The sequence below is a fragment of the Candoia aspera genome, chromosome 15 (assembly GCF_035149785.1).
Source record: "Candoia aspera isolate rCanAsp1 chromosome 15, rCanAsp1.hap2, whole genome shotgun sequence".
NCBI lineage: Eukaryota > Metazoa > Chordata > Lepidosauria > Squamata > Boidae > Candoia > Candoia aspera.
In genome coordinates, this window is record NC_086167.1 from 2,620,898 (window position 1) to 2,681,556 (window position 60,659).

General features: G+C 50.9%; 1 protein-coding gene across 1 annotated transcript; it reads left to right on the top strand.

Annotated features, from left to right (window-relative positions):
* Positions 1–3,652: 3,652 nt before the first annotated feature.
* Positions 3,653–56,743, top strand: MSI1 (musashi RNA binding protein 1). Its single transcript, XM_063315641.1, has 15 exons — positions 3,653–3,815; positions 4,345–4,385; positions 4,743–4,824; positions 4,958–5,042; positions 23,186–23,227; positions 26,098–26,190; positions 38,796–38,844; positions 45,861–45,943; positions 47,978–48,095; positions 48,306–48,386; positions 49,597–49,653; positions 54,370–54,438; positions 54,555–54,709; positions 55,243–55,308; positions 56,603–56,743. Exons 1-14 carry the CDS (start codon positions 3,757–3,759, stop codon positions 55,282–55,284), a joined length of 1,056 nt encoding a protein of 351 aa, XP_063171711.1. The 5' UTR covers positions 3,653–3,756; the 3' UTR covers positions 55,285–55,308; positions 56,603–56,743.
* The last annotated feature ends 3,916 nt before the right edge of the window (positions 56,744–60,659 follow it).

Genomic DNA, 60,659 nt, shown 5'->3' on the forward strand with positions numbered 1-60,659 from the left:
GGGGCAGAGGGCCTGAGCTGGCCAGAACTGGGCTTGTGGTCCTCCTCCTCCCTGGAAAAGATGTAGCTCTTCCTGCATCCACTCAGGACCCTGTGTGGCCCAGAGAGCAGGATGTCACAGGAGCACAACTTGATGGCCTTCCCATCAGACCCAGCCACCACAGCTGACAGCAAAGGATGATGGTGCCTCAGGAGCATCTGCGGGGCTACACGTTGCCCAGTTCTGGTCAAGGGGTGCCAGATCCAGGTATCTGCTGCCACCAGCAAAGTTGAGGGGCCAGACAGCAGCTAGAGCAACAACTTTGATGGGGGGGCAATCAAGGTTCACCCTGGGGGTGCGCTGCCACCCCTTCCAACCCATACCAAGAAGGGTGTGGGCTAGGGCTGGTATATGAATGCTGGATGGTAGAAGAACCCTTTGGGTGCCAACCCAAAGTCTTCCTAGCCCAACGGCTTTGCTCAAGCTAGATATTTGGGGGACGTTTCTGCTCATTTCTGCTATGCCTCTCAGTTTGCTGTTTCTATCATACCTGCTAAGTCTTGAGAGCTTACTGCTTCAGGGCAGATTTCTCCAGCTAATCTCCTCCAGCCATCTTGGGCTTCAACGTCTAGCACACCAACTGGGGATTTAGAAGTTGAAGACTGACACCCCTGAAGGCACCAGTTTGCTAGAGGTGGCCCTGGGGCAATACCCTAGCAGCAACAATCTCTGAATCGTGAACCATCGCTGGAAGATGGAGGCGAGCAGAGGAACGTCTTTCGAGGCTGGCTGAGGAATCCCTAGCACAGAGGGTGCTGTATTTCAGAATACGGGAAAAGACGGCTCCTTGAAACTTCTTCTCGTCCCAGTGAGGAATGTCTGAAAGACTGGAGAAAGTCTCCTAGTCATATCAAAACTTCTCGCAACATTCCTCAGATTTTTGGACTAAGGAAGAACCTCAAGATTTTAGATGAAGCCCAGGGATGGCTCTATAGATAGGTGAATCAAATCTTTTTCTCCTTCGTCACTAGAAATGTTTTGTGATACTAAATTCCTCATATGCTGTATCCCCAATCAGATTCTAATTCCTCAGGTCTACTTGCTGTGCTGTTGGCAGATCTCCAAAGTTTCTGGCGCTAGAAGACTTTCTCAGCTCTCTCTGGCGATGCTGAGGGTTGAACCCCAGGCCTTCTGGTGCCCAGAAATAGTTTTGCCACTGAGAAGGAACCCGACAGGGATTTTGAAATGTTACCAGCTACTCTAATCCTTCTGTCCAATTTTCTGGAAAATGTTCATATTACCACTAAGCAGGTCACTCACCTTGCAGCAAAGGCACTTGTTTCTTTAGCAAAGTTCTTCTGCATAATCCAGATTGTAACGCAAAGTGGCACAAAGCACACAGACCACAGGAGCCTCTGAACTCAGGCTGCAGTTCCCTGAGATGGAAATGTTGCCATTCTTGGCTCACAATACGTGGCTCATCAGGGCTATGATCTTCCCTCTGTTGGCCAAGGGAGGTGGCTCAAGGTTAGGTGGCACTTACGGGGGCTACTGTGCTGGTGGACAATTTGCAGCTTGCAACTCCAACGTGTTTCTCTGAGGCCTGCAGTTTTAACACTTGGGTGGGGAGCAAGTAGAAATGCTTTGAACTCCTGGATCAACTGCCTCTTGAGGAATTCTTGCCCTCCTAACAAAAGGAGGACCCCTCCTGTATGTCTGTCTGAGGTCACGCGGATGCCACTTGGCCCTCTGAAGGTGCCACAAAGAGGCTTCCTCACGATTCCACCTCGGCAGCCCCAGAATGTCACCCTTTGATCTATGTCCGGGCAGACGCGATGCCTCCTGGGCAGAGGCTCGCTGCACTGCCCTTGAGGGGCTTGGCTAGTGAGGGAGCGCCAGGCGGGCGTCCTTCAGACCACCCTCTGGTGGGGTTCCTGCAGCAGGCAACTCCGTTAGGTGGTTTATGGGCTTCAGATTGGGGTGGCCTGTGAGGTTGGCCACTGTGATTCATAAAGCGTAGGCTGGGGCTTAGGGCGATGTGTGAATCCAGCCAACGGTCGCTTATCACCACTCGGTGTGCACTCGGTCCTTAGACTGGCCTTGAGCCAGCTCACTTCCAGCTTGCCTGCCGTGGCACTTGAGGGGGCCAGTGCCAGGTTAGGGACTTGGGGACTAATTCAGAGGAGAGAGGGAGCGGGATTTGCAGGGAAGGGCAGTTGACTGGTCTTCCCAAGGCTGCCAAATGGGCCACCTTCTCAGGCTGCTGCCCTTTGTACCCGTGTCCACGTTCCAAAGCTTTAGTAGGAGCAGGCAAAAGACCCTTGGCAGCCTCTCTTCCTCCTCCCTGGATTGGCACATGCAGGAAAAGGGAAATGAAGGAAGCAGCGGTGCCCTCTCCATGTGCCTTGCAGCCTCTGGCGGGTGGAAACTCCTGGGTGGTGACCCTGTGGGACTTCAGGGGCTCTGCCCTTCCAAGGACACAAGCGGGGCATCTCCAGCTGGCAGGGAGCTCATCTGGCCTCAGGTGGTGGAGGTGCCCGCCTGATGCGCAGAACCTCCAACTCTTGATTTCCGAGCAAGAGCAGCGACTAAGCTGGGAGTTCGCGGGTGGGGGGCGTTCTCCATCTCAAGGCGGCCCGGAGCACATTGCAGGGCAGAGCGGCGGGCCTGTGGCCGGCTTCTGGCGTACCGGGCAGCTCGCCCGTTTGCCTTTCGCAGCGGCTCGCCTGGGAGGCCGCCCGCCCGCCCGCCGCCAGGCCTTTCACCCCGGGCGCCCTCCAGGCAGCCCCTGCTCGCCGGTGCGACGCCTGGCCTCGGGCCAGATGCCTGCCGCGGACCGTGCGGCGCAGGCCCGGCTGGGGCAGGCCCGGGTTGGGTCGGCTTGGAGGGGGAGCCCTTGGGCGGGAAGGAGCGGGGGAGATGGCAGGGCCTGGCCGTCCCTTCTCCCCGCCGGAGCCCTTCAGCCCGCGCTCCTCGCTTCGCCCACCAAGCCGCCGACTGGTCCCGTGGTCTGCCGGCCAGCCGGGCTTTAACCCTTTGCAGCGCGGGCTCCTCCCCGCTTCCCGTCCCAGAGAGCAGCAGAAATGAAGTGGCGGGCAGGCCCGGGAGGAGGAGGGAGGCCCCCTCCCGGCGCCCTTGACCATGGAGGCCTCGTCCCGCAGGTACAGAACAAAGCCGGTAGGGCGGCCTCCTGGCGAAGCCGTGCGAGCATCCCAGCTGTCGCGTCCCGAACTGGCACCCTGGCCGCAGCCCCGGCCCGGCCGCGCTCCTTCCAGCCCCCGCTTCCAAGAGGCGGCGGCGGCGGGAGGAAGAAGCCGGCGGCGAGGCGAGGCCCCTCGGCGGGCGCCTTTGTCTCCGGCGCACCCAAGGACCACAGCCTCCTCCCGCGCGGGTGACAGGGGCGGGGAGCGGGAGGGGGGCGTCGAGCGCGGGCAAGCGAGCCGCCCGCCGGCAAGAAAGGCGGCCGGCGAGCCGCGACCCCGTGCGCCCAGGGCGCATGGCCGCCTCGCGCGCCGCGCCACCCTCCTCGCCTGGGCGCAGCCACCTTCTGCGCGCTCGCCGGCGGGCCGGCTTTTATGCTCACGCCGGCCACCCGCCTGCCGGGGGTGGGAGGAGCCGGGCAGGTTGTCCCCGCCGGGCCCGTCCCTCCCTTCCCCTCCCCGCCCGGCTGAGAGGGGTCGGGGGAGGGGGCAGCATGGCCTGGCCGTCCGGCCCCTTTTCCAGCGCTCAGCTGCCCCGGGAGAGTGGCGCTGCTCCTCGCCGGGAGAAGTAGTCCGAATGGAGACCGAAGCCAGCCAGCCCGGCCTCGCCTCCCCGGACTCTCCTCACGATCCCTGGTACTCGGCCTGGCCGGCCTCCGCTCGCCCGCCCGCCCGCCTCCCTCCGCGCGGGGAGCCGCCGGCGTCCCCGCCTCCCCGCGATGCCCGGGAGCTCGTGGCTGGGGCAAGCGCCCGGCCGGCCGGGGGGAGCCGCCAACATGGCCGATCCCCGCGCTGCGCTGCGCTGCGCTCCTCTCGCCCCGCGCGCCGCCGCCGCCGCCGGCAGCGCCTCCTTCTTGGCTAGCAGGGTAGGCTGGCAGCCCGCCCCCGCCGCAGCTCGGGGCGCCCCGGCCGCCTCCTGCGCCCCCCAGCCGGTGGCCCGACCGCCCCGGAGCCGCGCCCCCCGCGCCGGGGCCGGAGGAGTTCCGGGGCTCCAGGAGCGCGGCGGCGGCGGCGGCGGCGGCGCCTTCCTGAGTCTCCCTACGCGGCGCCCCCGGCCCTGCCTCGCCTCGGAGCCGGGCGCCCCCGGGAAATGGCTCGTGGCTACTTTGTGCCGCCTTCGCCCGGCGGCTCGTTCACCCTCGTGTTCTCTTTCTTCCCTTGCTAGCAAAATGTTCATCGGGGGACTGAGCTGGCAAACGACGCAAGGTGAGCGCCGCGGACGGGGAGGGGGTCCCGGGTCCGGGTCTCGCCCGGCGGCACCTGCCGCCCCAAACTTTCCAGCTCCTCCCCCAAACCCTCCCTCCCGCCGCCGCCGCCGCCTGCAATGGGAGGGGGCTGCCAACCAGCCCGCCGCCTGCTCCCCGGGGCCTCCGGGCTTTGTGGTCGGCGCGGGGAGAGGTCGGCCCGCTGCTGGCCGGGGGTGCGGGCTTCGCGCGGCCGGGTCGTTGGGAGCGGTGCTCCGGAGAGGCTCCCGTCGCCCGGGAGGGCTCCCCCGCTGCCCCGGGCCGCCGGCCGCCGCCTCCCGGCCCGGACCCCCATGGTGGCCTCGTGTTCTGCTTGCAGAGGGCTTGCGGGAGTATTTCAGCCAGTTCGGCGAGGTGAAGGAGTGCCTGGTCATGAGGGACCCGCTGACAAAGCGCTCCAGGTGAGGTGTCCCGCCTCGTGCCTCCTCCCCGCGCCCGGGCGGAGGGAGCCTGCCGCCCCCCTGCCGGCTTCTCCCTAACCGAGTTTCTCTCTTTCTCTGGGCTGCTTCCCGCTGGCGCTTTGTCCCTGCGCAGGGGGTTCGGCTTCGTCACGTTCATGGACCAGGCCGGGGTGGACAAGGTCCTGGCCCAGTCCCGGCACGAACTGGACTCCAAGACGGTGAGTTGGCTTCTCTCTGTCTGGGGCGCTTTGGGGGTGGTGGTGGAAGCATCCGTTGGCCTGTGGCTGGGCTCGGCAGCTGTTGACCAATTGGACCCGGCTGCTGGGTGGGAGCGCGCCAGGCAAAACTTTCTCTTGGTTGGTTGCGTAAGCGCAGTTGAATTGAGTCTTTCAAGCCAAGCCTGGCTGGCCTGGCAGAAGCAGGAGACTTGGCTTGGTGGACCCCATCTGGACTAGGAATCCTGGGAGTTGTAGTCTCACCTGTTTTCTGGATGCCAGCTCAAGGGAGGGTGCTGCAATAGAAAGGGGCACTTCACAGGTGACTGGGAAGATGGTTTATGGTGAAGGATGTGGGTCTGAGGCCCTGAGGTCACAGGGCCAAGCACAGGCCATCTAGGAGGAATTTAGAGGCTCCACGACCTGTGCTAGGCCTTTCAGTTTTCAGGGGGCATGGGTGGGACTGGAGCTGGGCTATGTTCTGGGGATACTGTTCTTCTGGCAGGCCACCACAGCCACAGAGCGCGACCTGCAGGCCTTCTCCTCAGGCACCCAAGTTGAGGTACTTCCAATGCGTCCTCTTCCCCTGCATGACCCAAGAGTGGGACGGAGATCTCAAGTGGCTTTCCCCCAGAGAGACTTGAGTGTGCTGAGGTACATCTTCATCCGTTCCAGGGAAAGTGGTCTTCCCAGTGCATCCTGGGCTCAGATGAAGGGGTGGCTGTGAGGGCAATGGCGTTCTGAGCATCTGTTTCAAATGTAGAATGGCCACCAGAGGTTCTGGGGGCTCGGCTCTCCTGCTAGACTATGTGCGCCCCCTTTTGGGGGTCCCAACAAACGGTCTCATTTGGCATCATTGGGAGTCTCGTGTCCCAATTCTGCTCCCATCCCGAAAAGTGCAGTCTGCCAATGCCAAGCTTCCCTAAAGAGGGGGATATCTCTCTCACCATCCACGCCAGATTGGCTGTGGGGTGCGCTGGCTGCCAGTCTGCATTCTTCCGCATTTGGGTGAGAGAGAGGCCTTCAACGAAGTGAGAGGGAGGAACACAAAAATCTGCCACCTTCCCCTCAGAAGTCCCTTTAAGAGCTTTTCTGATACCGTCCATCCTCCATATCTCCATCCGCCCATCAAGCCTATTTGCAGGTTTAGCAAGCAAAATCCTTACTCTCCGGAGGTGGGCAAAGGCTGCTGAGCTTAATCTGCCCAAGGCAGCAGTGCAGGCTGGGAGGGCAAGGAGCAGGGCCTGGGCCCAGTTCAGCACCCTGCCCCCAGTGGTTTTAAGATCCTGAAAGTGGTTTTAAGGTGCCTGAAAAATCGAGTCCAAATTCACTCATGCCAAATTTTATTTGGATTCTTAACTTGGAATTTGCCACCTCAATACCCCAAAATGTCTTGATCTAACCCATGTCTAAGAAGATCTGGAGGTTTAATGATTGGTATATGTCATGGACCCTTACTTTAGAGGCTTTTGATGTGATGTTACGAAGTTATAAGTGGTTTTAACGTATTGCTGTATCAGCTTGTTGTATTCACTCTACTGTGCTTAGTTATAAGCACCTGGTAAGTCAAAAAATTACTAATACTAAGGCTGGCTGAGTAGGGATTTCAAGCCACATCTCCCAAGAGAGTGTAAGGGTAGTTCTTCCTTGATTACTTTGTGGACTTCTATTTTTTGTATTCTTGTTTTGTAACTCGGATGTGTGAATATTGTGTATAACTGGGATCACAATTCCATTAAACCAGATTTGTTTGAACTGCAGTTGTTGAGCAAGCCACAGTGGCCTGAACCATTAAATATGGCGTGCAAATCTCAGTGGCTTAGTTCTCGCATTACCATGTTATGGCATAGTGTGTGAAATCAGCTTTGGAGTAACTCTGTGTAGGTGCATTGCCTGTATCTACATGGAGTGGGCAGGCATCTCTTGTGGATACTTTTAGACACTTTGCTTGTGGCTGAAATCTTTGAGTTCAAGGTCTGGGCTAGGAAAGGGAACAATGTGTTTGTTTTTAAAATGTTTTCTCTCCAGGGAATGACTGTGAAGGAACAATGCTCCCAAAAATTCTCCTGCACAGGTCTCATAAAATGAAGGAGAACTGAGTGGCTCCCCTTCTTTTGATGGGGCTCATGTCCAGTTCCATCTCCCTTGCACCCATTTCTGGTCAAATCAAATTCCTTATCTAAAGTAAAGGAACAATGAAGAAAATATTGTTTCCTTGAGTGGCCTGTAAGAGAGTAGATCATTCTGTTCACTGAACCCAGGAACTTGTTGAGCGTATTATTTTGGTGCTGAATCAACCTGAGCGCAATAAAAATTTTATCCTAAAAGTTAGGCACTTTCTTTGATTGAATTTGGCTTCCAGGTTTAGCGACGACTCATGGGACCGGGTGCCATTGGGATCAGCAAGCAAGCTCTAGGTGGTCCTTGCAATGCACCGGCTACTCTGGAGCATTTTTCCAGCACAGGGGGCATTCCCCTCCTGTGAATTTTGCTATGGGGCCTGGTTAGCCTATCATGGCTGTTGGTGAAGATGGTTGTCTTTCAGTGGTATCGATGGTGGCCTCTGCAGCTCGCCTAGTCTCAGGAGCATTCTTGGAGATGCTCCAGATGAAAGTCATGTCGGCAGAGCCCTATTCTTCTCCCCAGCTTGCTCTCTCCCTCGCCTTTGAAAACGGGGTCGGGGCCTCCTTGCAAGGCGGAGCAGGTGGGGGGAGGGGTTAAGCAGACCAAGGAGAACAGAAGGGGTCTCGGGCGAGACAGAAGGGGATGGGAGTGGGCCTGCCATGGAAGTCCCCTGATGCGTCTGGCTGGCTGGGTGGAGGGAAGGAAGCGAGAAGCGGTGGGCAAAATTTGGGCCCAGGAGGACTTATTTCTCTTTGTTTGGCGCTTGGACAAGTTCCCACCGCCTTCTTCTCGCTCTGTCCCCTCCAGACTTTGGGGGGCTGACGCAGGAGATCTATATGGCCTTTCCCCCCTCCCCCCACTGCCAGGCTTATTTCTTATGGGGCGTAATCTCCTGAGAGCTCCGGGAAAAAGCAGCCGCTCTCTTTCACTTGAGCATTGGAAGAGCCTGGCTGTGCGTCCTTTGCCGCTTTTAGTGGCATCTCAGCCCCCCCCCCCACGCCACAGAAAGGCCTTTGGCTCTTTCCTTGTTTATTTGTTTACCTGCAAATTGGAGGATGACAGTATCTCCGGGTGAGCTCCTGATGGTTGCTTTGCTGGCTCCTCGAGGGCCCAGGAAAACCAGTAGAACAAAATGGTCACTTGGTGCCGGGTATGTAGTGCCAGGAGAAACTGGGTTAAAAATGCTCCCAAGCACCAGTTTCAAGGCCTGCCTGATAAGTGTTGCTGTGCTACAAGAAACCCCTTTTGCACAACCTGGTGACATAGTTTGTGAGATACAATGGGCACTTGTACAGCAGTACCCTGCGTACAGTTGTCTTGGCAAGTTTCATTTTGGGACATGGCCCCGAAGAAGGGCCGCCTCAACTGAGAGAGAAGTTGCGCCATTTGGCCAGCAAGGACTTAGGCGAGTCTCCTGGATCGGAGCCTCCAGTAATGCTTGGACCTTCTGCTGCCTCCTCTTGGACTTTCTTGATTGGTCCTTTTTCTCCTAATGGACCGATTTTGCTTGGCTTTGTATCTTACAGAGCTCCATTCCTTTTGCAGATTGATACCAGGCTTTTGCTAAACTTGCAAGAGGTGCCCCACACAGGACATCTCCCAAGTGCTGCTTTACTGACTCAGCACCTGGGGGATTGTAGCCTGTTCTGGCCTCCCCAGAGTTGGGGAAGACCACGGAGGGCCATGCTGTACTGTACTGGCCTCCCAAGGTTTTAGGCTGGAAACGTTTCTCTTATCAGCTTGGTGCCTGACCTTTAACCGGGCCAGCTTGAAGTTTCCTTATTAAGCTGATGTTGGTTCACACATGCAGTTGTCTCTAGCTGGAGCACTCCGCTGAGCACATGAACCAAACCTGTAGGGAACTTGTGTATTGAGAGCAGAAACAAACATGTTGCTCCCCTGTTCCACTTGTTACGGTGCATTCAGACGTGTTCTCCGTCTGCTGCTGAGGCTCTGCGATGGGGAAACACGCATGAACGGTCCCCGGGGGCTGCAGGGCTGCCCCCTCCCCTGGAGTGTACAAAAGAGTTTCTTCCTCCCCAAAGAATGTGCTTTTTTGAGACACTCTTTATTTGTCAGTGAGATAACTGCATGCTGGGCTTTGTTTATGGACATGTAAGTTTAATAGGTACCTTGGCTTGAGTCTAACATTTCAAATGCTGGGGAGTTTGGAATAGTCGGAGGTTTTTGTTTTTCTTCTCAGGCCCCGGGGGAAAGGGGGCCTTCGGGTTTAGAAGGAAGCCATTTGTGTCTTGGCTGAGCCAGGAATCTACCAACACGTCTTCTGCTGCCCAGTCCGGTGGTCATACAGGTAGTCCTCACTTAACAACCACAATTGGGACTGGAATTTTGATTGCTAAGTGAATCCAACCTGATTTTATGACCTTTTTTGTGGCAGTTGTTAAGCGAATCACCATGGGCATTAAGCGAGCCACGTGGTTGTTAAGCGAATCATATGGCTCCCCATTGATTTTGCTTGCCAGAAGCCAGCCGGGAAGATCAAAAATGGCGATCACGTGACCATGGGATGCTGCAATGGTCATAAATACGAACTGGTTGCCAAGTGCCCAAATCGTGATCGTGGGGATGCTGCAATGGTCATAAATGTGAGGACCAGTCATAAGTCGGTTTTTCAGCACTGTCATAAGTCCAAACTGTCACTGAATGAATGGTTGTTAAGCAAAGACTACCTTATTGATTTGGTGAGAGGTCCACTTTCCCCTCTCCAGAGCCCTCTGGATATCTTGGACTACAAGGCCAAGAATTCTCAGACAGCTGATGTGAGGTGTGGATGCTGGGATAGCAATGTCTGTGTCAGTTAAGTATGATGCCAGCAAGTACTGAACAGCGGACTTCAGCGTTGGTTAGATGGCCTGGCGGCAGGTGGACAAAAGCAGGCGAGTCATCGGCTGAGGCGGGCAGTGTTGGATGATCTTTAGGAGAAACCGAAGAACCTCCTCATCCACAGGCAGTACAGCTCAGAACGGATGGCCATGCTGTCTGGGCAAATGGGAGGCACGGGCATCTGAAGTGAGCTGGGTTTGGTTTGTTTGTTCAATTTATGAGCCACCTCAAGTGTCCAAGCTGCTCTAGATGAGTCAAGGAAGGCCGGACTAAAAGTGGGCCGTGCTGGAGATATAAATGCAGGCTTGGCCTGAAACAAGATGTTGCTTCTTCCCTATCATTCCAGAGTGCAGGATGCAGGATAATGGCTGTAAGTTACAGGAAGGCAGATTCGGACTGTATGCTGGTAAAAATCCCCAACCTCTTTTAACTGTCAGAGTAGTTTCAAAGTGATGCCAGTGGCCTTGGGAAGTAGTGGCTCCGATCAGCCCTTCAAGGTAGGCCAGGAATGCTACTTTATTGTTGTAGGATATAATAACAGGATCTTGAAACCTACACACATTTCTCCCTACCCCCTCTTGTGCCAAAGAAAATAAAAGTGGGATTATTTTGGGTTCATTTTTCATGTTTGTCCCTACCTCCCCCAAAGTCAGCTCTAAATCCTTTGCCACTCTTCTTTACTAGCAGCCATTGGTGGGAATGTTTTAATTTGGATTCCTGCAGTGAGCAGGGGGTTGGTCTTGATGACCCCAAGGTTCCCTTCCAATTTTACAGTTGACTTTGGTCACCTTCTCTCTATTTGATTTCCAGGGGAGAGGAGGATGGTGGTGCACTTAGGCAGTTTTAGGCTCTGGACTTAAGAATATTCTGGGGTTGTGGGGGATGTTAAAGCAGTTAAAAGCCTGTTCCATTGCAAGGCTGTCCTGCTTGTATTTTGATGTGGGCCCAGAAATCCTTATTTAACTTTCTATTCAATGTATGTCTTCCCTTTCCTTTAGGAGTTCAAAATGTGTATTTTTCACTGCTCCAATTTTTGTCCCAACAACAGCAACCCTGTAAGGTAGGCTGGGCTGCGACAGAATGAAATCTTCCACGCCCCCCCCCAAACTTCTGATTTTAAGCTACTCATTTGTGTTTATTACGTTAAAGAGGAGAGTGAAATGCACTCAAGGTGGCATCTGCAATATTAGAAACCACCATGAAATCAGTATAAAACAATGAAGCCAACGCTAACGCAGCCCTAAATGCAATCAAAATGCCTCTGTGGAGAAAAGGTTTCCAAGATCACTTGAAATCCGGAGTGTGGGCAGGGGAGTCAAAAAAGTCAAGATGGTGGCCATGACCATGCAATCGAAGCCCCGCCTTTTTTTACATGCAATGCACCATCATGGCTGCCATCTTGACACCCCTCCTGGACAAATTCCCAGCAGAAGGGAGTCAGTTACAGGACGGGCCGCCAACCTCTCTTAAGGCTTGAGGTGGGTTCTTTACAACCGTGTCCCTAAAACTAGCACGTTCCAGAAGTCTTGGCACAGCAGTCCCCAGAATTCCAGGAATTACAGTCCTGCTCTCAATTCGGTTTCAGTTCTAATCTGGTCCGGGCTGTAAGGGGCTCTAGTGTGCTTTCAAGTTAACCTAGGATCTACTATTTATTCAGATTCTGGTTTTCCAGGCATGCCTCTGTGTTTCTTCCTTTTTGCATTTACTGCCCTTTTGAACTCTCTTGAAGGAAGGTGGGATGGGGTGTTTTGAGGGAGGGGAGCCCCCTCTGGCTTCCTGGTCCTGGTTTCCCTGCAGGGGTGGCTTGCTCTGTGCAGGAGTGTTGTTGAAGCAGCCACCTTCCCCTTCAGCCACGGGGATCCTGGTGGACCTGCCATTTGGCTGGTGCACTTCAGTTGTTAGAAAGTGAGCCTGGGCATCATCCTGGCAGCAGGAGCTGCCTGGCCCTGGCTGAGAATGGAATAAAAACAGGATAATCGTTCATACTATTATCTCCTGCTGCCTGGGCCTCAGTTCCCCTGGGGGTTTTACGCCTGTCACCGTGCAAAGGGGCCTGTTGGCTGTGCTGGTGAATAAGTGCCAGACTGCCTGCTAGGAAATGTGAGGAAAGTCCAACAGGAAGACGTGGGGAGATGGGCATCTTCTTTATGAGGACCACTGCGGTGATGAGATCTTTCCAGTACACTAAAACCAAGAGGAGTGGGAAAAAGGGTAACAAATTCAGTTAAAAGGGGATTTACCCCCTCCTTTCACAGTAGATCAATCATGAAACATTGAAAGAGAACATGTAACAACAAAGTTGACAGAAAACACAAATCCTTTCATGGAGGACATCACTCCCTGATGGAACTCATTGCCACTGGATGTCATTTTGGCTACCAGTCTGGGTGGTTTCAACGGTACAGGTAGTCCTTGACTTACGATCATTTGTTTAACAACCGTTCGAAGTTACGATGGTGATGAAAAAAGTGACTTATGACTGGTCCTCACACTTACAACTGTTCCCACAGTCACATGACCAAAATTTGGGCACTTGGCAACTGGCATGTATTTATGACAGTCGCAGTGTCCTGGGATAACATGAACGCCATTTGCGACCTTCCCAGTCAGCTTCCAACAAGCAAGTCAATGGGGGAAGCCGGATTCGCTTAACGACCACAGCAAAAACATCGTAAAATTGGGTGCGACTCACTTAATGACCGCATCACTTAACGATGGAAGCTCTGGTCCCAATTGTGGTCGTAAGTCGAGGACTACCTGTATAAGACAAATCCTTTGAAAAATATTGAACTGCTTTTAGGCATGGAACAGCCATGGTGTCATGAGTACTGATGGCGAGCAGGTGGGGGCCTCTATCCAGGGAGGAAAACGCATGCGTAGTATTGAGGAATTAAGCAGCCATTCAAAGAGACACAGATCAGACCCGCCTTAACTTTTGGGGTTTATCTGTCTGGGTTTTTCCCACGCTTCTTCAGTTTGTTAGGATTTTCTGTCTAATATAGCAGTAATAAACACTAGAGACCTACTCCTCGTCTCAGCGTGGTTCCTGACTGTTAGGACACATGGACAGGAGCACCATCCATTTGTTGTGTCAGATAATGGGCAAACAAGGAGGGTCCCTTTTCTGGTCACTCTCCAGAAATATTGAGTGGGTCCCCGTGAGAAGCCAAGTGTGTTGGGGGAGAAAGAAGCACCACCTGAGATACTCTGCCTTTGGCCCTGAAGGAGAGAGGGCCATCTTGCAGCTGATTTTGGGGGGGTGGGCAACAGCCTTCCCTCCTCCCCAGCTTCTTTTCTTTTTTGCTCTTTATTAGAACAAACAGAACCATGACAGAACAACAGGAAAAAACAACAGTGCAATAAAAAAAGATAAAACCCAATACGAAAGCTACTGTTGGGAAAAAAATGCACATGGACTTTAATCAGTCGTTACATTAGTAATCTTCCAAGAGAAATAAAAAAAAATTAAACATCCATGTACTTCTCCACAAAAAGGCATTTGTGTTAACAAAAGTGCTATGTTGAAACCGCGTGGATGACAGAATTAAAAAGAGATCACATTTGAGTAAAACAGTTTTCTGTCAAAGGGTTCTTCAAGACTTCTCTTGAGTTACTTTTAAGGTCCCCCCATTTTTAAATATCAGTGCTTCAAGGATGTTTGTAAAGTTTTTCCAAAAAATTAGAAAAATTTTAATTTTCTGATATTTTAACCTACTGAATCAGGCAGCTGACAGCTAACATTGAAATAATTCCTTGACTTGCAATAAGTCTTGGGAATACTATGAGCAACCGGCCTATAGTAGAATTAAATTCTAAAGATTATATTTGTAATTTATTTCTTTGTTATTTAAATAATACCAGTAATTGATCATTAATATTGATATTAATATTAATATCAATAATTGTTTAAGTAGTGTATTTCTTATTTATGGTAGATTAATCCCACATGATTCAGCTGCTTTTGAATACCCCTGTTCCCTGAAGGTGCGTTTCTGTCTACCTTTTGCTACGTGGCAGTGACCAAGACCCGCCACACGCCACTTCTGCATCGTTTGCACTGCCCTGGCACCCCTAACCTTGCCTTGCCCTGCCACTGTTGGGACCAAGGCCACCCTCTCCAAGCTGGTGCCCTCCAGATGTTTGGGGGTGGCACATTGCAGAATTCCCCCTTGCCGTGCTTCTGGAGGGCACCAGGTTGAGGAAGGTGCCCATATCCCATTTCCTTGTTGGCAAAGGAAGAAGGCTTGGGTGTTTCTGCAGAGAGTTCTGCTGTGCCAAAGGACTCCCAGCTCTTCTGGCAGAGCGGCTGACAGCCCTTTCTGGTTTGGGGACCACAGTCTGCAGGACTGGAAAGGAAATTTGGTTGTCAGAAGGAAACAGGCAGACAGGCCATCGAGGCAGGGGTTTGGAGCGCTGACTTTGAATCCCTGCCTGGCTCTTTTGAAAATATTGCCCTTGTTGGCTGAGTTCCCACAACACGACGAACTCTTTACCTGGGTTAACAAAACAGGCTGTCTGTGTTCATATAAGATGCAGTGCCCAAATCAATAGACCCTGCAATGGCTCAGCGTGACGACCCGGTTCGCAGAACACGAAAGGCGTTGGCCGGGTTCCCACAACAACATGGAGCCACCAAGCCCTGGCTGTCCTTGAGCCCAGCATGGCAGGCGGGTCCAGCCAGTAAGGGTGGCCTCCTTGCAGGGGCAGGTGGATGAAATCCACCCTCCCCATGCTGGGAATTCGGCCAGTTCCTTTTGAATTTGGTTGATGCAGACCCAAGGGAATGTGGTGGCTTGGTTTGTTTTTTTAAATTAAAAAATTACCATCAGTGACATTGTGGGATTGATTTGTTAGATCTCGGTCCTGCCTTTTGTACAGAAGCTCAAGGCAGTGTATCTACAGTGCTCCTATTTGTCCTCATCACAGCAACCCTGCAAAGCAGGATGGGCTGTGGGGGAGTGACTGGCCCAAAGCCCCCGGGAGGTTCGGTGCTGCGGGGGGATCAAAACCTGCATTTCCTGGTGCTATTCAGCTCCTTATCCTCTGCCCCCCTCTAGCCCCAGAGGCTTAGGCCTCACCTGGCCCCAACGCCTTCACCCCTGCACTACAGGTAGTCCTTGCTTAACAACCATTCGTTTAGTGATGGTTTGGACTTATGACAGTGCTGAAAAAAACGACTGGTCCTCACACTTACAACTGTTGCAGCATCCCTGTGGTCACGTGATCATGATTTGAGTGCTTGGCAACCAGTTCACATTTATGACCGTTGCAGCGTCCTGTGTTCATGTAATTGCCATTTTCGACCTTCCTGGCCACCTTCTGGCAAGCAAAATCAACGGAGAACTGCATGATTCGCTTAACAACCATGTGGCTCACTTAATGCCCATGGTGATTCGCTTAGCGACCACTGCAAAAAAGAAGGTGGTAAAACTGGATTGGATTAGCTTAATGACTGCGTTGCTTAGCAGCCAAAATTCCGGTTCCAATTGTAGTAGTTAAGCGAGGACTACCTGTACGCTGGCTGTCAAGTGCTGTGGTTAAGGATGTGAGACGAGGAGTGGGGAGATCCGGGTTCAAGTCTCCACTCAGCCAAGTTGTTGACCCAGTTACTTTGGATGAGCCACTGTCTCTCAGCCCTATCTACCTCACAGGGTTGTTGTAGGGGAAACGTGGAAGAGGGAGTACGTAGAAGAAAAGCAGGATAGAAATCAAACAAATAAATAAAATCTTCGTGTTTCTCCATAAACTGGACAGAAAGAACTATGGGGTAGCACGGGGGTTTACCAAAAAATCAGATGAGGGAGAAAGCAAAATGGGCAGAGTTGCCTTTGGAGGGTTTCCATAAATGGGGATTATTTATAAAACCGGGGGGGGGGGCTTTGTCAGATTGCAGATAAGTTCTTGCAGAACTGGGTGCTCCTACCTATTTGGATACAATCCCTGCATCTGGAAAGCTAGGATGTCAGGTAAGAGCAGGCTAGATTCCCAGCCTCTGTCTTTTCTGTGCCCAGGGTGATTGGGTGAAGGAGCACACAGTCCTGAAATTATGCCTTAGACCAGCGTTTCTCAACCTTGGCAACTTTAAGATGTGTGGACTTCAACTCCCAGAATGCCATGCTGGCTGGGGAATTCTGGGAGTTGAAGTCCACACATCTGAAAGCTGCCAAGATTGAGAAACCCTGCTTTGTACGGAAGCACAACAGTCACGAACAGAAGGGTCAATGTAGTCCCAGGAGGGCCATATTCCCTGGATGGGTCCATCCCTGAAATGCATCAGAGCCTTTTGCTCTTCCTGGCCCCTGCCCCAAGCTGCCGATACCTGGGTTGTAAGGCCATTGACCCAGGCCCCTGTCCCCTTTGATCCTCTGAGGGGCCCCAGGCCCCAGGAGAAAGAGCGAAATAGTACAGTAATATGTGCAAGGGTTAGGGAGTCCTGGATTCAAGCGCTGTTTTGGAGCGGAGCTCATCTGGAGCCTCAGGGAATCCCAGGGAAGTGGGGCAGAAAATTCTTCATTCTTCTATTTTCCCATGGAAAATTTGCCATTTAAAAAATATCATTTTCCCCAGGAAAATTAATTAGCAGCATAATGAAGGGATACAAAGACTACTCAAATTGGATAGCACTAAAGTTATAATTAACTTTTTTTTTTTAAAAAGAAAAAGGTGATTATCTGTAGGAGGCAACCATGCATGTGTAATAGAGCTCATCGGGGCATGCTAAAAAGGGGACACGGATAGTTTTATCCTCTTTTATTATATTCCCCTTAAAATGTAAACAGTATCAGCAGGTGTCTGACATTGCTATGGAGGGTTATATTAACAGGTATGCTGATCTCAGAAAGCATTCCAATAAAGCTTGGAACTGAAAAAAAAACACTCCAATAAAGGAGTTTTTTGAATCTGGCCTTGAGGCCCCTGGAACAGGGCCATTCCACGCTCGGTTGTGTGAGAGCGAGCGGAAGCTGCGTCTCAGCTGCTCCAGCTCTTGCAGGGGACGGGGGGCAAAACAGACCCAGAAAATCCCCAATTGGGGGAGAACAACCCCCGTCCCCAGGACTCCCTGTAATCACCCTGGTCTGATCTGGGCCTGGGCTTTCAGCTCCCCTGCATGTGCAGTCAGCCAATGAACGGTCGTTAATGGTGGCCCTTTCCACACATTCCGGGAATCACAACGTGGCACACCGTGCCAGGGGCGCCACAGCGCTCAGCCGTCTGCTGGTAGCAGTGGTGTCGTGCCTGGGTGGCCTTCTCTTACGCTTCTTGCTGTCTGGCTGGGGCAGGGCCTCGCTGGCTTCTCCTGAGCTCCAAGAGCCAAGCAGGGTAGAACCTGGAGGGGAGGCCACTAGGATATCCCAGGCAGCAAATAGCTTCAGTGCTGCTGCAGAGAACACCGCACGCCCACCTCCCTGCGGTCGGCACGGACAGAGCTTGACTGGAGCCGATCTTTGCTTCCCACAAGTGCCATGGACGGTTTGGGGTGCTACACTGCGAGGAAAGGAGACCGGATGCCACTCGGGAGGAAGGTCACCAGAAGCCGCCTCCTCATCGGGAACCATTGGGGGGTGAGCAGCGTTTCCTCCATGCAGGCTGTCAGGAATTTTTCTTGGCCAAACATTGCCGTGCGTGTGCGCACATGTGCACGTGCGTGTGTGCGTGCACCTTCTAGGCAACTGCCTGGACAAGTCTCTGCAGTTTTCTTGGCAAGATTAAGAGTGCGTATATTGAAAGAAGTGTTTGTATAAAAAACAATTGTTTTATTGTGTCACAAATACAAATTATGAAAAAGGAGCAGGGCAGTAGGATCGTTGTGCTCGTTAATAAGATGCGAACAAGATGGACGCATGAGTCCAGGATGCATGATTCCTTCTGGCCTGGCGTCATGCCAGAAAGCGGTGAGAGGGACCAGGGCAAAAATTCAGGTTCGTTTCATTTCATTCTCATGAACTGAAATTTAAATGGACACAATATAACTGCATCAATCACATATTTAACAGTTTCCTTCCCGGTCACATTACAAATTAAAACTTGGTAACCACTTCGGAGTCTGCTGAAGTCCCATTTTCCAAGTTTAGGGAGATCACCTCTGCCTCTGGAACTCCAGCTTGTGTGGTGCTTCTGCATATGGGAAATAATTTTTAGAAGAAAGTCCGCTAAAGATTTGAGGGGATGGGCTAAAACTTGAAGGCTTGCCAGACTGACCTGGGCAGTTTTGTGCCGGGCGTGGCAGCCTGCTTAAAGGGAAATCCTACCCACGTGGCTCCTCTGTGGTTAAGTGTGATGTGCAAATTGAAGCAGGTGCCGCTTCGGGTTTACAAAACCAGAGTGGAAAACTGCGGCTATTTGCTGCTTTCCAATTCATGCAGATTGCTGGGTTGGGGTTGAACCAGGGAGGGCAGCACTCAGCTCAGTCTCCTAACTGGCTGATGAGATGCAACAGTGGTTCAGGTCCTCAGGAGCGAGTGCCCCACTTTTGGGGCCATATTGCAAACCTTCTGGGGGTTAAGGATGGGATGGGACCATTTCATTCGACAGCATTATCCCCATTGTGATTTTTTTGAAGCCCCAAATCATGTCAGTTTGCCGCTGAATTTTGGTGGCGTGTTCTTGAGATCTGTCAGGGGCCACAACCAGCCTCACCCGAGCTTGACCACTCACTGTATTTGGATGCATTCATACAACCTGATTAGGTCAGAGAAAGATCTAATGTCTGCGTTCGTGCAACAGGCTGAACTTTGGCTAGTTTTAGCCCTGGCGAGTCCCTTGTGACTTCATGTGATCGATGTGCTAAGCTCTTTTTATTGGTTTAGAGCAGTGTTTCTCAACCTTGGCAACTTTAAGATGTGTGCACTCCAACTCCCAGAATTCCCCAGGAGTCCATGCATGCCAGCTGGGGAATTCTGGGAGTTGAAGTCCACACATCTTAAAGTTGCCAAGGTTGAGAAACACTGGTTTAGAGTCCTGGAAAATGGCTTAATGTACTGATCAGTTAAGCATGCCCACGTGTGAATACAGCCTGTGTGTTCCTCATCTCCTTCTTTTACTTTATTTATTTAATTAAATAGGGCAGAAGAAGGGGAAAAAAGATAGAAAAAGCTGGAGTTGGGTGTTTGGCTCATGTGTCCTGTTGCAAGGCAATGTGAACAATTCTAACCCAGAAGGCAGAGTGGCAGGTTCTGACTCCCAGGTGTTTCAGAGGATGTATTGCGCAAAGCCAGACAGACAAATGCAACTCTAGGGAGGAATGTGTGGATTGGGGGTGATGATTGTATTTATGTATTACATTTATCCTCCAGGAAACTCCCTCCCCTCCATTACCCACCCCCTGCCCCCATAATGTTGCAAGATTGGCAGGAAAAAGTATGATTGTCCCAAAGTGATCCAAGAGATCTTCCATGCCCAAAGGTAGACTCGAATGTGATCCCCCCAACTCTTGTCCAGCCCCCGAGCCTTCATCACACTAGTCCCCTGCTCTTTCTCAGTCCTTCAGATACGTGGATATGAATTCCTAGAATTCCCAGGACTAACCATGATTGGAAACCTGGATTATGCCATACCATGTGCTCTGTTGTGGCATGGTTGTCATTCTCCTTCAGTGAAGCTGATGGGAATGGAACTGACCCAGTTTGGGTAAAATTGTGCCAGTAATGTTGCTTGTAGGAGGTATAGAGCAAATGGGGCTGTAGAGGGACTTCTCTATTGCCTCCTTTAATTTCAAGGATGTTACGATTCTGCTTGATTTTAGCCATTCTACCAATGTGCAGCTTTCCCCAAACAACTTTTTTTGGCCAGGAGTCTTGAGCAAGATTGCTCTGCTCAAATGTACTTTTTGTATTTTCCCCAAATCAGTTCAAATGTTTTTGGTAGTCCGAAAAGACTCTTAAAGGTATTTATCCAGCCTGTAGACTTAACATAGATGTTTCCTGTGGTCCTTGCTCCCTGAATCATAAATGAATAAATACACCAAAACAGAAAAACCTTTGGTTCTGGAAATTTTCTGATTCCAAGTTTTCCAAAATATCTGCATCGCTAGGGAAGGCAGCCTCTTTTGCTTTCAGCTGGCAGGAATGAACAAAATAGCACCAGGATTGTGCCCTTATCCAGTCCTGATTTCCCCATATGAGGACATCAAGATGTTTTGAACTACAGTTCCCATCAGTGAATGGGGGAGAATGCCATGGGTCATAACAATTGTAGTCCAGCCATCTGGAGAACATCACATTGGAGAAGGCTGGTTTCACTGAGTGTAATGATGTGGGTGCTACTCAGAGGTAAAAGTCCTGGTTGTATTCAGTGCAACTTGCTCGCAATACATGACTGAAGCCTCTGCCTGCCTTAACATTTCCTCTGGTGGTTTTGGTTGTTTTATCAGCTGTATCATATTCCATTTCGTGCAATGCCCTGCCTTGAAATCTAATATGATGGAAGTTGATGTCTGAATAAATTTTGAATTAAGTACAATGAAGCCATTCACTGAAGTGCACACAATAAATGCCAGGTATCTAGATTTGTTGTCAGTGTGAGTGATGTGGAGATAAATGTCTCCTCATGCCTCTTTTTGGGGAGAAGGCATGGTCCAGCTTCGTGGCAGCTGGGGGCAGCTGGAGGCCTAGATTCCTAGCAATGAGTGAAAGGAAAGGAGGCCAACTAATAAATGAAAGGAACAACAATGAAAAAAGGGGGAGGATGTCTCCTCCTTGCCAGCTGGTGGTCCAAAGAAAGCCAGGGAAACCTTGCAGTGTTGCATGAGCCGGAAAGGTCTTTAAAAACACCGGTGTCTTTGTTGGCTTTGTGCCCCTGGAGAGGACAGTGTCCGCTTTCATGGGACAGAAAGTCAAAGCAGAGGGGAGCGTTAAGTGTGGGAGGTGCTGGTGGGTGCCCTCTCAGCAAAGCTGAGGACACCAGAAGGAATTTCGTCACCCAGGGCTTGGATTGGAGGAATGCATGAACCTTCACCATTACCTATCAGTTTTCACTTAATTTGACAAAAGAGAACTTGCATTTGAAATGTTTTCCTTTTTCTTTTAAATAATTTTACATGCACACACACACACACACACACACGTATATATTCATATTCAAAGTAAGTGTGAATAGGAAAAAAAAAAGGGAAAGGAAAAAACAGATACAGAAAATAAAAAAATAATAAAAAACCCAGAGAACATACTGTATATAAAGAAATGGCTTCCGGTATCCCTCTCGGCAGTTATATATACAGTTCTCATCAAACCGCTCTCTCCAATTTCATGATAATTCCCTTCCTTCTATAACCTATTCTAATCACCAAAAACGTAAATCATACCTTTGAAATCTTTTTCAGAGGAAAAGAGAATCTTTTATGGGTGGAAGGTGGCATTCTTGAAGGCATTTCGTGGCCAAGGATATAACTGTGTGCATGAATATCCTGTCTTTGATGGTATAGTCCTCTCTCCAGCAGTCCTCGCCCCCCCCCAGCTCCCCACCCCGCAAGACTCAGAGAGGGAACACCTGTGGGGGGCATCCTTAACAAATGCTTGGGAGGTTTTCAGGAGGAGGCTGGAAGCCCCCCCGGACGGATGGCATAAGGGTTTTGCTGCCCATGGCAGAGGGTTGGACTAGATGATCCTTGGGGTCCTTTCCAGTTCTATGATGCCATGCTCCCAGGGGCGCCACACATAGGGCGCCATCACGCAAACGCCACAGTGACGGACCTGCGTCACCCTGTGGTGATGCAAGTTCTTAAGTCACGGTGTTTTGGGGATGATGTCATCGCACCAGTGTGCCCCTTGCCCCCCCCCGCCCATTCCTTTCTCATAAAGCTGCTGTGAGCACGGGGAGATGGGGAAAGGGGGAGAAATTCTCCTGCGTCGGAGAAACCATCCACTCTGCTGGTCTGCCCACACATTGGATGGGGAGTTCTGCCCATTCTGGTCGGCTGCATTATCAACTGTGGTGCATTGGCGAGGTGAAGGTGGCCAGCTCCGCCGGGAGAGGGCCCTGCCTTCCAGGGGCCTGGCAAGTCTCGGGAAAAAGCGGGAGCCAAGCCGAGCTGGTTCACTTGAGGGCGGCCGCCTCCAGCCCTCGAAGAAAACCACCTCCGTTTCTCCTGCAGGGCAGGGGGGGGCTCCTCTCTGTGAGGGAGGCGGGGACGCGGCAGCCCCCCTTCCTCCTCCTGCTGGGGGGCTCCCTTCACCCCTCCCACCAGCCTGTACAGGCCCAGCCCTGAATCGGTTTTTGCTCTTCCTGGAGCATCAGCCACAGCAAAGACGCCCCTCCTTCCAGCTGTTGTTGGTCAGTAAAGCGGCAGCAGAGGGCACTGAGTGCCGCCTCCCTTCTCAGGTGAACATTTGGGAAAACAGAAAGTCCTGAGGGGGGGGCTCTTTAGTCCCTCCAGTTCCTCCCCACCCCCTCAGAGCAGGAATCCAAATTGACGCATCCCAACGAGCAGTTGTCCGGCCTCTGCTTGACTGCATCCAGCAAAGGGGACCTCCCTCCAATGCTGATTTCACTGCCAAATGGCTTGTTCTGGAAGGAGAAAGTCTTCCCTGTCCCTCTGTTGCAACCCGCAACTCTCTGCAACGTAAATCTGTGATTCCACATGCTATACTCTAGAACGGGCCTTGAGTTTCTTCTGTGTGAAATCTTCTCACGTTCTGGAAGACTGACCTTCTGGTACCCAAAGTGAGGTCTGATCAGTGCAGAATGTAATGGAACTATTACCACTTTCCATGATTTGAAACACCACACTTCCAAAAGCTGCCCTTGCTTTTTTCGCTGCCATACCCCTCTGCCAACTTGCATTCAGCTGGTGATCAGTCATGGTCCCCAAATCGTTACCCCACCTGTGCATTGGATTTTTTCTATTCTTAAGTGAAGGCCTGTTCATTTCTATTTACATTTCATTCATTCTTTCATTTTCTGCCCAGTTCTCTAATTCTCAAAATTTTTTTGAATAGCCACATCTACCAGGAAGTCCTGCACAAGTTCCACTTTCATGAATGGGAGCTAAGGGCAACTGCGGACTGCATCCTGCCTTTTGACTGTTATACCCAGCAAGTTGTCATATCCTTTGTCGTGGATGTTCTTTTATGCTGCTGTGTTATTGTTCTGTATAATATGCTGGAGGATATTTGCTCCCCCAGTAGAAGCTGCAGGCACCCTAACTTGATTGAAAAAGTACGTTCTTCTTGTTTCTCTTTCAGATTGACCCAAAGGTCGCCTTCCCGCGCAGAGCACAGCCTAAGGTAGGTACAGTTTATTAATGTAACTGTTTTATTTTTATTTATTTTAAAGAAAAAACAGTATGTTGGTCTTCAGAACAAAAGTTTTCCTAAGACAGTTTGCATGACGTTATCTATGTACTACATTTGCATGACATTATCCATCTACATCAGTGTTTCTCAACCTTAGCAACTTTAAGATGTGTGGACTTTAACTGGCTAGCTGGGGAATTCTGGGAGTTGAAGTCCACACATCTTCAAGCTGCCCAGGTTGAGAAACACTGCTCTAAAAGGAGCTGCCATTTTTATTTCTGAAGGGTGTCAGTGGGGTCCAGGGAATTGCAGCTGACTCTGGAGCAGAGGTGGGCAGATGTTTGGGGGGGTCGGGGGCTGCAGCTCAGCCCCTCACCTTCCTAGCATTAGGAGGGACACACCCAGTGATGCTGTGATGTCATGGAAGGTGCAGGGCCATATTTTTCATCTCTTTTTGATTTGGAGGGTGGATTAGCCTTGCGAGGTAGTCCAGACAAGAAGAACAATGAATGAATCCTAGCTCTCTCTTTATTGTAAGGTTAAATTAACAGAATCTTGCAAGTCTGAAATTATCTCTCCCCTCCTTTCCTTTTACTCTCCGGAAAACTAGGCAGGGTCCCTTCTGAAACGCTTCCCATGTCCCTTTTCCTTCTGTGGACTGAGGTACCTAGATGGTGGTCTAGTCTGCAGCTCTTCCTCATGCCTCTCAAGGTCATTCCCACAGACCATTACAATTAGTGTAGGAATTTATTTGTTCATTATTAGATTTATATCCTGCCTTTATTTTATATGACTCAAGGTGCTGTAAATAATGCCCCCACCTCCTATTTGCCCCACAACAGCCACCCCGTGAGGTGGGTTGGGCTGAGAGAGAGGGACTGGCCAAAGGTCACCCAGCCGGCTTCTGTGCTAGTCCAGCACCATAACCACTACACCAAACTGTCTCTCGCAAAACGGAATAAGAGGCTTCTGGGAAACCAACTACCCGTCACGGCCCTTAAAACCCCACCACTCCCCCAAGCATCCCCAAATGGCATCACTGGTTTGGTGAAGCAACTTGGGGTCACTCAGGGACTGCAGGCGCTCGCGTAGCCTCCCAGGTGCCAGAGGCAGGATTGGCCTTGGGTGCAGCTTGCCAGCTTCCTCTTGTTTTAAATTAGAATAATTGGAGAGCAGTGGTGAAGGCACCAGGCTGGAAACTGGGAGGCTGTGAGTTCCAGTCCCGCCTTAGGCACAAAGCCAGCTGGGTGACCTTGGGCCAGTCACTTTCTCTCAGCCCCAGGAAGGAGGCAATGGCAAACCACTTCTGAAATCTTGCCAAGAAAACTGCAGGGACTTCTCCAGGCAGTCTCCAAGAATCGGACACAATTGAACAATTAAAAAAAAAAGTTTAAAAAGGCAAAAAAGCCGGATGAGACCAGGCAGCCTGATGGCACCAAAAGAGATCCCTGCAGAGACCAATATGTTTCTAACCATGAAGGCCACATTCCTCCATCAGGTGAAGCCCTTGTTCCAGAAGATCACCGTCTAAAATCTGAGAAAGGAAACCACAGAAAACGGGGTGGGGTGTGCGTGCAGAAGTTCAGCCGGGGAAGCATGGAGTTTGGATGCTCTCCTTTCCCATCAAGGGATCTCTGCTGAGCAATTCTGATATAGGGGCCCCCTCCTCCAGATGCCTAGAGGCTGCTGGGCTCACGGCACAAAGGGGTGACATGGGGAGGTGGCCGAGCGAATCAGGTAGCCCAAGGAACAGCTCCTCTGGCTCAGGGCTGGAAGTGGGTTAATTCCATTAAGCAGTTTGGTGACAGAAGGTATTTTGCTGGGCGGGGTGGGTGGGTGAGGGCTTTCCAAGACTGAGAATTGCAGTGGATTAACTCTGCACTCCGTTGGGTCGAGCGGATTTTTCTTGCAGAGCGAAGGCAGCGGGCCAGGGGGGAGCTGGTTTCAAGACCCTCTGGGACCCTTCGGGGACAAGGTGCTCTCGAGCTGGAAACGGGGGTTCCTGCTGTTGTCTCTTCCAAAATGCACTTTGGCGTGTTGTGTCATCTCCCTTGTTCTCTCTCCCCCATCTGTTACGATGTTTAGATCGCTTTCCATTAAAGTGAAAGCAAAGTATAATAAATCCAGTACTGTAAAACCATACAGTGCACAATTCAACATTTAGAGCAATTCAGAATTTAATACCAAATAAATCCACACAACATTACAAACAGCAAAACTGTAAAAGAGCCACAGCCACAAAGACAGAAACGCGTGAAATGACTCAGAGTTTGGCCTAACTCCTTTCCGTTTGCCAGTGATGCTGAAAAGCATGCCAATCCCACAATTTTCTACAATTGATCAGATGGAAAGACTTTGGCCCTAGGATAACATGCTGGCAGCAGCAGGGATTTGACCGTAGGGCACCGCTTGGCCCCTGGGCTCTTTCCAAAAAGCCTTCTGGGACAGGAGTGGACAGAAGCACCAGGTGGAAGGAGGGAGGGAGGCCACATCAGAAATGACCTTGCTGACAGGAGAGCTGGGCCTTGCCTCTGAGATACTGCCCTGGGTTGTGACGTTTCACAAGATGCTGCTGGCTGGTTGGCTCTTTTGCTTTGTGGTTGCAAACCAGGCCCAGCGTGGGAGCACATTGGTTGCAGCACAAGTTCTCAGCTTCAGACCTTGACTTCTTTAAGTAGCTCACGGAAAGTCTCCTGCTTGGAAATGCTGCAGAGCAGCTGCCTGCACTGACTGGATGGTGGTTAGGTTTCTTTCCATCTAAGCCTGCTGTGGGACCATCTCTGGCAAAAGTATTTTTCTCTGGATGAACGACTTTGGAGATGAATCCTGCACTGCAGCCTCTTCCGTTTTCTCTTTTCTAGATGGTAACCCGAACTAAGAAAATATTTGTGGGCGGCCTGTCTGTGAACACCACCGTGGAGGATGTAAAACAATATTTTGAGCAATTTGGGAAGGTAAGCAGTTCAGGTCAGGCTGGGAATAAACTGTGTTCTTCTTAAGCTACGATCAGGAACAGTTTCAAGAGTCACCCCGTTTCCTCCAGGATGTCGGGGCACTGAAGTTTGCCGGGGGGTGGGGGGGTGGGAGTGCCTGAAGACGGTTCAGTATTCCTGTCAAACTACAGTTCTCAGGTTTCTGTGGTGGGGAAGCCCAAAGAAGAGCACAAACACTATAACATCTATTAGAAATAGATCTATTTCATTATACTGGCAGAAGCTAATTTAAAATCACCATTATAGCCAGGGGCATCTGCAGGGGGAGGGGCGTCCAAAGAGTAAATATGGCAGCCGCAACCACCATTTCATTCAACCCCCACCCCAACACCCCTGATTATAACTTCAGCATCCTGTGCAGTTCACTGCAGAATATAATTAGGAGTTGACTGAGGCTGGGGCTAATCAAAAGATGTGCCACCAATTAACCAGCAATCCTCCCCTCCCCCGTCCCTTTGCTTTTTTTGGCAGAGTTTGACAGGGATAAATCAGGAAAGGAAGGATCTTTTTCCTTCTCTCTCACACCCAGGAATATAAGTGCTGCAACCTGTAATTACTGCGGTAACAACCACAGATTGTTCTTAAAGTCATAACTAGTGTTGCCACCTGAAAGTTTGGTGGCTCCAACTTTTGAGGAAGTTTTGAAAGGCCTCTTGTCAATTGTGTGTTGCAATTGAACTGTGGTAGCCTGGACTTCAGGGCGGCTATGGCTTATATCCGGTTGATGCCCTATAGATGGGTCAAACTTCAGCTACCATGGCCCTCCCCCACCTTTTTTTGTCCTCCTCTCTGCTCATTCCAAACACTATGGGCTGGCACAAAACTTTTGGGATCTGAGCTGGAAAGGCCAAATGGCGCATTCCTAACAGACAACCTTCTTGCAGGCCAACGGTGCTGCTGGCAGCGTCATGACATTGCTGGAAGGGTCAAAGCCAACATTTTGGGGCTATCTTGAAGGGGGTTGGGTTGTTTAAAGAGATTATGCCTAAAACTCCAATGAGGCCTGCCAGCTCCAGGTTGCTCAAGGCCCACAGAAAGGGTTCTGGGAGCTGTGTGTGTCCCACAGCCAAAGGTTGTCCATCCTAAGGGGTTCTTGACCTCTGCAAGATGATTTCCTGGAAAACAACCCTGGCATTGGTCTTGTTTGCCCCCCCCCCTTATTTATTTTTATTTATTTATTAAATTTATATCACTGCCCATCTCCCCCAATAATTTGCTGCATGATGCCCCCTTTTCTCCCTGAATCCATGGGGTTCCAAGTATTTTATTTTGAGTTTTCATTGTTCAACAAGCCATCCTCCTACTCCATACATTGTTGGAGGCTTTGAACATTTTTGTTCTTGGCATTTTATTTTATCCATTACTTTATTTTTAAAAGGATAGATAAAATGAAAGGCGCCACCCTTCAGTATATGGATATTTTCAGTAATGTAGTCTAAAAGCAAAGCAATAATAAAAAGGAACTGTATGCAAGGATAAAGCTACAGATTAAAATTGCAGCATTAAAGCCATTTTTAAAAGTTTGGAAACTGGGTCAATAAAGGTCTTTGGAGCCAAAACTATTGTGAAGCCTTTCTGGGATGAGGGGGAGCCGTTTCCTTAGTGAGCACCTGCCTCAGTTCAGACAATAAAGTCTTTCAAAGAAGTGTCTCCAAAAATATTTGGTAGGTGGATTCCACCTGGAGTTCTGCTTTGAAGCTGAGCCCTTGTTCTTTGAATCATGTGGGGAACCAAGTGGAGGGACCCACTAAGCAGTTCAGGTTAACAGCCTGGCAGTTGCCCATTGAGCCAACGTAGTGGGCCACCCGCCTGCGGAATTGGCGAGCTGTTGGCTTGATGTAGCGTCTTGGCAGCCAGCTTCTTTCCTTCTGAAGGGGGAGAGAGCCCTTGATGGGCTTGCCTAGGTTAACTTGGGTCAGCGTGAGCACCCCGACTGGGTCAAAGAGCGAGGCTTGTGCTGGACATTGCTGAAAGATAGGCCTTGACTAAGTAGAGTGGGAAGAGTGCTTGGCTGGAATTGTCTAATGGGATTTTTATTTTATGAGGGGGCAGTGAGAGCAAGAAAGGGGCAGGATGGTGGATCCCTTCCTCCCCCAAGAGGTCTCCCCCATCCAGCTCGTAATCTTCAATATTCTTGTTTGGAAATAAATTACTTTTAAGTGAGAGTTGTAAAGATCTTTGTGCCCTATGTGAAATGCAGGGAAGGTTTTCAGAGCTGCCCCTTGGGAGTTTTTCCCTCTGCTTCCCTGCCCCTGCTGTTTTATACATCTGTGGGTGTGAATCAAGACTGGGATATATTTTATCTCCTCCAGCCAGGTGGGGAGCACTAAAAATGGGCCAAAAATGAGGGGAAAGGTGGATTTTGCCTGGATTCAGGTGTTGCATGAGGCCCTGGCCTGGTGCGTTTGGTTCTGCTCTGGCAGGATGGATATTCCCAGCCATTGTGCTAAATAAATCATGGTTTCTAGCTCAGTGTTATATGAGGACCATTGTGGCTTGGTCTAACAATGCTCAGTAGGCTAAGGATCCAGATCAGGATCTGCAATTCGAAAGCAGAGAAGGGCCAGTCAGTGACCAAGAGCGGAGGTCTTCTTCTCCAGGGTGGACCCAGTCCAGTCAAACACCTTGTTGGGAAAGCCTGTTGAGCAGAACCCTTCGTTGCCCTGGTGCCAGGTGCCTGGGCAACTGCTGTCTGTCCCCTAGCTGCTTATGGAGAGGATCTTGCATGTGTGGTGCCTGGCACCTTCAGTTTCTCCTGTTCCCCGAAAAGCCTTCTGGGGATGAACTTTTCTTGAGCACTCGCTGAATCCCGCAGGCGCTCCAACTTTCTGCTCGGCCAAAGTGGTCGCTCCCTTGCTGCCAGGTCACCAGGGATTCAGGGGCTAAATTCTCTTCTGTGACGTTGCTTCCACAGAGCACCTCCTTCTGTGGCCGTGGATGCCCTATGGTCAGTAGTTGGCACTGAAGGGGCACTTTCGTGTCCCAGCACCCCATAGATCAAAGGTACAGATACAGTGTGTAGCTCCCCCCCTTCTGTCTTCCAACTCAGGAATCACAAAACCAGCCTCATCCCCTTCTTTTCTCTATTCACGTAGTGCGCCCGAATACTTTTGTAGATGAATTCTCATTATGTGTATAGTTAGACTTAGATTTAGGAAAAAATACATCTCCGTTGCTGTTGTTCTTTTTTCTTTTTTCATCCTCCCCCTCCACTGCTGTGCTAATTTTTTGTTTGTAGCTTTGAAAATCACAATGTAGATTGCAGTACCCATATTTAGCAGCTGTCTATCTGCATACTTCCAAATTATAACAGTCCTGTTGCATTAGTGTATAAATACGTTTAGTGAAAAAAATAAGCGGTTTGCGTATATTTCTCCTCCATTCCCTTTCCCCCCACGAGATTCCAGGTTTGTTGCTGCCAGAACGGTCAGGAATCTGAGAACCTGATCAGCCTTTTCCCACCCAGTTGTTTCTAGTCCTGAGTGATGCTCGAGATGTTAGGAAGAGGCAAGCCCAACTTGGAAGAGTCCAGCCTTCGGCCTGTCTTTAAATACCTGCCCCGTCCAGCCCTGAGGCGTGGCAAACTCCTGCGATCCAGCTATGCTACCAGGCTGGCCCAAGAACCCTTCCTGAAGGCTCTTCCCCTGCTCCTAGGGGTTGGAGATGAGAAACCAGGATTCGGCAAGTCCTGAATGGTGGCTTAGCTGCACGTCTAGGAGCTGCCCACTCTCCTAATGCTGCAGAACGTCAGATAAGCGCTAGAGAGCTGAAAGGATCCTTTGCTGTGACCTGGTGGTCATCGGGATTTTTGCAGCCTTATTGTTTCCTCCTCTTAGGGAATGTACCACATGCTTCCAAAAGCTGAGCTGGCCATGCGTTGCCCTAAGGGGAGTCTGTCTGAGGGTTGTGGGGATGTCTTAATTTCCCTAGAGCACACACCCTTGATCAGAGCAATGGATCTCAGGAACCAGTGCCTAGAAATCACTGCTTACGCTACCTCTGCAAAACCAAATCACACCAACGGAAAGGACATTGCCTGATTACGTGATGCTTTATTTATTTGTTGGATTTACATTCTACTTTTTCCTCTGGGAAGTCGCGAGAACCTAAGGAATTCCTTCATTTGGTTGCAGCAACATACCTGCAGTCATCCTGAGTCACAGAGCCTGGGTCTCCTCCTTATAATACAGTGCAGGAATGTTTCAGAAAGAGACCAGTTAAGGTGGGGGTGACCACGGGGTGGGGGGGTGAAAAAAGTCAACAGGCATACTTAAGGAGTGGGGCTTGGATTGCTCAGCTGCCATCTTTTCAACAGAAGTGGTACAACAAGCCTGGCCTGGGGGCAGAGGGGTCCCAACTCCCATCCTCAGGCTGCCTTGAATGTGTTCAGCCTCGCCCTCCCGGCTGACAGCAGCAGGGCTGGCTGGCGAGTCCAGGGCAGGCATTTGAGGGTGGGTGCCCCCCGTGCCTGGCTTGGTCAACGGAGCAGGGTGTTCCCGCTATTGCCCGCCTGGTTCCAATTCAGGCCCCTGGAATCTGTCCAGGGTCGAGATTTGGAGCTGGCTGAGCATGAGCGGGCAGGTGCTTCTCTTGATCCTCTCTCTGGGCAGCTGGTTCACCGAGGGAAAGTCCTGGTCTTTGCTGAAGGTCAGACCTATAAAGGGCCTTTGTTGCCAGCCTCCCTCCTCCTGAAAGAAGGTCCCTCGGTTTCCCCCCGAAAGGCTTGCTAAGCATGGAGAGGGGACTCAGGCCAAGCGAACCTTCTGTTCCTTTTTGCTGGGGAGCAGGACCGCCCCCCCCATACCTTCCGCTTTGGGGATTTTAAAAAAAGCTGCAATTGTAAAATCTCCTCTGAGGCAAACTCGACTCCGAGTGACAGCGTGAACATATCCATGGAGTTTTCTTGGCAGCCATGACAAAGCACTTTGCAATTGCCAATTCTTCTGGGATTTTTTTTTTCATGTAACTATAGTCTCAAATTTCCTGGTGGTCTCCTTTCAAAGTCATCAGATCCAGCTTTTTGAGATCAGCCAAGGTCTGCCATGTAAAAAACTAAACAAGTCAGAGAGAAGGCCGGGGTAGAATTCTTGGCTCACTGCTGGTGTTGTATATACAGGGAAGTGATTTGCACAGATATTACGCGATCCGGTCTGCGGTCGTGCAGCCACAGAAGTTTTACTTCACCTGCTGTTTGTGAAGGCTAGTCTGAGTCTTGGGTATTGGGAGGTGGCGTCTTGAATTTGCCCACTTGCCTGTCAGTGGCTGATGGGATTCCAGTACAGATGAGCTGGAAGGGAGACCCTCTCGCCCGGCCCCCCGCTCAGTTCAAGAACACACCGAACCCTCTGTCCTAACAGTCAGGAATCACGCTGAGACGAGGAATAGGTCTGTGTCTCTCTGAATGGCTGCTTGATTCCTCAGTACTACGCATGCATTTTCCCCCTGGATAGAGGCCCCCTCCTGCTCGCCATCAGTGCTCATGACACCCTCCCTGACGTGGCCCTCCAGCCCTGTTGGAAGCCTCCAGCCAGGGGAGCCTACTGGGCTCCACTGCTTCCCATCAGGAAACGCCCCTCCTTTTGAATTGGAGCTGTGGCCCCAGGGTCACCGAGAACAGGGACAGCCCTCCTGCACAGGACGGTCACTTAGATCCTTGCTGACCGTTTCCCCTTCTCTTCCTGCGAGCAGCTGCTGCTTCCTGGTTAAGCCCTCTTGTTTTCAGGTGAGACGCCCAGGCCCATCTCCCCAATTTCCTTGGCACGTGCCTTGAAGAAGCCTGCTAGTCTCCCCCAACCTGGCTTCCTGCACTGAGTGGGGGGAGTGAGAGGTGGCGTTTGGGCTCCTTCCAAGCTTAGGCTTCTGTATGGGGGGCACCAGAAGGCGTAAGGGCTGATGGAAACAGATCCGCAGCTCACTATGAAGGCAGGTCAGCAGTCCCTGGGGTGGAGAAACGTCCCTGGGGATGATGGTGTGTCTCTTGAATGGCTCCTCCCTGGGGAGAAGAGGGTCCGCTCCAGAAACCGAAACCCCAACCCTAACCCCTATCTGGTAAAGCTGCCAGGCCTGATCTGCAAAAACACAGACAGCCCCTGGAAGGCGGTCTTCTGTGTATCTTTGCTGCCCTCCCTGGCCACCCAGATGCAGCCCAGATCTCTTGGCCCCCTACCCAGATGCAGGCAGGCTACCCCTGTGGGCTATCAGGAGGTAGCCTCGCTCCTTTTGCGTGTTTTAAAAATAAAACCCAATATGATGCTTCTTTCTGAGTCCACCTCCAGAGAGGATGTCTGAAGGCAGAACGGAAATGCGCCAAGGGGAGCTGCTATTTATACCTGCTGTCTGTAAACTCTGGATCTGCCCATCCCACACGCTCAAGGGCACCTCCCTGCTCAATGCCTTTTTCCAGCAGGACGCCGAGGTGGATTATTTGGGGAAGAGGAGACACTGGAAGGCACCTCCCACCCTTCCTCCTCTCTGCGAGGGTTACATCATCTAATGACCAGGCGGGCTGGGCTGTTCCAGCCTCACCAAAGGGCTGCCTCCTCTGGGCAGGCCGGTTGCTTTCTGGGTTGCCAGACCGGCTCCCTCCATCTTGGAGGACAAGCGTGTGCAGAAGGTGGCACCGTGAGAGGCCTCAGCCTCCCTGGAGGAAGCCAGCCGGGGCCCATCTGGGCTCCCTGGCATGGTTAAGAGATGATGTGAGCTCAGCCAGGCAGAGGGATTTTTGGTTCTCAGTGCCACTGACCCACCTGTGTTCTCACCACCACGTTCTGGATCATTTGTAGCTTCTGGATCATCTCCAAGGCTGCCCCAGCCTGGTGGTGGTCCTGGTTTAGCACAACTGGCATACCAGCCAAAGCTGGGCAAAGCCCTCCCTGTTGTAAACTGGGAGCTCCAGTGGTGGGAGAGCTCTGGCAACTGGGTAGGTTGGATGCCTAATGAATTCAGAAAGAGCCCGTGGATGCAGGTTTGGCTTGCACCCCACGGCAAGGCTTACTCTGCATTGGCACGTGGCAGCGGCAAATCGAAGACAGCAGAGAGGTAGGCCGTTTGCGGTGCTGGATTTCCAGAAGAGCCTTTGGAGATGATAACAGAATAACTCTGGATTATGTTCAGGAACAAAACCATTCCTGCAGAACTGGAATGCTGGTTTATGGCTCCTTCGTGCCCACCACTCTTTAAATTTCCCCATGGAGGAGTAGGCAGTCCCTCTTACCTTTACTATGAGCTGCGAAGTGGGTGACCCTAAGATGCACCAGACTACGGTCACCCACGGGGTTGGCTGGTGGTCTGAAAGTAGTGGATTATCTCAGTTTCAGGAGATCACTGTTGGTTACAGGTTGACCCCCTGCTGGGCTGTGTGTCTAGTTGAGGCTTCTGTCCCTGGAAGGGGCCTTTTTTGAGGTTGGAAGCAAGCCCCGCTGCACGGAATGGGGCTTAATCCTTGGCAAACGGGTGGTAGGCTTGCAGCTTAAGAAGTTAAACTAGCAGAAGTGCAGTGTTTGTATCTGTAGTATGACTTTTGTAAGGTAGGAGCTAAGTGTTACAGGAATGCATGGGCTCAGATCATGGGGGTCCACACCATAGGTCAAAAAAGTCAAGATGGCAACCAGGAGAGTGCAATCAAAGCTCCGCTTGTAAATATAAAAAACGGGGAGATTCGGTTGCATTCTCCTGGTTGCCTTGACTTTTTTGACCACACCCTGCAGACACCCCTGGGTCTGATAATGTACGGGTGCCCTACAGTTATGAGTAACTTCTAATAGTAAGTCTGTAGGAGTTGACTGGTGTTTCTTCGTAAATGTCTCCTTCCTGCTGTAGCGTAAACGAAGGTGCAGGTCTTGACCACAGAGTGGCTAAACCAGTTGCACTGCGTGGCCTCTGCGCCTAGACTGTAATCCCTGGGCCTGAATCTGGAAAGGCGGTGACACAACCTTGGGCAGTTGGGCCACCTGCACTGCTCCGGCTGGACCTCTGTTCTTGGGCAGTTGGGCCACCTGCACTGCTCTGGCTGGACCTCTGTCCCCAGACCTGGCTCTGAAGGGGCCGCTAACGGCCCCTCTCGCAGAATGTCTCCTGGCCCTTTGGCTCCAGGCGGCCTTCCTGAAGGAGGGGAGTGGTGCAGGGGTGCCTCGGGGGGAGCAGAGGCCCAGGCTGCGTTGGGGAACCTCCTGGCCAAGAACGTCTCAACTGCCGCCGCACTCAGGGAGGCGCTCGAAGGAGGCCGTGGCCCTCCGCTCTGCACCCGGAGAAGGCGGAGGAGGCGAGGGGAAAGGCACCTTCGTCCCCCATCACGTGGCTGCAGAGAGGGAGAGGGAGGCTCGCCCGGCAGGCCACCTTTGTGCCCCGTCAGCACTGCTTTGCGAAGAGGGCATTCGAGCTGGTGCTAATCGGATCCAGCAGCTGGGATTGGAGGGCAGGGTTGCCACAGCAACCGGCCCCAAGAGAAGCCATCCCCGACAGCCTCTTTTGTCTGGGCCTCTCTCGGGCGTTGGCACGGCCGGCCAGCGCTGCCCCTGGAGAAGAAAGGCTCCGGAGGATGAGCCGGGGAGCTGCGGGGCGCCGAGAGGGGCTCAGCCCGCAGGGGCGCCCAGCAAGCAGCTGCCACAATAGCCCCCCACCGGGGGCTGCCACTCACGCTTAGCGCTTGGACGCCTGAGCTTGGCAGCCGGGCCACTAATCCTTCCTCCCGGCCCTGAGTTTCCATGGACACGTGAGCCGGTTAGGACAGGCAGGCTCGCTGGGAGAGAAGGTGCCTTGGCCGTCCATAGGGCATGCTGGCTGGACCGCCATTGGCTACGTCCCGGCCTTCGCCTCTTCCCTCTGCGGCTTGCCAGCATGGGCCTTGCCTAAAGTGCCCTTTCCCTGGCCTCGTAGCTGGCGCATGGCCTCTTTCCCCTGGAATTGGGAGACTGCTGCAAGATGTCACCCCAGCTCTGCTGCTGCTTCAGGGAGCCTCCCCTTTTCTGCTTTGGATCTCAGAGCTTTTCGATGCATCTCCCCTGAGAGGATGCTTGGGAGGGATTCCTTTCTTCAAGGATCTTCTGGCCTGCACTTGCCTCTTGGGCTGCAGAGAGTTCTAGGAGGCACTAAAGCTCAGAGGGAGAGCCCGTTTGGCGTGGTGGTTAAGGCACCAGGCCAGAAAACGGGAGGCCGTGAGGTCTGGTCCCACAGGGAGGCATTGGTGAACCACTTCCAAAAATCTTGCCAAGAAAGCTGCAGGGACTTGTCCAGGCAGTCGTCAGGAGTCAGCACTGACTTGAAGCCCCCCCCCCCCCAAAATGCCCAGTGGGTCGGTTGTGGGCCTGAATTTCAAAATCTGGGCCCTTGCATCCTCCTGAGGCCACACAGATTGGGAGTTGTTTGGAGGGAAGCAAAAGCTGAAATTCTCACCCTGAGGGCACCCTTGCCTGAGAGGCTGCCAGTCAGGCATTCCTGGGTCTGCAGCAAAGTTGCATGTCAACGTCCTGGGTGCCCAAGGAGCACCAGTCCCTGCCCCAACAAGGCCTGGCATTAAATGCCCTGTGCTATTAAAAGTTTCCCTCTTGCCAGCAGAGATTTCCACCCCAGGTGCCTGCTGGCAAACCGGGTAATCTTCTTTGCTCCTTTCCGGCTTTCGGTGCCCGGTGCTCCAGAGCCTCAGGACCTTCCCACCGTGATTTTGCTTGGCCTGGCTGTGGACTTGAGCCCTGACCTGAACAGAAGGTCCATTGTCTGCCTTCTACCTCCCCTCACCCCATCTGGCCAGCCTGCGTCATTCAGGAGAGCCAGTTTGGATGTTCTGTGCGAGAGAGTGGTGCAGGGACGGACTCGGGAATCCACGCTCCTGACTTGTCTGCCGCCACACAAGACCCAGTTTGGCTTCTTGAAATGCCTTCCACGGAGGGCTGGGCGGCCGAGCAGCTAGGGGGTTGGCCTGGTGGAGACTTTTCAGGAACTTCGCCAGAGTTACCAGCCTTTTAATGGACACAGTGGTGCCCTGGCTCCAAATTTTAGATTTCCCCCCCAAATAAGCCCACTTCTTGACACGGTTCTCATATTCTGCTTATCTACGTCAATTAAAAAATCTAGCGGTTCATTCATATAAGGTGCTAAGCTTGGTTCCTGGTAGCCTTTTTCTTTTTTCCCCAGCATATTGTTCAACTTCAACCCATTTGATTCAGTATATTGTGCCAAACTAAAAACTGGGTTAATTCACTACACAAGTTAAGTGGATTGTGTATTTACAGGAATAGGAATATGACCTACTTAAGTCCAAGATTAAGGGTGGGTGGGTGAAAAAAGGAGTTTTCTCACTTGCCACAACACATACCTTGCCTCTCCACTACCCAGCTGATGCTCTCAAAATGCATTGACCATGCTAGTTGGGAATTCTGAAGTTATGCCCAAATATGGGCATATTTGGGCTTAATAGAACAAGAGTCCCTCCAGTGGGAGAAGATGGGTGGTGACAAATTTGATAAATAAATAAATATGTCCAGAAGGTCCTGGTTTGGTTTGTTCATTGTAGTTGCCTGCCTGGTGGCTGCACCTACCTCAGCTTGGCTGGTATCCAAAAAGCTAAGGAGAAATAGACATGGTTAGTGTTTGGATGGGAGACCACCAGGAAATCTCAGGGCTGTAGAATAGTTTGGCAAGTCAAAAAATGTTCAGGAAGAAAACAATAGCAAACCACATTGCTGCCAAGAAAACTATAGAGACGTATCAGAATCCAGCTCGACTTCTCTTATCTTTATTGGCTGCTCAAGAGGACATGATTGATAGTCTCTCAGCAGCCCTGCGAGGTGGGTTGAGCTAAGCAAGAGTGATTGGCGCAAAGTCACCTAATGAGCTCTGTGACTGACTGTGGAATTGAACAAAGCTTGGAATTGATCGACTACATGCCCCAGATGGAGAAAGGTCGCTACGTAGCTTCCTGCCTCGAGTTCATTGCTAAAAAGGCGCAGTATAATTTTGAAACAAGGTCAACAGCTCAGAACTAGAGGGGGTGGGTGGGATGGCCTCCCAACCATCAGCCCCTTAGGACAGTCTTTTTCCAGCTGCAGGTTCTGACGTGGGTGGGTACTAGATTGAGCTGGTACTTGAGGCAACTGCCCCCTTGGCATCCAGCTGGGTGGCCTTCCGAGGAGAGCCAGGGAGGCCCCTGTCCTGGAAGGGAGCAGTTGTGTCCACATCCCCATGATTCCCTGAGTCCCGGGCAGCCAGCCGGCCAGCCATTTTGCACCTTTCTTTTTGGGAGTGCACATGGCTTGTACGCTTAATTTGTGGTTCAGTGTGTTGTGCAAATTCAGATAATTGGGTTAATTGAGTAACTTTACGGTTCAGTTACCAATGTTAACTGCATTGTGCAATCACAGCCAGTGAAATTTGGCATCAGGAATAGCTGAGCCTGGCTGTGTAAGTTACGAACATCAATATAGTTTGCCTGATTTTTTTTTAGCTTCTGATTGGCAGTTGCTTGTCAGGGCACAGACCCATCAGGTTACCCAGGGGTCGCTCCATCTGTCCTGTGAATAGGACCGGCCTCTCTCAGACTGCATCCCTCCATTGTGACTTCCAGCGGCCCTGACTGTTCTCCATGCTGGATGAGCATGACGGGAATTGCAGTCCAAAACACTGGGAGGGGCTTCGGTGAGGGAAGGCTGAATCAACCAGCATTTGTATCTTGGGAAAGCGCCTGCTACATGCCATCTGATAACCAAAGTTCTCTGGGTCGATGACATGGTACTAAGTCCCTTTGAATACAACGAGGGTTAAACTTCCAAGGAAATGCACCAGCTTATGCCTCGCATAATCAGCATTTTCTTATATTTGGTTTCCCTAATTCCCAAGGCCATTCATTGCCTGTGTGATCTTGGAACAGAGAATTGGTTTGGTCTTCAGCTGTGATAGCTCTCTTGCAACCATCAGGTATAACTTACCACCAGCTGCTTCCTGCCTGCCAAGGTCAACCCACCTTTTACCACTATTTCTCCTGTTCCCTGGATTTTTCACACACGCACAGAATAGTGACTAAAATCTCCTTTTCTCAAAGGTTTGAAGATGAGTAGGTTACCAAGGCATTACATTAGCAAGTGGAAAGTTTGCATTTGTGATTGATTGCACATGCACCTATAATCCTGGGCGTGGAAGATTAAATGGTTGGTAGCTCTGATGTTACTGGTATGTGTTTTCCTTGTCAAGGGACAGACTGAAACCCAGGGCTTTCTGCCAGTTCTGGATTTAGGTGATGCAGATGACCGTGGATTTTCTGTATCTGTGAAGATGGGGGTGAGGAGCTTGCCACTCTGGCTTTCTAGGACCATCTCAAGATGTTTGAGACATGTTGGCATTGCAGGGAAAATTGTGCCTGTCTCCTATTCCTCCTCCTGTGCTTAAAACTATAATATGTAATTAAATAGCTTATCACTGTCTGCCTTCTACTAATGCCCCAAATATGTTATCTAATAGATTATTTTAGCCTGACCTTAAAGTTGTTCTTATCTATTACTTTGCTTTTATTTCACCCTTCTGCCACCAACAGCCACTCAGTTTTACCCCAGCCACCCAGATTTTTTCATCTCTTGCAGGTGGACGATGCCATGCTGATGTTTGACAAGACCACTAATCGGCACCGAGGTGAGAAGACTCAGGGCTTGGATCGAGGTGGCTGCCCAGCTGTGAGGCCTCACCTTGTGCCTTGACCTCCCTCTGGCATCACTTGCATCCCTAATCAAGAGCCTTCTCCCACAGAAGACTCTGGGCCCCTCCATCAGGTGGCGCAAACAAGCAGCCCCTGTTTTCTTGCCCGCCTGCCTGGGACCAGCGAGGCTCCCATGTTCTGTGTGTTCAGCATCATGAAACAGACCCCAAGAAGACTAGCAGGAAAGCCCAGGGGCTGCCTCATCTCCTTGCCATGGTGCTTTTCTCAGCTTCCCTCTTGTGGAGTCTGGTTTCAAGGAGGGGGCTCCCTCAGTGGTCATCTGGTTCAACCACTTGCAGGATCTGTTGAAGTGTTGTAGGCAGATGGCTATCCAGCCTTTTTGAAGACCTCCAGTGAAGGGGAACCTGCAGCCTATTCCACCACTGACAGCTTGGGAAGATCCTTGTAATCGCTTGAGTCTACTTCCCTGTGGTTTCAGTCTGTTTGTTCTGGTCCTGCCCTGTGGGACAACAGAGAAAAACTCCAGTCTGTGAAGGGTGATAACCTTTCGGGCAGTTAAGGCTGCTGCCGTATCTCCCCTCAGCCATCTTTTCTGTAGATGACACATACCCAGACACTTTAACACTTCCTTGTGTGGCTTGGTTTCCAGACCCTCCACCACCCTGATAGGCCTCCTCTGACCTTGCTCCAATTTATCATAATACTTTTTGGTCCCAGAACCTGACACCAGTTCCCAAACAGAGTCCGATCAGGACAGAGCGGAAGGGGGCAATTCCTTCCCTCGACCTGGGCTCTGTGCTCCCGTTAATGCATCCCAAGATAGCATCCGCCCTTTTAACAGCTGCATCCTGCTGCTGGGTCACGTTCAACCTGTGATCTACTAGAATGCCCAGGCCCTTTCCCCAGGTGCTACCTCCAAGCCAAATCTTCTCCATCCCATTCTTGGGGCTTACGTTTTGCTACCCAGATACAGAACTGTACATTTCTTCCTCTTGAATTTCATCCTTTTTGTCCTGACCCACTGTTCAAGCCTGGCCTGTCTAGATCTTCTGAATCTTCTCTTTCGCTTCTAAGACAAAGTTTTGTGTCATCTGCAAATGTGATGATCTCAGCCCCTTCTTCCAGGTCAGTAATGAAAACATCTAAGAGCACAGGAACCAGGACAGCGCCTGTGGCTTCCCACTTGATGCTGCTCCCCAAGCTGATGTGCAGCCATTTATGAGTATCTCTGGACACAGTCATTCATCCAGTGACTACTTCTCACAGTTCTATCACCTGGCCCATATTTTATCATTTTATTTACCAGGATATCGTGAGTTTGTTGAATGGTCTGCTGAGGTCAGAGTACACTGTTTCCATGGGATCTCCCAAACCCATGCCCACTCTTGATCATGGTCGCACTCCTGTGCAGGGGCTCACAGAGGCACTTGAGGCCCTTGCCCAAGATAAACATGAAGCTGACTGGACTGTAATTGCCCAGGTCTTCCTCCTTCCCCTCTTGGAAGAGGCGGGCAACATCTCTCTCTACCTTTGGAACCCTGCTGGTTGCGGGCGTTTTCACAGACTGCGGTTGGCAGTTCTGTGGTCGCTCTCCGTTCAGTTCCTTCAGCACCCTGGGCTGCAATTCATATGGCCTGGGGATTGTTAGGTGTCCTTCTACCCTATGCTTGTTTGTCCTGAGCTACAGCTCCCTCCTTCCAGCAGGGGCACAACGATGGTCAGCTGTGGCTTTGCTTCTCTTCTTGACAAGGGAAGACATTCTGCCTTCTTGCCATCTCCTGTGATAAATTCATCCCTGTCTCCTTGCCATAGACCTATAGCCTCTTCGTCTTCCCTTTTCTAGCTGAGGAACCCTGAAAAAGCCTCCTTTGTTCTTAGGGCATTTCTTGCAAGACTCGCCTCATTCTGAGCTTCAGCCCCTTTCCGTTTCCTACACACGTCCCCTTTCCTTTTACAGGGCATTTTAGAAAGCGCTGTGTGTATCTACACCGATCTCTTTCGATGCCTCCCATTTTCCTTCCAGCGATTGCACCTTCAGTATCTTATTTCACAGGATTTCCCATCCTCCTCAGGTGCTTTTCTCCTTCAGGTTCTCAAGCCATTAGATCTGATCTGCTCTCCAAAATCAGCTCTTCTGAAGTCCAGTCCAGTATACAAGTCTGATTCTTCTCTGTTCCTCTATCCCTTGAAATCATGAACACAAAGAAAGCATGGTTATTTTCTCCCAAGGTTTCTGTCATCAACCAGTTCTTCTGTGTAGGTAAGTAAGGAGTAAAGTAAGTAAGGAGACACCCTTACTTCCTTGTCACCTTCTGACAAGTGAAAGAACTGGTTTGACCCCTGACTCTTTGCAGAGTTATATTCCTAGCAGATGTCAGAATAATTGAGTCCCGTTATACTATTGCATACTTCTTTCAAAGACTGAATGATCTGATCTAAAAAGATCTCACCTGTATCTTCTGTCTTCCTGAGTAATATCTTCCCATACTCTTCTCTTTTCCAGGCTAAACCATGGTTCCTCCTGGTTTTTCTTCCATGTCCCTTCCTATCTTAGTTGCTCTCTTCTAGACATGCTCCAGTTTGCCAGCATCTTTCCTAAAATGTGATGCATGGGGCTGGACACTCTATTCTAGATACAGTTTGACCAATGCAAGATGGAGAGAATCAGTGACTTCTCTTGGTCTTGACACCTCGTGTGATCCACCAACACACCCAAATTCTTTTTGTGTGTCCTTTTTCTGCAATATTGTCTCCTCCATCCTGAACTCATGCCTTTATTTTTTTTTCTGAGTGAAGTAAAGCACTTTACATTTGCCCCTGTTGAAATTCATCTTGATGGTCTCTACCCAGTATTCCAACTTGTGAAGATCCTCCTGAATTCTGATGCTCTCCTCAAAGTGTTTGCTATCCCTCCCATCTTTGTGTTATCTGCAGAGTCTAATCATATTTTCTTACCCCTCATCCAAGCCATTTATAAAGACATCAAGCAGTACAGAACCTAGCATGGAGCCCTGCAGTACACCACTCAACACATTTCCAACTTGATGAGCCCGTGATGAGCACTCATTGGATACAATTGTTCGGCCAGCTCTGTATCCCTGTAATGGTAGCATAGCCAGCCCACATTTTGTCATCTTCCCTACTAGAAACCCATGGGAGACTTCGTTGAATGCTTTGCTGAAGTCAAGGCACACGAAGCCCACTGCATTCCCACGGTCAAATAATGTGGTCACACGATCAAAGGAGGAGGCCAGGTGGGTTGGTCAACCCAGCCCATGCTGATTCCTGTCAGGAAATGCTGTCATTTCTAAGTGCTCACACGTCACTGCTTCATAGTTCCAGAGTTTTGCCCAGTGTTAGCATCAGGCTGACAAGTCTGTAGTTATCTGAGTCCCCACCCCACCCCACACAACCTGAAGAGCACAACAACATTTGCCTCTGGAACTACACCCATCCTCCACGTTTTCTCAAAAATCACAAAACGGGGCTCCAAATGACATCTACCCACAACCTGCTTTACAACACCTGGATGTAGTTGGGCTGGTCTTGGAGACTTAAGGCTCCCTGATTATTTCTACTTTGTCTGGGCTGCTACTCCCTCCTTGTTTCGGTTGCGTTGTGGTCCATCTGAACACACTTCCCTTCTGGGGAGAAGACCCAAGAGGAGCAGGAGTTGAGGAGCTCTGCCCTCTCCCCATCTTACCATCTTCTTCTAGGCATGGCCCAACCATTCCTTTTTCTTACTGCTGACATGGCCCCAAAAGGGTGGTGGTGGTGGTGGTGGTGCAAACCTAAGTTCCTTTTGTATTTTAGTCTTTCTGTCTTTGTGCAGTTATCAGCTCCTTGTAGATACACATCCTTGGCGATTTCACCCATCTGCCATTTCTTATACAAGTCCCATTTAACTATTAAATCAGTCCAAAGCTCCTTATCCATCCTCAGTAGTTTCCAAAGCTGTCCCTTCCCACCTTTTCTTCTCATTGGAATGGTGTATAATTGCACTTCCAGTTTCTTATTTTTCAGACGTCCCCAACCTTCCCATGCTGGCATTAATCTGAAGATTTCTACCCAAGGATTCACTTCCAAGTACTTCTCTAAGCTTGTTGCATTTTGGGGATCTTGCAGAGTTGGCTGAGCTTATTTTCCAAGTGAAGAAGTAAGTACTGGAAATCTCCCATTATTACAGTGCCTCTCCTGAAAGTTCTGTCATCTGGTCCAGGAGGGCATGATCCAGATCTTCTACTTGTCTTCATGTCAATAGCATATCCCCATAATTGTATTATCTGTTCCTCTTTCCTTGTATTCTTACCCAGACGCTCTTGACTGAACTTCCATGCTGAAAGTTTGGATCTCTGTACATCTATGCACTTCCTTTACTCATAATGCTTCTCTTTTATATGCTCTATCCCTTTTGAATGAGTTTTACTTTTCGGTCCTTGCATTCCACCCTTGAGTTTTGCTTCAGTGATGCCTCCTAAGTCTTGTTCACCTTCCTGCATTAAAGCTTCTAGTCCTTGCTCCCCATATTCTGTGCATTTGGAATTGGAGTCCTTGAGTCACAGAACCTGAATGCGCTTCCCACTGGAGCCTTCACATCCCGTGCATCTCTGCCCATGTCCATTCCCAGCACTTTTGCTGCATTATATTCTGCGCTCTCTCTTCGCCTCCACACAGGATTCGGTTTTGGCCCCTGGTTCAGGTTTGCAAGGTGCCTTTCAAAGATATTCTTCCAAGTCAATCTCTTGCCAGGAGCCCCTGATCTCAGAAACGTGTCCTATCATGAAAGGGTCCGAGCTGTTTACGGTTGGGACCATCTGCACAGCCAGTGGCTCTATTCTTTTCTCCCTTCCTGGGCCACATCCTTCGGTAGGAAGGAATAAAGGAAACACCCGCAATTCCTTCCTGGACGCCCAGCAATTCATGGTCCCTTGCAGTATCCTCATGGTTATCTCTGGCTGTGTCTTTTTTCTTATGAGGTGGGTAGGAAAGGATATTTGTCCGTGGGCTTAAAAGGTCTTGGGTGTCTTTCTGTCCCATCCTGCATGTATGACCTAACCAAGGTAGCACACTGACAGACTGCTGCTTCAGTCCCTTGCTTCCTCCTCTTCAGGGCAGAGGCAAGGAGTCTTCCCTTTGTACAGCTTCTAGAGGCCTCTTACTCGGTCCCTGAATCTTGTGTCAGCTGTTCTTTGTCCACGGGCTTAGAGACATCATCACTGGCAGGCCATGATGTTTCTTCTGCAGCTCCGGAGAATAAGAGCTCTTCTCAGTGGGCTTGGCACTTGCTTCTTGGTGCCATTTTGCCTCCACAAGGGCTTCCTGCATCTAGTCCAAGAATTCTTCATCTGGGAGGTAGACACATTTGCTTCTAGCCACTTCCCCTTCTCTTCCAGGTGGGCAACCGGCTTGCACTTGTAGCATATATACCTCTTGCAGTCTTCAGAGAGGAAAATAAACATAGCACATTCCCTGCACGTCACAAGAGCAGGTCTCTCTGTCTCCATGGTCTTCTGTTCAACAACAAGCAACAACAAAAAATGGGTTTCCCTCATTGAACTTTTCTTAGCCTTCCTTTTTCATTTGCTCTGTGACCTGGTGCTCTGGGCAGCTGCTTCCTTATATGTCCACTGAAGCTGCCTCAACTAGGTCAATAGCAAGCAATGCTCCAGTCTTGGGGCAGCTCTTAGGAAAGAATCAACAGCAGCTGTTAGTCAGTAGTCAGCCTCCCTTCTTGGCTCTTCCTCTCTCCTCTGCCTCCTTCCTTCTCCTCGCTGAACTCCCTTGCCAAACTCCTGTTCACTTCTTCCCTTCTCTAGTTTTAGGGTGTACTGACAGGACTTATGAGGTGTCTGCACCCTCCTGACATTTGGAAGATCTGAAACACTGTAGAGCTGCCTTCATCTAAGACACCACTGGATTTTCCTGATCCGGACACGCCCTCTTGCATCGAGCCTCCCAAGTCTTGCTGCCCTAGCAAAGTTGCGGCCTTTTCTTTTCATAGCAGCTCTGCCTGCAGATGTTCTCTTTGCTTTTATCCTGGACCCTGCACATTATCTACCATTATAGGCACTATAATGTAATACTATAGTATTACAGTATTATATAAATTGAACAAATAAATAGGTAACTGGAGCAGGCCTGTCTCTATCTCAGGTCAGATTCTGCCACCCGCTCTCCACCATCCAGTCTCCCCCGTGGCACTCTGAGCTCTGGTTCCCCCTGTGTGGTGACCCCCTTGGCCCACTTTCTGGGCTTCTGTGCTCTGCTCCCCTTCCTGGGATCCTCATCCCTTTCATTGGTGCCTTGCTTCTTGGCTGCCATCCACCGGGGCTTAAGGAAATCTGAGCTGCTGGGGGTATTTGCTGCCAGGATTTTTGAAAGTAACTTAGCTTTGCCATAGTAACGGGGGGTGGGGGGGGCTGAGGCCTGCTGTGAAACGCTGACCAGACCTACTCTGTCTTGCCAACAGAGAAGCTGCAGGAAGGAAGCTTCAGCTGGTGGGGGGGGGGTGGCCATGGCCCAACAGGGCTGAAACAGTGTGGTATCTCCTGATTGCAAGCTCTGATGTCCCTGTACCTCTCTTCTGCAGGGGGGAGTCTTTAAAATGACAGGGGTGGGTCGCAAGAGCTAGGAAGAGTAGGCAGGGGAGAGAAAGCTGCTGATGTCCATGTTCCTCACCTCTCTTCCATTCAGAGCTTGTCTACATCTTGCAGAAATGGCATTTGCCTCTGCTGGGGCAGTCCTGCTTCAGGTTGGCCACTCCTCTGGGTCAAAAACACAGAGATTCCTCGCTGAGTGGGATAAAACTCCTGTTGACATTCTAGGTTTTACATGCAGGGTTTAGCTGTTTTTTTTTTTTTAACAGAGGAGCAGTCTGGTTTCGAAGCGGGCCAGCCTGGTTGCTATTTTAATCTCATGGTAGATTTGAGCTGGAGGCCCGGGGAGCCACCTGGGGCCTCTTGACATGGCTGAGTTTCTTCTTCTCTTTCAGGGTTTGGATTTGTCACCTTTGAAAGTGAAGATATCGTGGAGAAGGTCTGCGAGATCCACTTTCACGAGATCAACAACAAAATGGTCAGGACGAGGAAAGTCTGCTAGGGTGGCCGTGGGTTTGAGTCGGTGGGATGGTGCCACTTGCTGCCGAGTCTTTCTTCCCATTGGGCATGAGGGTCAGACAGCCATGGCCTTTGCAAGTTGGCCCGTGGCCCTCCCCGGTGGTTTTGCCATCTTACTGGCGAGTTTGGCCAAGTTTAGCCTAACAGAACGGGATCCCAGTCAGAGACACAGTGAGTTACAACAGGCGCAAGGAGATTCTTCTGCATGCCGCTTCCTTGAAATCAGCCGTATCCAATCGGACGTTCTCCAGATGTGTGGAACCCAGAATTCTTAGCAACAGTTGTGCTGGTTGAGGAATTCTGGGAGTTGGTCTGTACGTCTGGAAAATCTGTCTTAAAATGGAAGCTTCATCTTGTGTTAGTTTATTATTTTAAATTATTTAAACTAGTATTTATTGGGTGGCGCTGCGGGTTAAACCGCTGAGCTGCCGATCAGAAGGTCGACGGTTCGAAACCGCGCAGCGGGGTGAGCTCCCGTTGCTCGTCCCAGCTCCTGCTCACCTAGCAGTTCGAAAACATGCCAATGTGAGTAGATCAATAGGTACCGCTTCGGCGGGAAGGTAACGGCGTTCCGAGTCGTCATGACCACATGACCCGGAAGTGTCTATGACAATGCCGGCTCCAAGGCTTAGAAACGGAGATGAGCACCGCCCCCGAGAGTCGGACACGACTGGACTTTACGTCGAGGGAAACCTTTACCTTTACCCTAGTATTTATTTAAAGTAAAGCCGCCTTCAAACTGAGTGCAACTTCTGTAATTCTGTGGACACATCCATGCAGTTTTCTCAGCAAAAATTCAGAAATGTTTTTTGCCCCCTTCTCAGGGTCATTGAACAATATTTCTCAGCTTCTAGCCCAGCCATGCTTACCTTGCAAGCTCAGAGAGGGTCAGCCAGGGGCTGAAAAGTCCCCTCGGTGACTACTTGGTGGTATCCGTGCTGATTTCTTGGCAGCCGCATGAAAATGGTTTGCCGTTGCCTTCTTCTGGGACACGTTTTCAATTTCCTAGTCTAGCACATAGTCCTGGAATTTTCTAGTGGTCTCCTATCCAGATTCTAACTAAATCCTGCCCTTCTTAGCTTTTCTGAGATCAGCCAAGGTTGGCTACGTGCTGCTGCTAGCTGGGCATATTTATTGAATTTTATGCTGCCCTTCTTTCCCAACTGAGCACTCAAGGTAGCTTGCATCTTAAAAGACCCCTCCCCTGGAAAAGATTAAGCACCAGCAAATGAAAACACAAATCAGTGACCAGAAAAGTGGTCACTGTTATTGCTTCACCTGCTTGCCCGGAGAAAGAATCCTGTGCAAGAGTCGTATGTCCCCTAACCTGCAGCACATCTGAGGCAAAGGCCACAGGGGAATGGCGGGGCTAAAATGTTTTCTTTCTAAATGCTTGTCTCCCATAGTATCTGCCTAGCTGGTTCGATCTGGGAGGGTTGGCATGCTCCAGGTTCCACCAGTTAAGCAATACCACCTACTGGGACCTGGAAGTGCACCTTCTCAGTAGCATTGCCTGCCCTCTGGAATGAGGTTCCTCCCGAGATTCAAATGGCCCCCACCCTGCTGGCATTTCGAAGGCCCTGAAGATGTAGCTCTTTGCCCAGGCCTTTGGCAAAGACGTTTGATGCCCCTTTCTTTCTTTTCCTTGTTCCCATCTGGGTTTGTTTTGTCTGCCCTCTTTTGATTTGTGTTGTTTTTGTAGTGTTCCATGTTTTTAACAATTTTAACAATTTGTAAACCACCAAGAGTCGTGTGTTATGCATAATAATCATGAGTTATGTATAACAATAAATCGTTATTATTAATAGAAGAATGTGAAATAATTAGGGGAGGATTTTGCAAGTTTTATTGCAAGGAGGCCACTGTTTATTTATTGGTACATTTGGTTGTCCAGAAGCAAAGTTCAGGGGAGTGCCTTACAGGAACAATCAAATATGGTACCCCCGTTTTATAGGATTGTCTTAGTCTGACCTCCTGTTTTGTCTGGCACCAGGTGGAATGTAAAAAAGCTCAGCCAAAGGAAGTGATGTCACCCACTGGCTCTGCAAGGGGACGGTCCCGGGTTATGCCTTACGGGATGGACGCCTTCATGCTTGGCATCGGCATGTTGGGTAAGGGCGGGGAAGCGGCTTGTCCTCATGCACTGCCCTCTTCTGGAGGAGCCAGAGAACTGCAGGCACATTGCAGAGAAAGGACCGCACGCACCATCTTCTGTGCCCCCAGATTAAAATTGGATGCACGCCTCCCTTCTTACCTTGAGGATGTAGAATTCCCTGGTGGGGAGGAGGGGCCTTCTGATCTTCTTTTCTCTCTGAGAATAGGTTACCCAGGTTTCCAGGCAGCCACCTACACAAGCCGGAGCTACACCAGCATTGCACCTGGATATACCTATCAGTTTCCCGGTATGTCCTCCTTCCTCTAATTTTGTGTTGTTTTTGTTGTTCCAAGGGTGGATTCTTGCTGCATGGCATCCTCTGACGGTCAGACATTTCACCCATTCTTTGCAAATTGTCCTTCTTCCCTCAGTGAGGGATATGAAATGCATCCCCAAAAGCTGAGGTGAAATAGGAAAAGAGCTGTATTTTTCTTTTTTTCAGGTTCAGGTTGAATTCACAGAGTCCTAGAGTTGGAATGTCTCTCGGGGTCAACTGGTTTAGTTTTTCTCAACCTCAGCAACTTTAAGCTGTCTGGACTTCAGCTCCCAGAATTCCCCAGCTAGCAATGCTGGCTGGGGAATTCTGGGAGTTGAAGTCCAGACAGTTTAAAGTCGCTGAGGTTGAGAAACACTGTTCTAATTCAATCCCCTGCTTGCTGCAAGAATTACTAAAGCAATAATTCGATGGTGGCTGTCCTTTACTTGATTGCTGCCTTCAGACTTGTTCAAAAAAGCCTCTGTTTCTGAGTTTCTCCTGCCCTCCTATGGCTGCTTATACCCAACTGAGAAGCATCTTTTCCCAGAGTCACTGCCTTTCCGAAAACAGAATACCTTGCGAGCATTTTAACCAAACTTGAAAAGCCTGGCAGGTCCCAAACCTTCTGAATAAACGGCAGATTGTGAGGAGCCTTATGTGCATCCTTTTGCCTGCCATTTTCTCTCAAGTGTGCATTTTTGCATGCATATCTTGAAAGGTCAGGGCATGTCTCTAATGTCTGCATTTTGGGGTGCAGACAAAGAGAAGCCAAAGGAGAATGATGTTCTGGTTTGCATATTAATTTCTCTTTGAAGGAAATCCATATCCTGCCTCTCCCAGCCTTAAATTACTTTGATATAGGAGCGCATTAACAGACCAGTAGTTGTCACTTGCACTGAGCATCACAAGGAGCTGGTGGGGTGTGCCCTCTAGGTTCCCCTTCCACCGGTGGAGCCACAGCCGATGGGGACACCTGATCCTTTAGCAGTGCCACCTTGGATGCTGCCAATGGGGGTCCTTTCTCCAGCTGCTTTCAGGGCAGGCAGTCTCTCTGCGCGTTCCCATTTCCTGTGGGACCCGCCGACATTTCCTGTGTTTGCCTTTGCCTTTCTTCCTGCTCCTCCCCCCCCACCTCTAGTGGCTCCTCTGTCTCAGGGCAGGCTGACGGAGCATCCTAAGTTGTCTTGCCTTTCCTTTTTAGAGTTCCGGGTAGAGCGGACCCCTCTCCCGAGCGCCCCTGTCCTCCCCGAGCTCACAGGTCAGTCCCTCCGGTTTCCTCCTTGCAGCAGCGGGAAGGGAAGGGAAGGTGGGCGGTTGTGGTCTCACTGCCTTGTGGCTTTGGGTGCTCCTGGCAGGCTGGCATGTGCTGATCTCGTTTGCTCTGGCTTTTGTGTCGGGATGGGGCTCTGGGGAATCGAGAAGCGGCCAGTAGAGAGGGATGGAGGCCCGCCTGGACGTTTCCTGCCCACCTACAGTGGCTTCTGACTTAGGGGGAACAGGCGTTATCGCACCCTTGACTACAAGGAAGAACCCAAGTTCTCCATGCCAGACCCATCCGCTGCTTCCTGTGCTCGGCCCTCTATCGGAACCACTGATGAGTGACTGCCGACTGCGCCATCGGGTGACTGTGTTGCCAGGTGGGCTGCCCTTCCAGTGGCAGAGCCCATGGCTCTGCATATGGGAGCAGCTGAAGAGAGCCTCACCCCGGAAGCCCTTGGCAAGCAAATGGGTCAGGAAAGGACGCTGACTTTCCAGATGTGGCTGCTGCAGGGGAGCCAGATTAGCCTGGTGGCAAAAAATCAGAAGCCTGGTAGCACCGTTTCCAACTAACGCACTTGAAGAAAAGGCGTAGGCTTCTTTATCAAGCCTGTTCGTCAGATGTGGCTAGGAATTCTGGGAATTGCGGCCCCAAAATATCTGGAAGGTCCCTGGTTATCCGACTTCTCAATCAGAGGATTGTGCCAAACTTTTTGTTCTGAACCATTTTGAAGGTGAAACTTCACACAACTTCGTGCTTTGAGTGCAAGACAGTCTGTTTTGAGTATTCTGAAGGTGTTTTGAGCTTGGAACAGCCCTGTCTTCCCCGCTGTTCTGAGCTCCAAACACTTAGCAGCAGGCTCAGACTGCCCACTTTGCACTCAACCAGCATTTCGGAGGTTGCACAAAGCTCCACGTTAGAAACGGCTGCGCTGCCCTCATCCGCAGGCACGTATTTCATGGGCTGCGTCTCAAGTGCTCTGCTGGAGTTTATTTTCAAAACTGCCTGTGTGAGATCCAGCCCAAACATCGGGTAGTGAGAACCCAAGATACAGTGGCGACCTTTTCTTTGTCACTTCTTCCTTAGCAACTGGCCTTGAAAGGAAAACGTTTTCTCCTTTCTGAGTCATCTGAGCTCAGGACTCTCTTGCATCCTGGGGCAGCAGATGCCAGAAGTTCACCCTGCAGACTGTGAAGAGGGAGTTTCTTATTCTGTCCTAAAACGCTGCCACTCAGGCTTGACGGGATGACCCTGAGCCCGTGTTCCTGGAGCAAGAGGTCTCTTTGCCACGTCTCCACGCTCTTTCTGGTTTTACAGCCCTGTCACATCTACAGCAAGCGTGATCACCTGAATAGATACCCAGAACCCTGTTAAGTAAAGGTCTTGAGAAGCTTTTGCTAAGCAACTGTATTAAAAGGCTGACTCTCCCTCATCTGCAAAAGGGACCGTCAATTTAACACAGTTTGCTGAGAATTAGGTCATGGAATCCCAGAGCAACAGACTTCAGCAGGGGCCTGGTAGCGTGCCTTTCATTTCATCCCTTGCAGACCAGGCTGGATCACTGATGAAAAATTCCACAAAAGGTGAGTTCCTTGCAGTTGGATAAAGGAAGAATCTTTTATCAAAGCTGGGCCTGATTGGTGGCCTATCCAACCTGAAATTTGAAGAGGGTCAGAAGGCATTCAGACAACATGTTCTCCACAGTTAGGTTCCCTCACCTTTCTGGGTAGCAGGCCCAGTTTGGAATTTCATGTCCAGGCTAAGCTCCTGGCCAGTCATGAAACATCCGTTGGCTGGAAGGCAAAATAGTAAATCCGCTATCTCCTCCAGGAGTTTTTCTCTCACTTCTGCTTCTTCTGTCTGTCTGTTTCTCTGCTGAACAGACAGGCGCTCTTCCAAAGCCCTGTTTGGTACTTTCTAGAAATACCTATAGGACCCCGTGGCATTGAGGGAAGGCTGATCCCAGGTGGCAGCACAGCATTTAGCGGGTGTCAGGAATATGTCAGATCATTTCTGCCAGTTTCTCCTGAGGTTCAACAGCTGACTTGTCCAGAGGAGGTTTCAGGATTCTGTGTCTTTTGCCAGTGACTCTCTCTAGCTGCTGCCCAGACAAAGAGACAGAAAACCATTTGAAGGCAATTGCTAGGAGAACTTCAGAAATCCTAAAGCACCCCTAAGCAAGAGACCCACAGAGGGCCAGCGTGCAGGACTGGGTGCATCCTCAGCAGCACATAAACCATAGTGCATCTGTTTTCCAAGTGGCCTCTTCATTAAGTGGCATCTGCCATCTCCAGCACACTGGAATTGGGAGCAGGAATTTTGTTTGACTTCCAATTGTGTATGTTTATATCCAGTTTTTCTTCTGCTTGTGGAACTTAAACAAGCCAGGGACAAGCCATTTATATAATGATGTAAAAGTAGCATTGAGCATTAGAACAGAATGTAAACACTACTGCATAATATCTGTTCTGTTTAGAAGAGAAGCATGAGGTACGCACCTTACTTCTGTGAGGAAAATAGGAGGTTTTGGAAAGCCGTTGTGAGGCCAGATTTCAAAATCAGTGAATATGCTCAGGTTGCCACGTGTATTTTTGTTGCTGCTAAATAAGAACCGGTGATTTGCTGCCCACCAATTCTTGAGTGGAGCAGAAATCGGGGACTGAGACCCACTCCACACCATCTTCTCTTTGGCCCTCTTCGAGCCAGCCCCACAGCTGTCTTGTGGGAGAATCCAATTCCAGTCAACATCAGATCCATGCTGATAAAAGAAAACTCCCAGTCTGATTCACCAGCTAGATCCCATAAGTGAAATGGATTGGGCTGAAACTTTGATGCCTGTTGCCCCCTGCCTCAAACAGAGGCCCCAATTATGTAAAAGAATAGTTATCAAAATAGTTTTAGGAGATTGGTTGGAATGTGAGTTACATATTCCATGAGTGAGGCAGTCCTCACACTGATGGGGTGTAACTGCTGTGCAGATTTGCCTTCTGTGTAACTGGAACATTGATCTAAGCACAGGGGAAAGAGTATGGCACCCCTCAGATTTCCTGAAGTCAGGATGGTGTGAAAGAACTTTACTGCTTCCTGCCTTGGCCAGTATTATTTGAGGTGGTTGTTTGACTAATCAATAAACAATAAAGTAAACTAGCCTATGCCAACAAGGTGCTGAGCCCAGGCACTGAGGTCAAGGACCACTTAAGGCTTAAACCTTTCCTCCCTCCCTCCCTCCCTCCCTTCCTCTGGCCTAGCAGTTGCTTTTGAAGTTCCTTCTTGCAGTTGCCATTTCCTCAAGGCTTCGTAAAGGTGGCTGTGCAGTGTGCTTGTGCCAGTGGGCCTCTTCCTGTTTCTAAGCTAATAGACCACCTGCCTCCAGGGCACCACCCCATTCTTTGCAGCTTCTCCTCCCTTTGAGGCCTCCTTCGCATGCCTCTGAGCTTTGGACTGCAAGGTGGTGGGGTGGGGGAAGAGGACAGCCTTTCTTAAACCATCACTGCTGCTGCGGCGTCAGTCCGTGGATGCCAGCAGGGGCTCTCACCGAGAGATGGACTGGAACCTTGTTCCCGAGCGTTGGGCCTTCCTTCTTTCTCCCACCCCCAAAGTCCACCTGTCAAATCATGGCTAGACTCAGTGTGGTTTTGCCAACAAAACTGGCTCCTCCCATTCCCCTCTCCGGAGACCATTCGGTTAAGAAACCGTCCATGTGAACGGCGCGAACAGGAATGGGAGCTTTAGGGGGAGGGAGCTTCAGTGGAGCCTGTCGGCTGGTTGAGCATTTCTTTGGGGAAACGTTCCAGAGGTGCGGGTGGGACTTTGCAACCTCAAATGAAGTTGGAAGGCATGAGTTGTTCTTCAGGTTGCCAAAGATCTCCTTGAGCTGTTCACATGCTTAATAAATTTACATTGTATCTTCAAAGCCATTTGGTTGCTTCAGGTGAGCCAGGTTTGGGCCACAAGGTGTGTCTGCTTGCTCAGGTCCAGGATGTCGATAGGATGGATAGGAGCATCTCCCCCCCCCAACAGATCTCGCGCCTGGCTTTCATTCCCACTTCCAGAAGGAAAGGCAAAAAGGGAAAAGAGAGAAAGCAGCCTTTTTAACACAGAGACGTGGAGTGGGCAGGAGCTCCTGGGGTTCTTGGGCCTGAGGTTCTCTCCCTCCAGCCCTCGCCAGGGGCCAACCTCAGGGCAGCGCTGGAGGCTCAGGAGGGTCTGGGCAGCTACAGCAGGCTGCCCGTGGCCAGCATAAGTGGAGCGTCCCGCTAGCGCAAACCAACAGGGCTTATCCGGGCAGCTGTAGGACAGGGCGGTGCAACCGTTCTGCACAGCCCTGCTGGCCTGGGGTTTGCACAGGTTGCCTGTTTGGCGCTGGGGCCACGGGCGTGGAGGCCTGTTCTTCGCTCCCTTTCACGTCACTGTCATCCCCCTCTGTCTCTCTCTTGCATGTGCTGTTTCAAACTGGTGGCTTACTGGGAAACCAGAGTGTGGCTCTGCACCGGCCTTTGGGAAATGGGAGGCGGTGGCCAAGGGCCCGGGTGGCACACTCAGCTGGCTCCTTCTAGGAAGCTGGTTTTGCATTACATACTTGGCCCAGTGGCCAACCCACCACGAACTTGGTTAGTTTCTTTGTGGCGCACCATAACTGCCCATGCAGGTGCGTGTCTGCAGTGGGCATCAGCTGGCATCACTGGGCATCCCTGACTCTGCCTGCTTCTCTTGCAGCCATACCCCTCACTGCTTATGGACCAATGGCGGCAGCGGCGGCCGCAGCGGCTGTGGTGCGAGGGACAGGTAACTGCCGCGTCCCTTCCCAGAGGTCTCTGGGGACCTTTTACGTGGGGCCGGGGTGGGGGGGGGCAGGGTGCCATTGTGGCATCCCGACTGGCCAGTGTTGCTTCCCCCGGTAGGCTCCGCCCCCAGCCGCACCGGCGGCTTCCTGGGCACCACCAGCCCTGGGCCAATGGCCGAGCTGTATGGAGCAGCCAACCAGGATTCGGGGGTCAGCAGCTACATCAGCGCGGCGAGTCCCGCCCCGAGCACCGGCTTTGGCCACAGCCTAGGGGTGAGTGCACTATGGGGCCCCACGGGCTGGCAGCGACTGGCACGCCTGAGGGAGAGGGGCGAGCACCAGTGGAGAGAAGTGTCCCCGTCTGCTCCTGGTTGCAGGAGGGGGGTCTTTTTTCGGATCAGGGCAGGGGCTGGGGATGACCAGCAGCGACTCTTGCAGCATGAGGTTGTAGGTAGATCTGATTGATCCTTGTTTGCTGAAGGGGGCAGGTTTCTTCTGAGCCATTAAGGCTGTTGTGGCGTAATTGCACCTCTTCTGCTCAAAGGAGTCCCCTCTCTTGAGAGTCTCTCCTCTTCAGCTGTGAGAACCTGCTGAGCCTCCCCGGCCACCCCTGCCTGGCCCAAACCGACCATTAGCAGAAGTAGGAGGGGCTCTCGGAGAGGGAGCCCATGCCAGCCAGGGAGGGGGCCGGCCTGGGCACCTCTGCTGCCCCTCCCAACATTCTGGGAACTTGCTTAGCTTTGCCTGATGCTGCAGATCCTTTGCGAATCGTCGAGGATCCCAGTGGAGCATGCAATTTTTTGCAGGGGCCTTTGATTGCAACGGCATTTACCAACGGCTACCACTGAAGCTGAGGACCAAGAAAACAGAAGGTGAGCGGGGTCTCCAGGGGAGAGGAGGAGAAAAGCCTCAGTTGACTTCAGTTAGGAGGAACTCCTAGGCCTGCCCTGGAAGACTTTCTCCCTTCACTGGGAGGTCTCATCTGGGGCAGAACATTGTGTAGATGCCCCCCTCTGTCTTCAAGCTTCAGGCAGGGCTTTCCCACATACGGAACATCTGAAACGTGTCAAATCTGACACACCGCAAGGCTGCCAAATCCTTGTTAAAGCAAGTCTAAACAGAGTCTAGGAATGCATTGGCAATTGGATGTATTCTGCTTTTTCAGTGGATTGGGTAGGTATTCAGTTTTTAATATCTTAGGATTCTGCTGGTTTTATAATGAATTATATTTCGTTTCTTCTACTTGCTTTGGAATTTGAAAAACCTTGACAAGTAGAGGAGTTGGTCCAAATGGCCCAAAGCGAGCACTGGCTGGACTTGCCCACCTCCTTAACCAGTCAAATGAAGTCCCGGTGGTGGCATCTGCTCAACCCACTCAGCTGCTTGGAGTCTTTTGGGGGCCAGAGCCACATACAAGCCTTAGCTAGTAAGTAAGCCTCTTATGGGAGCTCAGAGAATAGGTTAATTCAGCAACCAGGTTAATCCTGCTGTGTGGCTGCAGTCAAGGGGAAGCATCCTTTCCTGGCATGAACAGAGCAGGAGGCCACAGTTGTCCCACTGTGCAGGTGCGGCTGAATCGCGGCCAGTGTGACGGGCTCTGTTCCACAGCATGCTTAACTGGGGCAGTGGAAGGAAGGTAGTTTCTCAACCTCAGCATGGCAGGCTGTGGAATTCTGGGAGCTGAAGTCCACACGTCTTAAAGTTGCTGAGGTTGAGAAACACTGTACTAAAACAAGAGGTTTAAATTTAACCCCGAAAGAATCGGTCACTCACAAAGGTAAAGTAACTCCTCCCAGTCAGTCATAGTGTGGGGACCTCTTAGTCCAGCCGATAGATCAGCGAGATCTGATGTGCTGGGTGAAGCACGTCGTGGGCATAGGGCTGGGGTGTGATACTCATCCATAGTTGGGAAGTCGTTTGACCTCCTCCCGAATCTGCCAAGGGAGTGCTGGCTGGGGGTCCTGGGGATAGTAAATCCAACCATCTAAGGGCTTCCAGACTGGAGAAGCAGACGGCCTCCCCTGAGTAAGGGTGGGTCTACGCAGGTGAGTGCCAGCCCTTTGGGGAGGGGCGTGCTGCCCCCTTGGCCTGCCAAGCGCGAGAATCGCAAATCAGACAGCCTTCCCGGACGGTCACTGGGGCTGCTGTGCTCTTTGCTTCCCACAGATTCCCCAGTGAGCGCACCCAGGAGAGCGAGCTGGAGGAGTCAGCAGACCCGGAGGGATGAGCCAAGATTTCATTTTTGTTCAAAAACTGCACACGTGTGGCTGTTAGTGGGCTCCGGCCAGCCCCCCTCTCCCCCGCTGGCCAGAAAGCACTGGATTGGGACGCGAGGAGAGCTCGGTCTCCTCCTGTTACTAACCACAGACCGTTTACACTTCTCCCCAAACCGCTGACCCACTGCTTCTTCTTTTATTTATTTTGTTAGCCTCTTAGTTTTTATTTTTTAATTTGGGGGGGTCGGAGGGCCGAGATCAGCACTCTCATTTTCATTGTGGTTCTTTTGCTCTTTTGCGGAGCTGCTAGAAGAACCGTTTGTTTTATTTTATTTTTTTTGGTGATTGTGTGTAGGTAGCTTTTATCAAGGAATATTTTTATTTGGCTTTGAAATCTTTTGTTTGTTTTAGATATATATAAATATATATATATATATTTTGGGATGGGGAAAGGTATGGACTCGGTCACAAAAGAACAAAGTCTTTTTAAAGGACCAGTTGATATACAACTAAAGCAATTTCCTAAGGGAAGAGAGAGCTGAGAGGCTGATGCATTTAATAGTTTATCTGTCTCTCTTTTTAAAAAAAGGAATGTTTTTTTCTGTCAATGTGAGGCTTTTGAGACGTACAGAATTAACAGGATGTGAACACTTGGGGCGTTGCTGTGGAACAAATACAAACTGTATATTTTGCTAAGTGAGAAAAAACACTATTCCTTATTTCTGGTTTTTTTTCTCCCTGGTTTTTAGATTTTAGGCTACTATGAATTTATTATTACTGTATTTTTCCCTCGATCTTTCTGTATCATATGTAAATTGTGCAAGGCACTCTTTGGCCTTGTCTTCACAACAGAGGAACCTTGGATTGTTGATCTGTCTATCTCTTTTTCTTTCTTTCTTTCTTTCTTTCTTTCTTTCTTTCTTTCTTTCTTTCTTTCTTTCTTTCGGCTTTGAAGCCACCAATGTGAGCAATATTCTCTGTTTGGACCACGACAAACCTCCTTTCTTTTTTATACCTTTTGCTGTAAGCTTTTACGACTTCTGACGAGATGTCGGGGGGGTGGGCAGGGCAGGGCAGGGCAGGGCAGGGCGGGAGGGCAGGGCAGGGGAGGAAGGCGACATGGGAGAGAGACAGGGTGGGGAGGGGGCTGGGGGGGAGCCATGTAACCAGCAGGGCCTGTTTTGCTGAGCAAGATGAACTGGCAGACGTCACCCTCGTGCGGCCTGAGCCTACGGAGCGCTTTGGCCGCTCAGCTTGTCTCCGTTGCGGCTTGGAACCATGTGCAACTCTCTCAATATTTGCCACTTTCTGCCAAGGGGGTCGTGGCCTGCGAGTGGTCGAGAGGTTCTTAGGGGTGGGCACCTGCTCCATTTCCCGCGAAGGAGGCGAGGAAGTGGAGGAGATCGAGACCTTCCCTGGGATCTGGGAGGGAGAGGCAAGCCCAGTTTCCTGATCCCATGTGCACGGGTTTTTTTGTGTGTGCATTTTTTTTTCTCCAACCACGTGCAATTGAGGTGCAAAAACAATACCAGGTATTTGAGCTTGACCATATCAGGAAACCGGTTTCCAGCACCTGGAGGGAACAGTGGCCTGCGCATTCCAGAAAAGATACCCGTGCTTATTTTTATTTTCTCCCACCCTTCCCGCTCCAGCCCTTTGCTTCCTATGATTCCTGAGACGAACCTCTCCTTCCTGCTTGCCCCCTGCCCTCCCCCCATGTCATTTCAGGCTGCTGCCCCCAGAGAAGCCCTCTCTTCGGCTGCATTTGCTTTGCACCCTTTGCCCATGGGCAGGGGGAACAGGGCTGTCCTCGGTAGCCCTCGGGGGGCTCCTGTTTTGGGGAACAGTACCAGGGTCTCCCGTGAGGCTCCATTTAGAACCCAAATGAGATGGTCTTGTATTCTGCCAAGAGCCTTACAATTGCACTGGTACAAAAATTAAATGGATAAATAGATTTTGCCTGGGTGCCACAAGAGGGGTCACCCCACTCCTGTCACTTGCTTGGCCCCAATGTCTGTCCAGATGGTGGCCAGTTTCTCCAGGTCGCCAGCTCTGGGTACTGCATTATGGAGGCTGTTCTTCCTACCCAGGACTTTCCAGATGTGATGGCCACGCTGGCCATGCGGGCAAGGGATTCTGCACGTTGCAGCCCTAGGGCACGCAAAGGCCGGGCTGGCAAAGGCAGTTGAGCACCCAGTGTTGTGGGGAGGCAAAATGTGAATGTGGCGAATATGCCCGTCTGTTTCCTGGCAAAAGGACAGTTGACGGTAGCGGTCAAGTCTATCCTGAGCAAAATTTTCCTTCAGGTTGAGCTGGTGATGCCATGGCCTCAGCCATGCCATGTTTAGGGCCAGATAGGATTGCTTCCAATGGCAGAAGGGCGGGAGAGCAGGGGGAGAGGATTGGAGTATGCAATTAGCAGAGCCAAACAAGCTTTTCCGAGTTTTCCCGTTTCAGACTGATGTGGCAGAGGAAAAGAAGCACCTGTGTTTAAGTGTCCCCTTCCACTCTCCCTCCATGGAGAAAATGTCAGGTGCACGTGAGTCTTATTCCTTGCATGCTAGTTTTCTGCCTGCCAGAAGTTATTTTTAATTCAAGTTTTTAACTTGCTGGGTTTTGCCACTATCTGCCTAAATCCCAAGGAAAGCCTTTTTTGCTTGATTCTGTGGATGGTGCACACTGCCTCCCCCCTGCCCCATGATGGCTGCTTCTCACCCCTACAGATCCCTCCCCTCCTTCCTCCCCCTTTCTCCTTTCCCGCAGTCTTTCCCTTGGACTCTCACGGCACAATTCCCCCCTTGAGCAACGTGAAAATATTGGGAGAGTTTTCTTGGTGGCAGAAGAAGAGAGGGAAACTCAGCTAATAAATACTGGAAACACAAAGCAATAATTTTTGTTACTCAGATGAGTATGTTTGTCTGGTTTTTTTTTTCTAAAAAAGAAATAAAAGCCACAATCTCTCACAGCCTCCCCACGAACTGGGGCCTCTGGAGAGGACAGAGCGCAGCGCCTCTCGTTCCCGCCAGCAGGGGGAGCTCCAGGTTGGGGGAGACTGATTGAAGGGGCTGTTTTGTTCTACTGCTGGGGGGGGGGGGGCTGACCGTAGAGTGGCACTCTTGTACCTCCCCCTTGGCACACATGCTGGGCTACTTCTATGCCAACCTTCTTTTTAAAAAGAAAATAAAGCTGTGTTTTTTTATTAAGCCAGTTTTATTATATGTCAATGTTTGTTCTCACCATACCTGTAACCCCCTTTTTTTCCAGATTTTCTGTTTTAAATTCCTAATAAATTATTTGAAAACAGTTTTGGCTCTGTGGTCTGCAAGGGGTGAGGGTCTCAAGACTCTGGGGAGGCTCCACAAGGGTGGGGCCCCAGGGTGGTGGTCCAGGGCTGCAGCTTCAATTGCAAAGGCTGGTTCAGCTGTGGGCATAAGTGGGAGGGTTACAAGTCAAAATAGGGGCACCTCCTGATGATGCTGCATGCTGTATTAGGTTCCCCAAAACAAAGGGAAGCAGAGGAATCCCATCTGAATGACAAGGGCAGCCGAGGGGCGTGTCTGTGGGGCGTGACCCGGTGGCATTAGTGGATTCCCAGCAGTGGCCTCCCCAGTTCATCCCTTAGGCCCTGGGCGAGGTCACCTGGCAGAGATGGGCTCGAGAGACCGCCCGGCCTGGTGCCTCACTTAACGGCTGGGAGTTGAGTGCAGCCAGTATTGAGCAGGTGCTCCTGAGCACACCAACAAGTGGGTGTTCTTGGGGAGGAACAGCCACCCGGGAAAGGGGGTTTTCTTCTCCGACAGCGCCATCCTTGGCGTATTGCCCAGTTGGAGGGTTTTGCTGCTTTGTGCAATGCTGCGGAGGCTCCAAAACGCTGCAAATGCCAACCCGTTGGACCTAAATCCCTGGTTGAGGAATATCTGCAAAGCAACTCACCCCGCTGCGGGGTGATGGAAGGCATTGCTGGAGCCGGGCTGAGAGGTTCCAAGGTTCGTTAGTGGAGTGACTCC

Bases quoted from the DNA above. Each gene is read 5' to 3' on its own strand.
- MSI1 (XM_063315641.1), top strand. From the start codon at position 3,757: ATGGAGACCGAAGCCAGCCAGCCCGGCCTCGCCTCCCCGGACTCTCCT. The intron at 48,387-49,596 runs GTATGTCCTCCT...TTTCCTTTTTAG, and splicing joins ATATACCTATCAGTTTCCCG to AGTTCCGGGTAGAGCGGACC. The intron at 49,654-54,369 runs GTCAGTCCCTCC...CTTCTCTTGCAG, and splicing joins TGTCCTCCCCGAGCTCACAG to CCATACCCCTCACTGCTTAT.